Here is a 72,089-nt window from a genome sequence, read left to right on the forward strand (position 1 = left end):
GAAATGGAAGTACCAAATACCAAGAGAGTCAAGCTCAAAGAGAAATATTGGAGTATTAACAGAACACTCATCAACTCGAACAACAAGAGCAATAGAGTCAAAGGAAAACCTATTCAAGCTTAAGAAATGGAAGTGTCAAACACCAAGAGAGTTAAGCTTAGGGGGAATATTGGAATACATGAATGTGTGGACGAAAATGAAGTACTTCATAAGTACAAAGTCTGCTTTAAAGCCAGCAAAACACAGTGGACTATTCTATAATTTGTTAATAGACCATTCCACAATTTGTAAAACTTGGTATAAAAACAACCCAAAAAAAATTTGATTGTAATTAGGGTTTCATTTTTTCATTTCAATAATAAAATTTCTTTTCTTCTCTCTAGAACCTTCATCTCTCTCACTCTTTCCTCTTTTCAATGAATGCTCATTTTTGTTCGCATCCAAGATTGCAACGTGAATCCATTCAAAAAAGAATTAAAACAATCATCAACGAAGAATAAATTTAAAATCGAAGAAGAAATTTTGTTGGAAAAGAATAAAAATAATTGTTAAAAAGACAAACTTTGAAATGATAACACTAATGTTAACCATCAAATCGAGTTTGAATTGAAAATTTTTTAACTTAAATTTAATTTTTTTGGGCCAAATAATAACACAAATTTGAGAAATTCAAATCAAATCAACCCCTAACATTAACAAAATATAGGTCAAGATACTTTGCTTGAAACCAAACCCATAATGAAGATTTAACTTGTAAGTAGTAGCAAGGATTGAAAAATCAGACTAGACCGGCCGGTCAATCCAGATGGACCATGAATTGGCACTGTAGAAGATAAAATCGCTTTAGACATGAAATCAGATTTGACCACAGTCAGGCTATCAGTTCGCACCTGAACCACGGTTTAATCGGTTTAGGCAGTTTCCCGTTCAAGGTTTCATATAAAAACTATAAAACCTTTTATTTTTTCTTCTTCTTTTCCTTGTTGTGCATGCAGAAGCAGAGTTGCTGCAAGTGATGACTTTCTCCAACTTTAGCGTCGTTGATTCATCTTTTGATGATGACAACAACCAAGAGGTGTTGGTTTCAATCGTAGGCTCACAAGATGGCAACAATGGTAGTTGGTTGTTTGTAAGGCTTAAAACTTTTTGTTGCTGTTGTAAACTTTTTGTTTATTGTGAAGTTTGTTTGAAGTTTTAATCTCTGAAGCATACTGCAGTTTTTTAAAATTTTGGTCAAACGATGTACAACCGTTTTTTTTTAATTATTGTGAAGATGATTATACTGTAATTTCCTTTGATAATTTGGTCAATAAGTCAACATGTAATATTTTAAATTTTACCTTAATAGGTTTTGAACTTTGGTGCTTGTCAATTTGTGTTATGACTTTTAGTGTTTAATAATATATCAATTTGTTATTGTTAATTTGTAATTAACTAATTGTTTTTGTCAATTTAATATGTTATTGATAATTTGTAATTTTATGTTATGAATTTATAATTTTATTCTATATTTGCATTAGATGTCTAAACTGAATGTATTTTATTCGTAATGTGGTTAGTTTCTAGAAATTTGGAAGTTATATATTAGTCTTCTGTGATACCCTATTTATATATAATAAACTAATATATGACAATTTTATTCTGTAGAGCTGGCTTTGTGATAAAATTACGAATATTACTATTTATAACGAATGTATGAAGTTATGTATGTTGAAATTCAATAGTTGAATTGAATAATAAAATTGATTATAAGTTTTAAAGTCTTCGACTTTCATAAACAAATATTGTTAGTATTAAATTTTAAAATTAAAAGTTATACTTTAAAAACCTAATTATATAATATGATAAAGATATACACATTTATTTGCATAAGTGATATTTATTATTTATTTTACTACTTATATACACCGAAATTTTATTTCGCAATTCAAACATTACAAATACGAATTATAAAAGTTTTTATTTTTAATGCTTAATATATATATATATATTAATTGGTATTCTGATTTTTTGTTATTTTTATATGCAATAGATAGATACAGTAAAAGTATGTCATCATCTAGATCAAGGTTTCTTCGACACCATGTCAAGTGAAAGGTGATATTATTTGGACACATATTTCAAAGAGTATAGATAAGAATAGAAAAAAAGATGTTGAATTGTTTATATTGTGGTAAGACAACTAAAGGAAGTGGGATATGTAGAATGAAACAACATTTGATCGGAAAAAAAAAAAAAAGATGTTGGTTCATGCACTAAAGTTCCTCATGATGTTAGATATTAAATGGTGAATGCATTAGATGAGATTGCAGTACAAAATAAAGAAAGACAAGAATTTCGTAGGTATGTAACTCTTTTTGGTGCTACTATACCTCTATTTGAGGGTGATATTACAATTGAAGAATTTGAAGGGTTGTCTCCTCCTATGAGCATAACTGAAGACAATACTGGTACTGGGTCTTTTAGAAAATAAATTAGACTTATAAATGATTCAAAAAGAAAAAGAACGATTGGGGTTGGTGATTTTTTTGCTCCAAAGACTACTAGCGGGGCTCCACCTCCAATAAGAAGTGTTTTGGTTGGAAAAAAAGACAAATAGATAGCCAACATGGCTGTTGTGAGGTTCTTATATGAGGTTTGAATATCTCTTAATGCATTAAATTCTATTTATTTTCAACCTATGTTAGATGTTATAACTACTATTAGGCCTAAATATTAGTAGCCTACATATTATGAAGCATAAGTGAATCTGTTAAACGATTCAAAGAAGGAAGTTCAATTACTTGTTGATAGTTACAAAAAAAAAATGGGAAAATGTTGGTTGTACACTTATGGCTGATGGATGGACAAATATTTCTAGTGGATCACTAATAAATTTTCTAGTATATTGTCCAAAAGGGATTTATTTATGAAAAATCAGTGGATGCATCTAATGTTATAAAGGGGGCAGACACATTATTTGGGGTGTTTGAGGAAATATTACTATGGGTTGGGCCTAAAAGCATTGTCCATTTTGTGACTGATAATTGAGCTAATTATAAAGCAGTTGAAGGATTATTGTGTAAAAAATATAAAAATATTATTGGTCATCTTGTGCAGCACATTGTATCAATTTGATTTTGAAAGATATTGGTAAAATAGATCACATTGTCAGAATTTTCAAATGTGCATCTCTTGTGACAAAGTTTATTTATAATCATACATTATTGATAGCTTGGTTGAGGAAAAGAGAATGATGGAGAGAAATTATACAATCTAGTGCAACTCGGTTTGCTACGACTTCCATCGCATTATAAAACCTTTTTGAGTATAAGCATGACTTACAAACGATGGTCACTAACAAATTTTTTATTGATTCTAGATATGCAAAGAGTAATTAGGAAAAAAATGTTGTGACCACAATTCTAAATAATGATTTTTGCAACGAAATGGGTATAATTGTAAAAGTTATTGGTCTTCTGATATGTTTGCTTCGTATTGTGGACTCAGATGAGAGACCTTCATTAGGATGTGTCTATGATGGAATGTATAGAGCTAGGTTGGGGATAAATAAGTTGTGCAAGAATAAAAAGAAATTTTATAAGCCTTATACTCAAATAATTAAGTTGAGGTGGGATAAGACATTACATCGAGGTATTTATGCGGCTGTGTGTTACTTGAATCTTGCCTTTCAGTATGATCATGAATCTTTTTGCACAAAATCAGAGGTATTGTCGGGTTTCCTAGATGTTGTTGAGAATAAAACATGTATGTTTAATGTTAGTGAGGCAATGTTAGTGCAAGAGAGTTGAATGTTTCGCGATTATGAGAGGAATTTCTCACGTCAGCTTGCTATTGAAACATGCAAAACCACGCGACCTGGTATGAATTTAATTTATATGTTTTTTATGTCTCAATTCTTTTTCTAATTTATGAAATTCTATTACATAATTATTTACATGTTATTTTGTATTAGATGAATAGTGGAGAACATATGGATACAGTACTCTCAATTTATAGAAGCTTGTAATTAAAATTTTGAGTCAAACTTCAACATCTTCAGGCTGTGAGCGTAATTTGAGTGTTTTTGAATGCATACATACTAAGAGGAGAAATAGATTAGGGTATTAACGTGTAAATGAGCTTATTTTTATTTATTATAACTTACTGTTGCAAAATAAGTAATACAATTATCATTTATGCATCATTACATTTTTGAATATTTTTATTAAGAGTATTTTATCACATTTATTGATTATTTACAACTTCACATATGATTTTACCCTACTTAATAGTTATTGGCATATTGCTTTTTAATATTTTAATTCTTTACTTCTTCTCATTTTGACTATTTAGGTTATGTTATAAGAAATCAAATTTTGATCGAATTGATTATGAAAATATCGATAAAAATGACTTTTGGATAATGGACGAGGAAGAGGAGTTCAGTAAACTTGATGCAGATGAATTAAATCAAACGCTTTATGGAAAGGGATCTATTCCCATCAATAATGATCAAACAATTTATGATTTTTCACATAATTTTTTAGGTAAAAACTTTTCTTTGGCATTTATACAAATATTAACATACTTGCATAAATGATTGATTTTTAGGTGAAAAAAATAAAATATTTAACTATAAATTTTGTAGATAATGCTATTGAAGAGGATGTTGTAGACGCTAAACAAATGATAGAGGGTGCAACATGAGCGATGATAAGATCTTTTATCATTAGTGATGATGAAAAATGATCAATTACTCATTTATTAAAATTTATGTTAGATGAATTACGCTTTTATATGTTTTGTTAAATGTTGAATTAAATGTTATTTATTCAATAATGTTTATGTTGGTTTATTGATGTTATATTTTATTTAATGCATATATTTGATTTGTGTTTTGTTTGGGTGTTTAATAATGCATATGTTTGTTGAACTGAATTTTTTAATACATATGTTTTGTTAATTGTGAAGAGTATGCACAATATAAAATTTAGTATATAAAACACATGTAATTAGACATAATTTTTTTAAGTTATTACATAAAACTAGAATTTTGGTCAAACTAGCTGGTTCAAACGGTTTGACTAGTTTGATCGGAACCAATACTCATAACGGTTTTTACTCCAGTCCGGTTCTAAAAAACTTGATTAGTAGGTTTATGGTCCATAATCTCTAATTTACTCAAGAATAATATTATATGTACATATTTTTAATATACAATTTGGATACCAAAAGTATGAATGCAAATTATGTGTCATCATATGATTGAGTATCACTTTATTTTTAATTTAAAATAATCTAATTATATGATGATATATTATCTATATATCTAAATTATAAACTAAAAATATATACGCATAGTTTCATTATTTAATTTATTATTTGTAAACAATTTTTTTTTCAATTTCTTACTTTATCTAAAAATTATATTTGAAAATGGTTTGAATTGAAAAAAATATTATTATGAAATCATAAATTAAATTTGAGATTAAGCTTTTATAATTAAGGGCAGGTTCAAGGACTGAACAACCTATTAGTAATTCAATCTTCATTTTGGGTCACCACCCCAAATCAAAATATCATATCATAATACGACGAGATCTTATGTGAATAATAAAGACAATTCTGATGGCGTGCTTACTTTAAAGAAGATACATCCCTACGCATGTAATAAAATCCTCCAATGCCTAGGCTCATATTTAAGCACCACCACATATAGAGATCAATAAGCAAAACAGGTTGATGTTCGATTGATGCCTTCTGTCTACTTCAAAAAAAGTATCAATCGTTACTGGAGGAATAGGCGCAATTCTTCGTAAGATATTAGCCTATATAATACTTCCTAGAAACTTCCTTTTGAAAGCACCGCACTTCATTGCGAAGTGTTTAGTTTGTTTTATTTATTTATTTTGTTAGAAATGTAACTTTAGCATTTATTTTCAGAGGAATAAGGAACGAGGAGAAAGTGCATTTGGGGAAGAAATTGTTATCTCATTTGAGAGAAGAGAATTACCAGGTGTTGCATAAATTGTATTATTCTCTAATTATGAAATCATTTGTTGGCTTTATCACAAGATTGTATTTCTGTTGTCACAAGCTTTTATTTATAAGTATAGTTAGTCTCTGCGAATAGTCCTTTTGATTATATTATTGAATAGCAGTGAGCTTTGCTGATTTTATGATTTTGCGTTTTGTTCCTTCACAGATCACTCAATTGCTTGCTGTTCTTATTTCCAAAATTACTCGCTTTGATTATCCTAGAGAATGGCATACATTCACTTTGTATTTTCTTATTTATGCTGCGTTAGTCATAATTTTAACATGATTTACTAAGTTTTTATTTTTATTTTTCCAATGATAATTGTTATGTCATAGCATCCCATGGTAAGGAAAAAATGTGAACAAAAATGAAATAACTGTAGACTAATATTTACTTGTCAGAAATATGTATATATTTAAAAAATTAGAAAAGACTTTACAGAAATATGTATTAATTATTATATTACAATTGCCAGAGCCACCCTTGATTGCTCATAGTGTTTTTTTTTTTGAACTTATGAAGTGTGAAAAGAGGGAGGTGCCATCATTAATAAATAAATAAATATATGATATATACATATATATTAGCATTTAATTGAATGACCTAGTTGTGCTTACATTACACTTATGTTACAGTAAAGCCTACTTTAAATATTTAAAGAATGGTTACGTGCTAATGCTCATGTGATCTTCGTATCATAGATTTTAGATTTTCAGCTGTTACGTTATTTGGCCTTTATTTGTATTAGGGTTGCATGCGGTGCTTGTATATATGTGAAAGAATATGAAAGAATATAATTTTCTGTATATTTCACATTCAATAGAATTACAATTATATAGGAGATTAGAAAAGCTAATTTAGGAAAACTATTAACTACTCCTATCTAAGATTAGGAAGGATATTATAGCATTCCTATTCTATATGATCTTCTATGATTCACTATCAATACAAATATCTGAATTCCTAATCTATATGATTCTCTATGATTCACTATCAATACAAAGATCTCAACAATATCTCAACATATCTCAACCAATATCTCAACATATCTCAACACTCCCCCTCAAGCTGGAGCATATAAATCATATGCACCAAGTTTGTTACAAATATAATTAATTCGTGACCCTCGAAGCGATTTAGTCAGGATGTCAGCGAGTTGATCATTTGACTTGACATGACTTATGCCAATAACGCCAGATATAACTTTCTCTCGAACAAAGTGACAATCAATTTCTATATGTTTTGTTCTTTCATGAAAAACTGGATTAGAAGAGATGTGAAGAGCAGCCTGGTTATCACAAAATAATGTCATTTGAGGAACATCTGCACACTTTAATTCTTGAATTAACTGTTTCAACCAAACAAGTTCACAGGTAACTAATGCCATAGCACGATACTCAGCTTCGGCACTTGATATAGCCACAACATCTTGTTTCTTGCTTTTCCATGATATAAGATTTCCTCCAACCAAGACACAATACCCAGAAGTAGATCGTCTATCTGAAGGTGAGTCTGCCCAATCGGCATCAGAATATCCAACTATCTGTGTATGACCCTTATTCTCATAGAGTAGACCTTTTCTTGGTGCTCCTTTGATATGCCGTAGAATCCAAACAACAGCATCCCAATGATGGGTACATGGCGACTGAAGAAACTGACTAACAACACTGACTGAAAATGAAATGTCAGGCCGTGTTATGGTGAGATAATTGAGCTTACCAACCAATCTGCGATACCTCCCAGGATCATTAAGAGGCTCCCCCTGTCTAGGTAAGAGTTTAGTATTAGGATCCATGAGAGAGTCTATGGGTTTACAGTCTAACATCCCTGTTTCTTCCAGAATATCCAAAACATACTTTCTTTGTGAGATAACAATTCCAGATTTAGATTGTCCCACTTCTATGCCGAGAAAATACTTGAGTGGCCCCAAATCTTCAGTCTAAAAATGTCTAAGCAGATGTTGCTTTAATTGCATAATGTCATCTTGATCATTTCCTGTTATAACAATATCATCCACATAAACAACCAAATAGATACTTTGTCCTTGTGAGGTATGTCTATAGAACACTGAATGATCAGACTCGCTTCTACTCATGCCAAATTCCTGAATTGCTGTACTAAAACGCCCAAACCAAGCACGGGGAGATTGTTTTAAACCGTATAAAGAGCATCAGAGTTTACAAACCAATCCAGACTCCCCCTGAGCAACAAAACCAGGTGGTTGCTCCATATAAATCTCCTCCTAAAGTTCACCATGAAGAAAAGCATTCTTGATATCCAACTGATGTAGAGGCCAATGTCTATTGGCAACTATAGAGAGAAACAGACGAACAGAGGACATTTAGCCACTGGAGAGAATGTTTCATAATAGTCTAGGCCATATGTCTGGGTGTACCCTTTCGTAACCAACCAAGCTTTCAATCTATCAACCTTGCCATCCGGACTAACCTTAACAGTATAGATCCACCGACAACCAACAGTGGTGTGTCCAGGAGGTAGGGAAACTAAATCCCAAGTACCATTGGCATGTAAAGCAGACATCTCATCCAGCATTGCTTGTCACCATCCAGGGTCAGAAAGGGCCTCATGAATATTGTTAGGGATAGAAATAGAGGACAATGTAGACATAAATGCATAATATGGTGAGGATAAGCGATGATAACTAAGGAAATTATAAATAAGATGAGGATTACGAGTGGAACGCATACCTTTGCGAATGGTAATGGGAAACTGATCAGCAGGAGACAAGACCTCAGTATTAGAGGAGATTGGTGCAAGAAGTGGAGACACAGGAATCTCAAGAGTTACCTCATGAACATAGTCACCTGTAGGACCCGTACTGGGCTGAAGAGACTGCTCAATGAGAGGAGCAGGCTCAGACAGAGAATTAGGCAAAGAGATAATAGAAGACAATGGAAGAGTTTTTGTGATAGGTAGACCACTTGGAGACGAAAAATAAGGAGAAGACTCAAAAAATGTAACGTCCACAGAAATATAATATCGACGTGTTTCAGGAGAATAACACCGATATCCTTTCTGAAGACGAGAGTACCCAAGAAAGACACATTTGAAAGCACGAGCGGTTAACTTGTCCTGACCAGGAGATAGGTTATGAATAAAACAAGTGCACCCAAAAATACGAGGAGAAAGAGAATACAGAGGTTGTTCAGGATGTAAAATAGAGTGAGATACCTGATGTTGTAAAATTGAAGATGACATTCGATTTATTAGAAAGCAAACAGTAAGGACTGCATCAGCCCAAAATTGAGAGGGGACATTATTGTGTATAAGAAGGGTACGAGCTGTTTCAAGAAGGTGTCGATTTTTACGTTCAACAACCCCATTTTGCTGAGGGGTATAAACACAAGATGACTGATGTAAAATACCTTGAGAAGGCATCAACTTGGTGAAAGAAGCAGAGAAATACTCAGTAGCATTATCACTACGAAGGATACGTATAGTAGTAGAAAATTGTGTTTTTATTTCAGCACAAAAAGTCTCAAAAATAGAAAATAACTCAGATCAATTTTTCATCAAAAACAATCAGGTGCAACGAGAATAATCGTCAATAAAAGTAACAAAGTATTTAAAACCTAAAACAGACGCAACTCTACTGGGACCCCAAACATCTGAATGAACTAACTCAAAAGGGGATGCAGCCCGATTATTGACTCGCTTGGGAAATATTTGTCTAGTATGTTTGCCAAGCTGACACGACTCACATTGAAGAAATGATAAAGAAGACAAACTAGGTACCATCTTCTGTAGTTTGGAGATACTAGGATGTCCGAAGCGGTTGTGAAAAACTGTCGGAGACGTAGTAACTGGACAGGCTACAAACTCAGATGGTAGATGTAAGCGGTAGAGACCCTGTGACTCACGTCCTGTGCCAATCGTCCGTCTCGTACTGCGGTCCTGTATAACAAAAGAATCTTTAGTAAAGGTAATGAGACAGTCTAAAGAATGAGTGAGTTTACTCACAGAGATGAGATTAAAAGGGCATTCAGGTATATGAAGTACAGAGTTTAAAGGTAAAGAAGGAAGAGGAAGTGCACGACCTAAGGTCGTTGCTTGGGCTATAGAACCATTGGCTAATGTGACAGCAGGTAGAGACTGAGACTTAGTACAATGAGAAAGTAAATTAAGGTTACCAGAGATGTGGTCAGAAGCACCAGAATTGAGAACCCAAGGTCCAGAAGGAGAGGATTGAGTGAAGCATACGGCTGGGTGACTTGGATGTACACTAGAAACAATGTTAGATGAGGGTTTCTTCGACGCTTGATACTTGAGATACTCGTCGTAATCAGCACCTGTGAGAGTCAATGATGGTTGAGACTGATTATTAAAAGAGTGTGGACCATCCATCTAAATAACGTTGGCAACCCGAGGAGAACGACCATGTAGTTTATAGCATTTGTCTCTAGTATGACCCCATTTATGGCAATATTTGCATCGTGGTCGATTCCCCGACCAGTACGTTCTCCTTGTTGAGTCTGGGAGGCAAGTACAGATGAGTCTAGATTGGAACTTGTTATAATACTCGGAGAGGACACACGGAGCAATCGAGCAAAGACTTCATCCAGTGATGAGATAACTGCACTTGCCAAAATTTGATCTCGAACATTATCAAGGTCCGGACCGAGGGCAGCTAAAGTTAATACCATAAAGAATCTGTCTCGCTGTGCCAAGTCTGCTACAACAGATTTACCAGCAGGAAGGAGAGAATTAAACTCGATTTTCAGTGAAGCCATCCGTCCAAGAAAATTTGACATGCTCAACCCAGGTTGTTTTAAATTAACCATATTAGACACCACTGAATATAGTTGTTGGATGTCATTAGTATAAAGAAGTTTAGCCTGAGCTTATAGGTCAAAGCATGTACGATATGCTTTAAAAATTGGTTGCAGTTGGATATCAATCGTATTCCATAACATACTACACAAAGCAGCATCAATTCTAATCCAGTTAGACGTATCGGTTTGAACATCCTCAACCTTAGTGATTAAATGGGCTTCGATTCCTTGTCCCATACACCATAACTCAATAGAAGCAGCCCATGAAGTATAATTACTGCTACCAGTTAATTTTTCAGTTGTGATAATAGGCAAGGAAATGAACGAGAATGATGTACCTGCTTTGAAGCTTTCAATAGCCATAATACCAGAATAAGATCGAAAACTTAATCCACCTGGTAGAAGAAGTGTTGAAAAGCTCCCGAAGATAAGGCTGGTAGAAGAATCACAATCTGAAGAGAAGAGAAAGGTCGGCAGAAACTGATTTCCGATGATAACAGAAGTGGACGGCGACAGAACGGCACGTGGATGGCCGGAGGAGGATCACCGGAGATTTCTGTAACTGACAGTGCCGACGGTGAGGCAGCACGCTCTCCGAAGAAACAGATCGGAGATCACAATCTGAGCACGAACAACGGCCAGCGCGTGCCAGCTATTCCGGCGTCGGATGGCGGCGGAGTTTCCACGGATGGAATCGTCAGTGTCGTCTGAGTCCGATTGAGAGGGCGGTGACGTTTCACGGTCGTCGGAACAGGAGATCGGCGAGGGAGATACCGAGGAGACAAGCGGCGCGTGTAAGCTCGTGCAGCGGCTAACGGCAACGAGACTTCGACGGGTTTGACGGCGAGACTATTCCGATCCCTCCAGTGTGAGCACAATCACCAGAAGATGATGAAACGATGGTGATCAGAGAAACAGTCGAAAAGGGGGTTTTATTCGCCGGAAAGGATGCGGGAAAAATTTCAAATTCTTATTCTAGGCTCTGATACCATGAAAGAATATGAAAGAATATAATTTTCTGTATATTTCGCATTCAATAGAATTACAATTATATAGGAGATTAGAAAAGCTAATTTAGGAAAACTATTAACTACTCCTATCTAAGATTAGGAAGGATATTATAGCATTCCTATTCTATATGATCTTCTATGATTCACTATCAATACAAATATCTGAATTTCTAATCTATATGATTCTCTATGATTCACTATCAATACAAAGATCTCAACAATATCTCAACATATCTCAACCAATATCTCAACATATCTCAACAATATGCATAGAAATCAAAATTTTGTCAAATGGAGCTATGCTTATATTTGAAACAATGAGCAAATTGCCATTGTTTCTTCCCCTTTTGTGTACAATTTCCCAAACTTCTGAATTAACTGAGAATATATGGATATGCTACTGTTCCTTCCACATCTGAATTTCGCTTGGAATTTCATTTATGATGTTCAAGACCAGCATCTATGAAGTTTATGATACTTGAAAGGACATAATATTAAGTAGTAAAAACAAATTTCACATTTATGGAGTGAAAAAACTCTATTAACCGTGACAGCGAATAGAATGGTTCAACTGGGGCTGAGTTGATACATATTTTTGAATTTGTACTCTTTTGATGTGGACAAGAAATTCATTGCCATTAAAGTTGAAGCTTCTTCCCCTGAGAGCACTAGATAGTTATTTTCTATTTGATTCTGGTTACGTATGGCAACAGTGTTCCATTTATTTCCACTTGTGCACTGAACTTGAGTATATACTCTAAAATTTCTTATGCATTGTGATAATTGATTTTTCTTGGTTGTCATACAGAAGGAGTTATTTTGTTTTCCATATCTCAGGTCAGGCGTTCATTGATTAAACTAACTTTACATATTGATATATATTGTATAGGCCAGAGCTCTTTTCTGTTTTAGCACAACAGCTTCAAGTTGCAGATGTTCTTACATCCCATAGAATTTTTATGATCCTCCTCGGGACCTTGAAGGAATTGTCTACTAAGCATCTTACTGCAGACCAGAGAAATTTTGCAGAGGTAATGGTTGTTGTACCATCTATTCTTTCTTTTTCCTGCAAACAAAGTTCATTTACCACGTTTTCATAGATATTTCTTATCCTAGTGAATATTCTCCGGTAGATTTCTTCTCATCTCTTTGATTACAGCTGGCACCTCTGGCAAAGTGATGTGCAAACAATATTATGTGGTTTATCAACAATTTCCCCTGGCTATGATTCAAATGCTTTGGAGCATCATACTGATGAACTTTATCTAACATGTGAGAGATGGTTGTTGTGTTTAAAGAGAATACGTCAATTAATAATTTCATGGTTTCATAGTGATGCAAAATGCATGCAGGTGGTTATCTATTTTTTTGTATCTTTAAAATTAGAAGTCTGAGTTTTAGAGTTGGACATGCTTTTTTTTTTTTTTTTTTGGTTCTGCCTTTTTAACTTCCATAAGGAGTATTTAACTTTATCTTTCAGGAAATACGACCTGTCAAGGAGGTCTCTTCTGTGCCCTTGAATGCCAACCTGTCATTTCTGCCATATTGTGAGACATCTCTTTTGTTCTTTGGCATTAACATACAAAATACATGGATATATGGATTTTTTATTTTGCATGAGATTTATTTAGTCTCAAAATTTGTTCTAGAAGTTCAATTTTTAAATGTCACTTCCTTAATCATGCGATCTTCTGGCTTTTAAAATAGTTACAAAAATTAAACTGGAGTTCCTACTGTAGCTATGTGCTGTATTTTCTTTTTTGGTAGTTCTTGAAAATTCAGTGGTAATAACTTGCTTATGTTGGTTGCCTTCTTATGCAGATTCATCTTTTCAGAAAGGGCATGATAAATTTTGGGACTTCATCAAGAGGGCATGTACTAAATTGATGAAAGTTGTGATCGTGATTCAGGAGAGACATCCTTGTACATTTGGTGATAAGTGTGTCCTTCCTCCAGTCATGGATTTCTGTTTAAATAAAATAACTGACCCTGAGCTAGATATACTGTCATTTGATCAATTCCTGATTCAGTGTATGGTAATGGTGAAATCTGTATTGGAATGTAAAGAATACAAACCAAGTCTTACTGGCCGGGTGATGGATGAAAATGCGGTTACACTGGAGCAGATGAAGAAAAATATTTCCAATGTTGTTGGTGGTGTCCTGACTGCCCTTCTGCCTAGTGAACGAATAGTTTTTCTGTGTAATGTATTGATTTAAATTTATCCATCGAGAAACAGTGGTTAATTATTGCCTCAGATTAATATTATAAAAAGTTGTGTTATTTATTGTAATTTTGCTTCTCTTAAACCAGTATATTGATGTTTCAACTGGTATTTTGTTCTAACTGCAACAGACTTGGAGGTGTGGTACCAGAACCCCGAATCTTTTCTCCATGAGCAAGATATGGTTCAATGGACAGAAAAATTAAAGCCTTGTGCTGAAGCATTATACATTGTATTGTTTAAAAACCACAGCCAGGTAGGTGGTGCTGACATTCAAATATTTATGTATTATTTTATTTAATTTCGTGTTATGACAGCAATTTTTGTTGATTTTTAATAGATGTGTTATTTATTTTTCAATGTCTTTTTCAGCTGCTAGCTCCTGTTGTTGTGTCTATCCGTCAAGAGGCAATGAATGGTTGCCCAGCTTTAGTAACTGAAATAACTCCTGCCTTAACGCTCAAGGATGCTGCTTATGGTGCTGCAGCATATTTTTATTATGATCTTTCAAATTATTTGAGCTTCAAAAATTGGTGTGTGCATTTTCCTTTGTTTTATCGAGGTTATTTTGTTGCAACAAAGAACGGGGTTACGTACTAACACAAATTCCAAATATTGTTTATAATATATGTTTGTGCTCTTTTTAATTTAACATTTGCTAAAGGCGTCTCACTCTCCTAATATTGTTGGAAATATATGTTTGAACATCAGGTTAGATTTAAATAAAAATGAATTCAATTTCAATGAGGGAAACCAGTTTTTGTACAAACTGATGTTGTGAAGTCTACATTTTTCAGCTGTCTTCTCTAACTATCGCATTTCTGTCCTTTTCCGGTGGCTATGCCTACACCATTGTGATTAGAACAACTTTGCCAACAAACCCTTGGAAAGAGAGTCACCATTTGTCGTAGCACGCGCCTTTAATCTTCTCAATAGCCTTTGTCATCGATCTGCTTCTCCGACAAGCGTGCGATGACTCCGCTTCTCCCAATCAACTTAGAAGACGTCGTCGAGTCAATCTGTGGTGACCACACCGTCATCGGTCATTGGAATAGTTTACAAGCGTCGACTGTTTTCGTCTCGGATCATCTTCTTCGATTTGCTTTTCTGGTGTGCGTTAGCTTACACTGCTTGGACCATGGACTCAAAAGACTTTGACGAGTAATAACCTTATAGTGTCGTCGTCATCCATCTTCGTCATCGACGTCAGAAAATCAAACAACATTGAATTTTTTTTTAATTAATGCCCAGTGCAGGATTTTCGAAATTAGGTGCATTCACTCCTTTTCTCTCCCTTCCTATTATTACTATTGAAAAGTTATTAGGAAGTTTTAATTATACATCATGGGCTTCATTTGTAGAATTATAGTTCACAAGATAAGGTTTAAAAGACTATTTGACCATCAGAGCTACCGATTTAAAAATGTTGAAATCTGTTATTTCCTAAAGTATAGTTCTGTTATGTTTTTATTTCCTAAAATTTAGGGATTTTAATTATTTATAAGTTTCCTATTCTAGGTAGGAGATTGATTCTCTAATTAAGTTAGGAGATATATTTTCTAATTATAGGCTAATACTAGTTGTATATATGTTGGTGAGTTTTGTACTAGAAAAAGTGTGAAATATATTTTTCTTCAGAGCCAACTTCAGCTATATTCATCATTGGTTTTCCTGGCAATACTTATCTCTGTTACTTCCTCCGATAAAAACTACATCTTTGACAATACATCAGGTTCAGACATGTCAAAATTTGGAATTGCTTTGAATGTCAATTCTGAAGGTTCATCCTCTAGAGGGAGTACCGTCGATCCATCTCAAAGTTCTCAAATCATCACAAACCACAGGTTAAATAGGCATAATTATTTGCCCTGGTCACAATCTTTTATGCTTTACATTAAAAGGAAAGGTAAAGCTGATTTTATCACAGCAGATGTGGAGATTCTAGAGAAGAAAGACAAGGGGTATAAGATTTGGGAGGCTGATAACAGCAAGGTGATGTCTTGGCTCGTAAATTCCATGACACCAGAGGTTGGAGAAAATTTCCTATTGTATGAAACGGCCTATGAAGTTTGGGAAGCTGTGAAGGAAACCTACTCAAATAAGGATAATATTTCGGAGAGGTTTAGATTTGAAGGAGTTTTACATGAAGCGAAGCAAGGTGATCTAACGGTGATAGAGTATTTCAATAAATTGTCACACCTTTGGCAGCAAGTAAACATGTTCAACAAGTTAAACTGGAAGTGTAATGATGATGGAGCTATTTTCAAATTATACCTGGAAGAGATGAGGATTTTTAAATTTCTTATTGGCTTGAATGATAACCTGGATAAGGTTCGTGGTAGAATATTGAGTATTAAGCCATTGCCCTCCATTCGAGAGGTGGTTTTTGAAGTGCTCAGAGAAGAAAGTCGAAAGAAGGTAATGCTCAGGTCTGAGTCAATGCCAACCAGTGGAGACGCATCAGCACTTGCAGCCAGAGGTAATTCAAACAATCCTATTGATGGTAAAACCAGAAAAGGCCGACCATGGTGCGATCATTGCCGTCGTCCAGGCCATTACAAGGAAACCCGCTGGAAAATTCATGGAAGGCCAGCAGATTGGAAGCCACGTAGTCAGACCAAGAAGGGATATTTTGCATGTGGAAATAATATTGGTGACAGTGACAAAAATCTATTTAGCAAGGAACAGATTGAGCAGTTGCAAAAATTATTTGGTCACTCTTTATCAACACCTGTTGGGACTGGTTCTATGGTACAGTCAGGTGCATTTTCCAGTGCCTTGACTGTTAAAAATGAAAAACCAGGTTCTTGGATTATAAATTCGGGGGCAACTGACCATATGACAGAAGATCCTAACGTGTTCAATACATTTGAGCTATGCAAAGGTAATTTTAATGTTAAGGTAGCAAATGAAACATTCTCAAAGGTGGTAGGTTATGGTACCGTTATTCTCTCAAAAATTTTAACCTTACAATCAGTTTTATTTGTTCTAAACTTAGACTGTAATTTACTATCCGTTTCCAAACTTACTTATGACAAAAATTGCCTCACTACATTTTACCCTACCTATTGTATTTTTCAGGACTTGATCTCAAAGAGGATGATTGGAACTGCTGAATTACGATCTGGTTTATACATTCTAAAAGCGGAATCTGCCTTCCATTCACAATGTCATTCCACCAAGCAAGTAGTTACTTAAAGTCACTCTAGGACTAGTTCAAATAAAGAAAGTAATGTGATGTTATGGCATTACAGGTTAGGCCACCCAAACTTCATTTACTTAGAGAAACTTTTTCCTGATTTATTTGTTAATAAAAGTCCTAGTGAATTTTCTTGTGAAATTTGTGAGATATCTAAACATACTCGTGCTTCTCTATCTCCTAGCATTTACCATGTTTCCAAGCCTTTTGCACTTATTCATAGTGATGTTTGGGGTCTATCTATAATTCCTACTGTGACTGGTGCTAAATGGTTCATTTCATTCATTGATGATCATACTCGAGTTACTTGGGTATTTCTCATGAAAGAAAAATCAGAAGTGGCCAATATCTTCAAAAATTTCAATTCCATGATTAAAATACAATTCCAAACTAAGGTGCAAATCTTAAGAACTGATAATGGAAAAGAATTTGTCAATAAATCTCTAGTAGATTACTGTCTTAATGAGGGAATTATACACCAAACTTCATGTGTTTATACCCCACAACAAAATGGTGTGGCTGAGAGGAAAAATAAACATCTTTTAGAAGTTGCAAGATCACTATTATTCACTATGCATGTTCCTAAAAAGTTTTGGGGGGATGCTGTCCTTACGGTAGTCCATTTAATCAATAGGCAACCATCTAGAGTATTACACTTTCACACACCTATTCAAATTTTGCTTACTGCATATCCCTATAGTCATATATTGTCAAATATTCCTCTTAAAGTCTTTGGGTGTACAGTGTTTGTGCATGATAATTCCCGTTATCATAGTAAATTAGATCCTAGGTCCTTTAAATGTGTGTTTCTTGGTTATTCCCCAAATCAGAAAGGTTACAAGTGTTATCACCCAGCATCTAAGAAATTTTTTATCTCTATAGATGTTACTTTCTTTGAGAATCAACCTTTTTTCAGCAAGGAGGAAGAGGTAAGTGAATTACAGTTTCTTAATGATTTTGTACCAGTTTCCAGTTTTAATAACAAAGCACCAGGTCATAATTCAACTCAACCAGTTCACAGCCCATTCAATAGTCCTTCTCTAACTCCAAAATACTGTTCTAGTCCTGTATATTCCCAAGAAGTCACAGAATTCATAAACCTTGATGATAGTATTGATCAGTTCAATGCACTGGCCCAAGAAATAGAATCTGTCCAGGAAAATTCATCAAACACGTCACCTAAAACACTATCCCAAAAGCCAACTCGTGTGTATTGAAGGCAGCCAAAGCATGATAGAGTTGTATTTAATCCAGATGTTACTCAATAGGTTTATGATTTCTCACCAGGATCAGATGTCCAAGTTCACTCAAATCCTCCATTTTCTACCTCAAATGAACCTTCCTTTGAGTATCCTCTTAGCAAATATGTGTCATATGAAGGTTTGTCATCTAATTACAAATTATTTGCTATGAATATCTCTAAAATTGCTGTTCCAGCAACTATTCAAAAGGCTTTGAGCATACTTGAGTGGAGACAAGTTGTTCAAGAAGAACTCATGGCATTATAGAAAAATCAAACATGGGAATTAACAGTACTACCTAAAGGAAAAAGGATAGTAGGATGCAAATGGGTCTTCGTAGTAAAACATAAAGCAGGTGGAAGTGTTGAACGCTATAAGGCAAGACTTGTAGCAAAAGGTTTCACACTATCGTATGGAATAGACTATGAAAAGACGTTTGCTCCAGTTGCAAAGCTGAATACAGTCAGGGTTCTTTTGTCAATTGCAGTGAATCTAGATTGGCAACTACATCAGATGGATGTGAAAAACGCATTCTTAAATGGTGATTTGTTGGAAGAGGTTTACATGGACAGTCCACTTGGTTTAGAAGCAGAGTTTGGGAACAAAGTTTACAGATTAAAGAAATCCTTGTATGGGCTAAAGCAATCACCAAGAGCCTGGTTTGAAAGGTTTACGAAGTCTGTGAAAGGGTTTGGCTATCTTCAGTGTCAAACAGATCATACTTTGTTTGTAAATCATACTTCAAATGGCTTTATTATCGTTCTTATAGTTTATGTAGACGATATCATCATCACAGGCAATAGTGAAGATGAAATTCAGAAGTTGAAGATATTCTTGGGCAAACAATTTGAAATCAAGGATTTTGGTTGTCTAAAGTATTTTCTAGGTATGGAGGTAGCAAGATCCAAGAAGGGCATTTGCATTAATCAATGCAAATATGTCCTAGATTTGCTTAAGGAAATTGGAATGGCTGACTGTAAACCAACTGAAACTCCCGTGGATTCGTCAACAAAGTTGGGATTACTAGAGGGAAGTCCTTCTATGGACAAAGGAAGGTATCAACAGTTAGTTGGGAAACTTATCTATTTCTCTCATACAAGGCCTGATATTGGCTTTGCTATTAGTAAAATAAGCCAATTCATGAACAACCCAAATGAGGAACATATGGGAGCTATGTACAGGATACTCAGGTATCTTAAAATGACTCCAGGTCAAGGCATTTGGTTTAAGAAAAGTGCATGTAGGCAAGTAAGCATTTACACAGATGCAGATTGGGCTAGATCACCTCTTGATAGAAGGTCTACTTCTGGGTATTATTCTTTTGTTTGGGTTAATCTAGTAACCTGGCGTAGCAAGAAATAATCAGTAGTTTCTCGCAGCAATGCAGAAGCTAAATTCAGAGCTGTAGCTCAAGGAATTTGTGAAGGAATATGGCTACAAAGGTTGTTGGAAGAATTAAAGGTTCCCAATGTTATGCCTATAGAGTTGTTATGTGATAATCAAGCAACTATTAACATAGCCAAAAATCTAGTTCATCATGATCGAACAAAGCATGTAGAGATAGATCGGCATTTCATCAAGGAGAAAATTGAAATGAAAGTTATCAAGTTGAACTATATTCCTACCAATTCTCAAATAGCAGACATCTTCACCAAGGCGTTACCTAGATCTCAGTTTGAAAATATGTGTTCCAAGCTTGGCATACTTAACATTTACTGCCCAACTTGAAGGGGGTGTTGAAATCTGTTGAAATCTATTATTTCCTAAAGTATAGTTTTGTTATGTTTTTGTTTCCTAAAGTTTAGAGATTTTAATTATTTATAAGTTTCCTATTCTAGATAGGAGATTGATTCTTTAATTAAGTTAGGAGTACAAGACCTATAGAATATACGTTGAAATATGGAACCAAACCAGATTACTCTACACTAATGATATTCAAAGAACGGATGTCATCTTTAAAGGCTGAATTTAATGCTATATTGCCTGCTGGGAAGACTGCAACTAAAGATTTGGCACAACGCAATAAGTTCTTTATGGTTTCGACTTTCACTGTAATCAATCCTAATCTTGATCCTGTTAGAGATCAAATCTTGGATAGTGCAACTATTGCAACCTTAGATGATGTGTTTATTCGTTTGCTCAGAGTTTCCTATACCATAAGACTCTCAGTTACCGACTTTGCTACCCTAGTCTCTCGTTCTTCGAACGACTCTAGAGAGCAGAGTGACTGCAGGAGTAGAGACAGTCGTCTAAAATACAGTTATTATAACAGATGGGGACATATTCGAGAAAAATTTTAAAAGCTGCATGGGAGGCCTACACACAATGTTAATGTTGCACAATCAGTCCCTCAATTAGTTTCTCTTGATCATCTTCTAGAAATTTTAGCAGGATAGCCTCTCCAACTATTATTAACTCTCACAAGTGTTGATTACAAAGAATATCTTTAGTACCGGGTGACGAAACAATCATCTCAATTCTTTGTTGCTTCTTATCATAGTCTTCCAGTCTAGGACCTTGGGTCCTAGATTCAAGTGCCTCGGATCATATTTTTGGTAACTCTAATTTATTTTTACATTTTAATCATTTCAAATCCTTTTCTTCTTTTACACTAGCGGATGACACACAAACTATAGCTAAAACATGGGTCATGTTAACGTACTACCTACTCTATCTTTAGATTTTGTTCTTTATCTTCTTAATTGCCCGTTTAATCTTATTTTAGTTAGTTAATTAATACTAGCCTTAAATTATTCTATTACATTTACTAATGATGTCTTTGTTATACAAAACCGAAGTTCAGGAAAGAAGATTGGCAGGGGACATGAGTCACAAGGATTTTATCACTTGTCTTTACCTTCTTCCATTGCTTGCGTAGCTATTAAGTCTCCAACCTTTCTCCACAGCCGCTTAAAGCATCCTAGTTTATCCAAACTTCAGAAAATGATCCCTAATTTATCCAATTTGTCATTTCAAGTATGAGTCTTGTCAACTTAGGAAACAGTCTCATGGTTCTTTCCCAAGGCATGTCAATAATCGAGCTTCGTCTTTATTTGAGTTAATTCATTTAGATGTGTGAGGTCCTTATCGAGTTAAGTCTATTATAAATTTTCAATATTTTGTTATATTCATTGATGATTATTCGCGTTGCACGTGGATCTTTTTAATGAAAAATTGGTCTAAGTTATTTTCTTATTTTCAATCATTTTGTACTAAAGTTAGAACACAATTTAATTCCTTTATGCGCACGTTACGTAGTGATAATGCGAGTGAATATTTTCACTCCTTTCACAAATTTTATGTCTTCACAAGAGATTCACATGCTTCTCTGTATTTTTGGGTTGATGCAGTTCTTACTGCCTGTTTTCTCATTAATTGGATGCCCTCTTCTGTATTCTAAAATCATATTCCTTATTTAATTCTCTTCCTTAGTAGTCCTTTATACATTGTTCCTCCATGTGTCTTTGGTTGCATATGTTTTGTCCATAATCTTTCCCCAGGTCATGATAAATTCTCTGCTAGGTCTATCAAATGTATATTCTTTGGTTATTCTCGTCTCCAAAAAGGTTACAAATGTTACTCTCCTACGACACGTCGTTACTTTATTTCCACTAATATTACCTTCTTCAAGTCCTCTCTTTATTTCTCTTTATCTAACATCCAGTCTCCTATCACTGAGAGTCTTCCATTACCCGCTTTTGTTCCTACTCTTGATGTATGTCCTACAATTGTTCCTTAATCTGCACTCATACAAAATCTAGAACTTGTTCCCCAGACCACTGATTCTCTTGTAGGTACTGATATTACTTCTATTGATCCAACGGTTCCTGTTGACTCACTTCTTACTCCTGCATCTAGCCCGGATGAGGTCCTACTTCCCAATGACCAGTTTCCCATTGCCATTTGTAAAGTTGTGAGATCCTTTCGTAACCTTCAACCTATTTACACTTTTCTTAGCTATCATTGTCTATCCTCACCATATCATACCTTTGTATTCTCTTTATCCTCCATTTCAATACCTAAATCTATTAGTAAGGCTCTTTCTAATCCAGGATGGAGGCAAGCAATGGTAGATGAAATAATTGCGTTACATCATAATGGTACTTGGGAGTTGGTTAAATTACCTCCGGGTCACTTCACGGTTGGCTGTCATTGGGTTTACATATTCAAGGTTGGTCCTCATGGTACTACTGATCGTCTTAAAGCCAGGTTAGTTACTAAGGGTTATACTCAGGTCTATGGTTTAGATTATGGTGACACATTCTCTCTAGTGGCCAAAATGTCCTCCGTTCGATTATTTTTATCTATGGCTACTATTCGACATTGGCCCTTGTTTCAGTTGGACATAAAAAATGTTTTTCTTCATGGTGAGCTTTAGGAAGAGGTCTATATGGAGCAATCGTCTGGTTTTGTTGCTCAGGGGGAGTCTGATTTGGTTTGTAAACTTCAACGCTTACTATATGGTCTAAAACAATCTCCACGTGTCTGGTTTGGACGCTTTAGTACGGTTATTCAATAATTTGATATGACTCAATGTGAGTTGGATTATTTCGTATTTTACAGACACACGTTGCAAGAGAAGTGCATTTATCTAGTTGTTTATGTTGATGACATTGTTACCACTGGTGACGATCAAGAGGGTATTGATCAGTTAAAGCAATATCTATTTGATCATTTCTAGACTAAGGACTTGGGAACACTTAGATACTTTCTAGGGATAGAGGTTGCTCAGTCTAAGACAGGTATTATTATCTTTCAGAAGAAATATGTTTTGGATATCTTGGAAGAGACAAAGATGTTGGATTGTAAACTCACTGATTCTGCCATTGACCCTAATACTAAACTTGTGCCAGGACAGAGGGAGCCACTTGTATACTTTGGAAAATATTAGAGGTTAGTAGGCAAACTCAATTACCTGACTATCACAAGAACCAATGTCTCATTTCCAGTTAGTATTGTCAGTCAGTTTCTCTAATCTTCGTGTGATTCTCATTGGGATGCAACTATTCGAATCCTGAGGTATATTAAGAGAGCACCAGGAAAATAATTACTCTATGAAGACAAAGGTCATACTTAGGTTGTTGGATATGTTGATGCTGATTAAGCAGGATCTCCGTCCGATAGACGCTCGACTTCAAGATACTGTATTCTTGTTGGTGGCAACTTGGTTTCATAGAAAAGTAAAAACAAGATGTTGTTGCTAGATCTAGTGCAGAGGCAGAATATTGTGTTATGATATTCGCTACCTGTGAGTTTGTATGGTTGAAACAATTGATTCAAGAGTTAAAATTTGCAGATATATCATAGACGAATCTTCTTTATGACAATCAGACAATACTTCATATTATTTCTAATCCAATATTCTATAAAAGGAAGAAACATATAGAAATAGATTGTCATTTCATTCGAGAAAAGATTTTATCGGGTTGTTTAACTATCAATTATGTTAGCTTTAATGATCAACTTACAGATATCCTTACTAAGTCTCTTTGGAGTTCCTGTATTGAATTCATTTGTAACAAGCTTGGTGTATATGATTTGTATGCGTCAGCTTGAGGAGGAGTGTTGAGTTGTATCTCTAAATTAGGAAGCTAAGGCTGATTGTATCTGTGTAAAATAGGAAAGTTACATATTATCTTTCCTAAATTAGGATTTAGAATTTCCTATATATATTGATATAAATTCATTCTTTTAACATATATATATAAAATATTTCAAAGTTATTCATATGTTGAATGAAAAAAGGTTAAAAGAATTTAAAAGGAAAAGGTTCACAGTGAGGCAAAAAAAGTGCTTACTCTCATATCAAAACGCCTATTTCTTTTTCTTATTATATGGGGTATTGGTTACTGCCTTTTGATTTAGCAAATCTTCCAGATCATTCTATTGTTAAAGTTCCTGTTTGTACTGCAATTTGATTTTAGTCTGTTGAGCATTCTTATTCCTTCCTGTTGATTTCTAGACTAGTGAGCTGACTTTTATCTCTGAAACTGACCATTACAGGTTTAATGGTGCTTTATCCTTTGAACTCTCAAATGATCATTCAAATATACATATCATTCATCAGAAAGTTGCACTGATACTTGGACAATATGTTTCTGAGGTAATGCAAATTCGTTAGCAGCATAATACTTTGGCATATGATAAAAGTTTAGATATTTTTTTCTCTCTGAAGACTACATCACTGGTTGTTGTTGGTGGCTACATGGTCCACTTCAAATTCAATGACTAGTTTTATTTCATTCTGCATTTTTTAAGTCTGTAGGGTGTGAATATTTTTCATTGATTGAGCATGTTATCCTAAATAGTACTGAGTACATTTCTTCACAATTTAAGAAACAAGGGACTTGTACCTGACTTGGAGTTACAACGTTGGTGAGTCAACATTTAAAATGTTCTATATAAGTATGCTAGAGTTCTTTGAAAGTTCTTATAAGAGCCCCTTCTATAATTTGGGAGCCTGGTATGAGTCAATAATTGTTGTACTCTGTGACATGTTTGTCAAAGGGGAGATATATTTGAAATCCTATGACCCATAGTGATGTTTCTTTAATTTCTGATTTTCAAGTCTGTTTGATATTTATAGTCACGAAGAAGTTGTCTTTCTAATGTTTGATATTTTAGCAGATCAGAGATAACACAAAAAGACCAGTATATTGTGCTTTGATCAAATTGCTATTGGGTAAAGATTTATCTGTCAGGGTATGATTCATAAGTTCTCTTTTCTTTTGTACATAACCTATTTTCCTCTTTCTCCTAGTTATTTTTTTAATAAGCATCTCCCTTATAAATTTTCATGATATATACTCAACTAAAGTGTTGTGCATTTGCTAATTTAGTTGGCAGCCTGTCGGTCTTTGTGCTTACATATTGAAGATGCCAATTTCTCAGAACTAGATTTTAGTGATCTACTTCCTATTTGTTGGGATTCATGCGTTGAGTTGGTTGAGGAAGTTCAGGAGTTTGACTCAAAGGTACATAGAATTTTCATTTTACGTATGCATTAGAGTTATGGAAGAGTGAAATTCTCTACGATATGTAGGTTTCTTGAAAGTTTGTCTTATGCCAAAGTTTACAAGCCTGAGATGAGTGCATTAAAAAAAAAAAGTTAATGGTTTCTATTAAAAGAGAAAGTAGAATGAGCTAGGATTTTTAAAAAGGAAATCTTACTTTTATATTACTACATATAAATTGAATCTGAATCTAATTTTTTGTGAATTCTTTAATTGATTACAGGTTCAGGTTTTAAATTTGATATCAGTTCTCATTGGACATGTCAATGAAGTCATTCCATATGTAGACATGTTGGTGCACTTCTTCCAAAAGGTGTATGAATGTCTTAAATGTGTATATATTGTCAAGCTTTAATTCCATCTACTGTAATATTATATTTCATAACTAATCAAACTATAATATATCTGATTGGTGAATATTTTTTTTACCCTACAAAATAAATTGGAAAAAAAAGAAAAGAAATGACTCTTGTTATGGCTAGTCAGATATCTTTACAGTTCATGAGGCATGAATAATCTGGGAAATTAAACATTTCAATCATATTCTCCTAATTATTAATTGTAGGGTATATTCAATAATTATAAATTGTCAGTCTAACTTATTTTAACATTAAAATGGTCATAAACTACACCGAATTGAAGTATTTTTTACCTGACTCTTCTTTTTCTCTTTTTATTAATTTTTTTTAATCTAATGTGGGAAGTTTTGGGAGGAATCTTTTGGTGAAAGCCTTCTACAGATGCAGATCCTTATTGCTCTGTGAAACTTTGTGGTTGCCCTTGGATATTGTTAGAGCTCGGGTCTATGTGAAGAGAAAGACAGGAGGAAGAAAGGCAAACTCGAAGGTGCAAAACAGGAAGCTGACAGAAGGTATTAGTGGTAATAATTCTGAAGAGCAAGTTATTGGAGCGAAAGACAGCAATCTCGAAGCAGATGATAATAGTGCTAATAATATTAGTGAGCAGTCTATGGGAGCTTGTTAGGAACCTGAAGAGTGTGTAGGCTACACAAATATTCCTCTCCCTACGCTGCAGTTGCGCGGGTGGAATTTCCTGAAGGATCGGTGTGCACTAAGGAGTTTTGATTTGTTTCTTCCTTAATGTAACAGTGAAAAATACAGAGGCAAGGAAAAGATATCAATGCTTTAGCTGTAATGAGTTTGATAAGTAAAGAAACCAAATAAGCATTGCAATTCCATTACTTCCACAAATGCGAAATCAAATGACAAACTCATAAGTTTTAAGTTAACAGTCTCTCACGAATATAACATCACTGGAATCAAAATAATTACATTTGACTTAAGCAAAATACAAGAAATTCAACACTATTCTAGCTTTCGAGAGGTTGGATCTCTCCCCTATTCCTTTCTTTCCTCCTCCAAAAAACTCTCTTCTTTCCTCTCCAGGTCCCTATTTCTTGATTTCTTGCTGCTGCTCCCCCAATCCTTGTGTGCCAGCTCAGCACCCAATATCTTTATAGTGGCTTTCTTTCCCAACATGTCCCTAAACTTTTGCTGCATGTCTGTTGCCTTTGCCGTTTCTGGAGTGCTGCCATCTGGAGCTTCCATAAACTGCTCACCAAAATTATCAGCATTGCTACCATCTGTTTTAGGATTACAGCCCTCTACTGCCATAGTTTGCTCTCCAGTGTTGTTATTATTGGTGTCGTCTACTAATTCCTCAGCTTGTGTCTTCGGCTTTGCCTTCCTCTTTTCTTCTTCTTCACATATACTTGAGCTCTAACATTGCCCTTACCATCCAAATGCACCTTGTCCTCAAGGTGCAACAAAGAAAAAGCGTGGATTAAATTTTTGTATAATTCCCAAGAGTTCTCGTGATCATGTAAACTGTGCCACTTAATAAGTAGCTCCAAGTCTCCATGTTGCGAGTAGCGAAAATCTAAAACTTCTTCAGGCTATGTTTCCAACTCAGCTTGCTTATTCAAACAGCTTGGGAGAGGTATATTGGACATTGAGGGACCTATCCTTTTTTTAAGCTAGGAAATGTAGAAGACTGGATGAATTTTTGCTATCACCAGAAGCTTGAGTTTGTAGGCAACCTGCCCAACTCTTTCCTCTATCTCAAAGGGTCTATAAAAACGTGGACTTAACTTCTCATTAGGTCTCGACGCTAACGATTGGAGTCTATAGGGTTGTAGCTTCAGAAACACCTGATCTCCTATTGCCCGTTCGACTTCATACCTGCCTCGATCGACCATCCTTTTCATCCTTTGTTGGGCATTGTGAAGATTAGATTTTAATCTATCTAAAATCTCACTTCGCTGTTTTGTCATTACATCTACCTCATCGACCTTAGAAGGCTCTTATACAAACTTCAAAAGTGGTGGTGGTTCGCGTCCATACACCGCCTTGAATGGAGTCATCCCCATCGACGAATTAAATATGGTATTAAACTAATATTCCGCCCAAGGCAACCAATTCAGCCAAGTTCGCTGCTGTTCAAAACAGAAATACCTGAGATACGTTTCTAAACTTTGATTCACTACCTTGGTTTGCCTGTCAATCTGAGGATGGTAGGCCGAGCTAAATTGAAGCGCCGTTCCAAAGGCCTTAAAAAGTTCTGACCAGAAAGTACTCATGAAAACACGGTCTTTATCTGAAATGATGGTCTGCGGAAAGCCATGGAGCCTAACAACTTCTCTAATAAAAATCCTAGTGATATCTTTGGTAGTATAAGGATGACGAACAGCGAGAAAATGCCCATATTTAGATAAACGATCCATTATCACCAATATGGTATCGAACCCCCTCACCTTCGGCAACCCCACAATAAAATCCATTGACAAATCATCTCAAATTTTGGAGGGAATGGGAAGAGGCTGCAGGAGGCCCGTCAGTGTCGTTGCTTCGTATTTGGCTCGTTGACATACGTCACACTCTGCCACAAAACTTTTTACATCATTTTTCATTCCTTCCCAATAAAGGATTGAAGAGATCTTCTTATAGGTGCAGAAAAAACCGAAATGTTTGCCGATAGGTGAAGAGTGGAATTCTGACAAAAATAGCTGAACCAACTTGGAATTTTTTGGCACCACCATACGGCCCTTGTATATTAAGTTTCTTTTTCTCAGCTCATATCCTGCATGAGAGGCTTTTTAGGGCTCTTCGAATATTATTGAAGGTTTATGCGTGGCTACGGAAAGATCGCAGAACCATTAACTAATCTATTAAAAAAAATTCTTTCAAGTGGAACGAAGAGGCACACGTTACATTCGAAGCTATTAAGAAGGCAATGGTAACTGTCCCAATACTTGCGTTGCCCGATTTCACAAAGGAGTTCGTAGTAAAGATCGATGCTTCAGGTTCGGGGTTGGGAGACCTATTGCTTATCTAAGTAAGACACTATCACCCAGAAACAAGGAGAAGTCAGTTTATGAAAGGGAGATTATGGCAATCGTCTTGACCTTGCAAAAATGGTGTCATTACTTGTTGGGATGCCACTTCCAAGTAAGGACTGACCAGCGCAGCCTCAAGTTCTTAACTGAGTAGAAAGCAGTTAGTCACGAGCAACAGAAATGGTTAGTGAAGATGTTGGGATTCGATTTCGATATTGTATACAAACCCGGATGCGAAAACAAGGCAGCCGATGCCCTGTCAAGGAAACTAATTGAAGATAGGGAATTAAAGGTTCTTTCCTTTGCGATTTCAGCTGGAGTGGACAAGATTCAAGAGGAAGTTATGAAGGATAAGAGACTCAGGCAAATTATACATGATTTGCTCAAGGGAATAGGCATACATGCTGGGTATGAGTTGAAAAAGGGAAGCTTGATGTACAGGGGACGAGTTGTAATACCAAGAAATTCCAGGTTGATTTTTTTATTCTTAATAAAATTCCATTATTCTCCCATTAGTGGACATTCTGGCTTTTTCTGCACCTACAAGAAGATCTCTTCAATTCTCTATTGGGAAAGAATGAAAAATGATGTTAAAAAATTTGTGGCGGAATGTGAGGTGTGTTAGCGGGTCAAATACGAAGCAACGACACCGGCAGGCCCTCTGCAGCCTCTTCCCATTCTCTCCAAAATTTGGGAGGATTTGTCAATGGATTTTATTGTGAAATTACCGAAAGTAAAAGGGTTTGATACTATATTAGTGGTAGTGGACCATTTATCTAAATACAGACATTTTATAGCCATTCGTCATCCTTATACGGCAAGGATATTGCAAGGATTTTTATTAGGGAGGTTGTTAGGCTTCATGGCTTTCCTTGGACAATTGTTTCAGATAAAGACCGTATTTTTATGAGTAGTTTCTGGTCAGAACTTTTCAGAACCTTCGAAATGGTGTTTCCATTTAACTTGGTTTACCACCCTCAAACTAATGAGCAAACTGAAGTTGTAAATCGAAGTCTAGAAACGTATCTCAGGTGTTTCTGCTACGAACAACAGTGAACTTGGCCAAATTGGTTGTCTTGGGCAGAATATTAGTTCAACACCACATTTAATTGTTCGACGAGTATAACACCATTCAAGGCAATGTATGGACGTGAACCGCCACCACTCTTGAGGTTCGTGGAAGAACTGTCTAAGGTCGAGGAGGTAGACGTGATGATAAAACAGCGAAATGAGATTCTAGATAGGTTAAAGACTAATCTTCATAATGCTCAATAGAGGATGAAAAGGATGGCCAATCGAAGCAGGCTTGAAGTTGAACTGTTAGTGGGAGATCAAGTATTCTTGAAGCTATAACCCTACAGACTTCGATCCTTAGCTTCGAGACCTAACGAGAAATTGAGTCTTCGCTTTTACAGGCACTTCGAAATAGAGAAAAAAAATCAGGCAGGTGGCATACAGACTAAAGCTCCCTGTAATAGCAAAAATTCACCCAATTTTTCACATTTCTCAACTAAAGAAACAGATAGGTCCTTCAGTGCCCAGCTTACCTCTCCCTGACTGTTTGAACAAAGAAGGTGAACTGGAAGCACAGCCCGAAGAAGTTTTAGATTTTCACTACTCGCAGCATAGAGACTTGGAGTTACTTATTAAGTGGCATGGGTTATAAGACTATGAAAACTCTTAGGAATTATATAAGAATTTGATTCAAGTTTTTGCATGCTTGCACCATGAGGACAAGGTGCCTTTGCATGGGAGGGGTAATGTTAGAGCTAGGGTCTATGTCAAGAGAAAGAGAGGAGGAAGAAAGGCAAACTCGAAGGTGCAAAACAGGAAGCTGATAGAAGACATCACTGGTAATAATTCTGAAGAGCAAGTTATTGGAGCGGAAGACAGCAATCTTGAAGCAGATGATAATATGCTAATAATATTAGTAAGCAATCTATGGGAGCCCCAGATGGTAGCATTCCAAAAGTGGCAAGGATAGCAGACATGTAGCAAAAGTTTAGGGACATGCTGGGAGAAGAATGAACTATGAAGATACTAGACGCTGAGTCGGCATGCAAGGATTGGGGAAACGACAGTAAGGTTTAATGAAATAGGGAGCTGAAGAATAGAGGACGACATCTTTTCGGAAGGAAAGAAAGAAGGAATAGTGGAGAGATCTAGCCTCTCGAAAGCTAGTGCAGTGCTGAGTTTTTTGTATTTTGCTTGAGTTGCTTGTAATCGTTTTTGTTGGGTCTATATTCAGTTCGGTAGGAAATTAATATTGTTATCGTGTGGGATTATCATTTGTTTTTGTACCGGCAGAGGCAACCAGTGTGTAATGCCATTCAGACTTATTTCTTAATGAAATGTTCAGCTTAAATAAGTATCTCTTGCTCTGTTTCCATAATATTTACTGTTACATCAAGACAGGAACAAATATACATTTACATTCGCGAAACAACTCTGGCTTGAAATCATTCCCTAACTGCAGTAGCGGAAGACGAGAGACACTTGTGCGGTAGTCGCATCTTTCAAGTACCTATCACATGGTATCAAAGCATGACCAGGATGGAGAGTCAGGTGGAAGGGCTTGAGAAGGAGGTAACGGAGGTTTATGAGAGATTGACAAGAATGGGTAGCCGATTGGAAGGTATGGATAAGGAAGAAAGGGAGAAATTGAGCAACACTCAGGCGAGGCTGGAAGGGTTGGAGAACAACATGAAAGTCATGAAATGATATCTCTGAGACCTCAAGGAAGTTATGATCGAGAAAGAGGGTGGCGACAAGGGTAAGACACCGATGGACCCTGGGCCATCCACATTTCCAGTTAAAAACCACAGTAACGCAACACCAAATGAGAAGCAATCGACTCCTATCCACAACCCACCAGCTAGGACAGAGGGAGAGGATGGGGTTGAGGAAACGTCAGAGATAGGGTAGAAGGAAGTTGACTGCCAAGGTGGGGCTCATCGGGACGTTCAGTTTCGCCGACTGGACCTACCACTGTTTACTGGAGAGCAGATAATGCTAAATGCTATCATCATAATTGTGCAGTTATGGGAAGCCACACTTTCTCATGCTCCTACAATGGTGCCTCAATTATTGGCATACTTTCCATGTCTAGTTGAAATTATGGAAAGAAGTTTTGATCACTTGCAGGTCAGACTTACTTAACAGGTGACCATATGACATTTTCTAGTGTTGCTGTTAATAGAAGCTAATGTTTTGAAAATTTTTTATTGAATTTTCTCTACAATGAAAATTATATCTTTATATATTGGATTAAAAAACTATCTAAATGTTTTTTAAAAGTTAAAAGCCCAGAAGAGAAACCAATTGAGTAAATACCAAGCCCATCAGAAAAAAAGTTGCCTATTTATCTATCCAAACCTTTTTGAGGATGGAGAAATCAAGGGTTTCTTTATTTGTAGTTGTCTTTGCTTGAATACCTTGGGGAGCCTTAGAGTAGAAGATCATCTTCTTCCCTTAGTGATGTTCAATAGAAAGACAAGATAATTGTATGAACCTTTGAACTATAATTCTACAACTTTCTTTTTGTCTCATAGTTGTTTTGATCCAAAACTTTTTATTCTTTGGAACATATCATTTGCTTCTCTTTTATTTATTTATTTATTTTTTTTGGGGAGGGGGGGTTTAGATGATGCTTTAGTCAGCATGTAACTGTGATTGTGCATGTGTTAGGACTTCATATAATGGCAAGACACAAAAGCAAGACAGAGAGGAAGACACAAAGCAAGGCAGCAGCTGGACCACTGTGAAAATGCAGACACGTGGCAAATAAAATCAAGGGTAGTTAGAGGAGAAAGGGGTATAAAAATAGAAGAAAAGAAGGTGAGAGGGGGGAGACATTTTTCAGGAAAAAGTAGGCAGCTTCGGTTGAGAAGGAGAGTACCTAGCCTCTCGAAAGCTAGGCCATTTGGGGAGAGGAGAAATAAGAAAAAGAAGCAGAGAAGGAAAGCCCAGCCTCTCGAATGCTGGTGAAGGAGCCTTGAGCTTAGAGTTTCTTTCAGTGTTTAGTTTCCTGGTTTTATCTTTTCTATTGAACTCGTTTGTTAGAGAAAATAGAGTTATATTCGAATTCCTGGATGTTATTTTCATTAGTGTCTTAGATATATTCTGAAATCTCAATTTATCGTTTGTTTTAATACAACTCTCCTTACAGCATTTACTGCTATATTGCTCTTGTATCTGCTTTCATCTGATCGTTGTATCAGCCATATACATCAAATCAGGAGCTTCCGAGCCGCTTACCAAAAATGAACTCCAAGTACCTAACAGCATGTCTGCATCTACCTTCAGGTTTCACATTTTTTTTTCTTTTAAATGTAAGTGCAGGTTGCTGTGAACATCATTGAGGGTTACATTATTCTGGGTGGATCTGATTTTTTAAGCATGCACGCCTCCAATGTTGCTAAACTTCTTGATCTGGTTGTTGGAAATGTTAATGACAGAGGGCTGCTCACAACTCTTCCAGTTGTTGATGTTCAAATACAGGTGCTTTAAACTGGAAAGAGTGGATTTTCAGGCAAAAGATTATGAATAAATTTTTATATTAGATGTTTGAGTTGTGTGGAACCAGACGATGTTTGTCTAATATTAAGAATTTACCCTCAGTTCCAATATGGGTGTTAAATTTAAAAAATCAATTATGATTTTGCACCACTGCAGTGTGCTTCAATATCTGAATTTTTCAAATGTTGAATGTTTTTACACTGTAAGGTAGTCGGTAAAATTATTTAGATTTGTTTTTTATTTCTGATGCAATGTTTAGCTCCATTTCTGTAGTTCATCCTTCAGTTACTAAGGAAATAGAATAAAGTCATTTGATTCCTCTTGGTATTTAGATGTGTTTATGATTGTTGATGATAAGTCCATTAAAACTGACTGGTTCTTCCAATTTGGCAGTGTTTTCCTGTGGAAGTGCCACTGTTCCTTACCAGCACTTTACAAGTTAGTGTTCTTTGCCTGTGAGAATCTGATATGAATCTTCTGAGTAATTGGAATCAACTGTGCATTTGGAGGATTTTTAACATGCTGGTTTACCTGGTTGAATGTTTTTTAGAAATTGATTGTTATTTGTCCGAGTGGAGGAGATGACCAAGATCCTTCTAAGATGGTTGTTAAAGCCTCTTCAGCTGCTATTTTAGCAAGGATTTTGGTGATGAATACCAATTACCTTTCTCAATTTACATCTGAACCATCAGTTTCATTACTACTACAGCAGGCGTGTACTCCAATCGAAGAAAATATACTATGTCTAGTGGACATATGGCTTGACAAGGTCAGTAGAGCATCATCTTTATGAAGGATACTTTGGGAGATTGTAGAAGCTCCTTTTCTTTTTAAGTTAAATTATTTTTAATTGTTATTGCACTTGGAGAGATGCATTCTGTTTCATTTGATATCTTTTACCTGTGGATCTTGTTATTCAGAAATCATTCTTTGTCAGACTCCATGGCTTTTATACTGATATACTGCTTTAAATTCCTACAAGTAGCTCACTTGAAAATGCAATCAGATAACTAAATTATCCTTGTTAAATAGTTAAAGTTATATTCTCAGTTTAATTATGTTTATCATAATTTGGTGTCCATACACAGGTAGACAGTGCATCTTCTGTGCAGAAAAAAGATATTTGGCTTAGTTCTTTCTATTATTTTGACAATGAGACTACCTCAAATTCTTGACAAACTTGAGCATATCCTAAGGTATGACTTTCCAATTTGAATATTGGATTACCTTTTATGCTTGTAATGATGATTTTAACTTTCTCATGCAGCGCATGTACAAGTGTAATTTTGAGTGGAAATGATGACTTAACTGAGGAAGAGTCAGGGTTAGATTCCTTGTTATTTTCGTTTGACATGTTTTGTATAGAGTAGTGACTATAAAGAAAAAGAATTAAAAGTGAAGGCTATCTCTATGCATGATCTTTCTGATGAATGACACTGGCTAAAATATGATCTCTAGTTGATATCAAGGTGAAGGCACAATTCCAAGAGTTAAGAAGGAGACAGATGAACATTCTTGAAATTACATAAAAAGGCTAAATACCAGTGAAAGACTTAAGTAGACAGCAGTTACTTTCTCATGGATTTGTTTTTTGTAGATCAAGTTTTCTGATCCTGTTAAGCAGTTGTCATTAGAAACATCAGTGAGAGACAATCTTTAAACATGTTTTGCCCTTCATGGAAAATCCTTTGATTCAGCCATGAGTAGAATGGATGGTTCTACATTTGTTCAATTGAAGCACGCATTGAAAATGCTGTAACTAGCCATGGTGGTGATTAATATGTCAATATAACGAGTCAGTAAAATGTTGAGAACGTTTCAAATTTCCTGCTACTTTTCATTTCATATATTGAAAAGGTAAAAGTCTCATCCTAGATTGAATCATTCTTTAGATTGGTTTTACACATCTAATTAAAGCATATTTATATTTGTTTGGACAGGTTTTTGACATTGGGATTGGTTCTACATTCTTTGTATTAATGACTTGTAAGCGCTTGGGGTGGGTGGGGTGTCAATTTCATCATTCACGTTAAATTTAATTTTTAAATGCCCATCTGTAAATAGGTTGCTTGCTGCTTCTTTATTATCTGCTTGTTGAAGGCATGGAGTACCAGGCATTGAATTTATAAAATTGTCAAATACTGGTGAAAATGAAACAAGGGGAAAAAGAAATGAATACCGGAGTTTTCCTACCATTCTGGAAATTGCTTTTCGAATTTCGTATTTTTAAATTTTTAAATTTTATGATTTAAATATTTCAGTAAATCAGGTAAAGGAATTTAAAGCTTCTCAGGCTGTAGTCATATACATGGTTTGAACTTTATCTAATTGTAAAGTTGTATTTTGGTTGTTTTCAAATCATTCTATTTGATTGAGAGCATGTAATACCCCTCATTTGGAGCATACCTTGGCAACAATCTATATTATTATTATTATTATTATTATTTTTAAAGAGAATAATATAATAGCCATAAAATTTGATACTTGTGAGAAACCATCATAATATTTATTGGAAATTAATGAATGTCTCAAAGTCTCCCAAAAGAAATTCATGAATTATAAATAAGCTAATAATTTTCGAATGGATAGATTCTATAAAATAAAATATTATAATAACAAACAAAATAGCGGTAAAAGTAAGTGCAGCTAAAAACGCATTTCAATGTATTGATTCATTCACCTCCTCGCTTGCCCCATTGTTTTTACTATCTACAACACCTCAAATAAATATATATGAGCTATAAAACTCAGTAGGCATTTAGAATAAATTTGATATCCCTTATGGTTATTCTCGACGGAACTTTACCATCACATGTGTCATTAACGCACTCGGCTGGACGCCATCTCAGGTGTCTCTTACGCCAACGTATTGGGGCATCCATCTCAGATACCTCTTACTTCATACACCTCAGTTTCAAACATCCATCATAGATGTGGTTTACATCATTATCACAAAACTAGTTAATAACAATTTTTCTTTTTTCATTAACTAAAACCGTGATATCTCATCAAACGGTTCAAACATTCACAAGATCAGAACATCTTATTCACTGATCTCCAATTACGAGTGATACTATTGATTCAATTAGTATGATTATATTATTCTATGAAATTTTTTATATATATATATATATACACACATAAAATTAATATGGAAAAACAGTCTACAAAGTTAATATTCAAGACCATAAATCAATCACTCTACATCATATAAAACTTATTCTATCCATCTAAAAAAAAACTAAATAATATACTTTCTGTGATTTAATTAAGTGGTGCAGGTGCATTGTAGTAAGTGTGGATGCATGCACAATATCCTATCTACGCAAAAATAACTTACACATGCTTAATTCCTTCTTCTTTTTCTTTATTTCTTCTTCGTTCCTACAGGCTACGTAATTTAAGCTGGCTTCCTGGAAAGAAGATGACGGTAACTTTGCATGTCCTTTCAGAACTCGCTTCCTAACAGTTTCAGGCGGTGACCCAGTCACAACACCACTACATTGGTTCCATGCAAGTGTGCCTAGTGTCTACTGCCGCGCATATAATAGTCGATCTCCGTTTATTCATCAGAGATCCATGATCACTCTCTCTCTAACTCTCAATCATCAAAACATCCCATAAGTAATCATCAGCATCAATACTGTACGCTACCTCCTCATGATACAAACATATAATCACACACACACACACACACACACACACATATATATATATATATATATAACCAACTTTCAGAATCTAGTTTACGACATGCAAAGTTTTACATGGAATTTCGGTGTAAAAACAATGGAATCGATGGCCTACCTCTCCTCCGGCGATTACTTCGGTCTTCACGTGGCAGTTATCTCCCTGTCTACTTCCTTTCCTAGTCGACAAGCAACAGGTTCAGCTCTCTCCCTTTTTTTGACCAAAAAAAAAATCTATTTCAAGAAGAGAAAACTCGAAAGATGTAAACTACAGCAGCCAAAGAAAAAAATGGTTGTTTTCTTTTCTTTATACAAGGAAGCAGCAAAGTATTCGCCTCCAGGAAAGTAACCGCTTTAATAATAAAAGGAGACTTTTCCCTTTCTTTGCCGCATTTTTCGGTGTTGATATCACTTCTAAAAACGCCTCTAGAAAAAAAATCATTTGTGGCCTTAAATTCCTATATCAGTGTCTTTTAAACTAAAGGTGTGTGTATATATATATATTTATATATATATATATTTAATTCGTGTATATATATATAGATTAAATTATAGCCACAAAATGCTCATTCGAGTTCTCCATTGGTATATATAATTTCTGGATATAAGCATATACACATAATTTAATACCAACAAAATAATCGACAATGATAACGAAATGATCAAATTGTCTTTTTTATTAATTTGAGAATATTACATAGCAATGCTAAAGATTTTCTTTCCATTATTTTGTTCTTTTATTTGAGAGTTAGTGCGTCTTTTTAGACTGATTTAGTGTGTTTGTGCACTAAATATTCATGATTCGTGTGTGGTTTATGCATTTTTGTAGTAGCTTAGTGTTGAATCTTGCGCTTTGACTGTAAGACACCACCATTTGCTATGCGTCATGCGCATAAAACAGTTGTAAGGAATTAGTTAGGTTGGTGTGTGAAAATGTCATTACCAAGACAAATGAAACGTACAACTTATCATTGGAAAGATTAAAATGAGAGAGATGGCCGAAAACAGATACAGCAGTGGGACTGTCGGCCCAAGTCTGATGTGGCCCACAGTGCATAGAGACCAATTGGTCGGCCTTTAGTGGGTTGCTTTGTAATTTTTTTAAATTTTATTAAATTCAATTTAGTAATTTATAATTTATGATCATTTTTAAATTAATCGACATTATTTTCAAATTTTATCGTAAAGTTCTTACTAATGGCAAAGGGAATTGTGGTTATATGATAGAACGATGAAATAAATTATACATAAAAAATAAACTTTATCATAAAATTTATATTTATTTACTTATCTTCAATATCTAAATTCTTAACGTTTTCACAAATTTCTTTGGCTAACTCGAAATATGCTGTCATCCCATTGTCCATTCACATTATGTTTTTGACCATGTTTAACTATAAGTTTGACCATCAAAGGTGTTAATAGATCATATATTATGATAGAAAATACAAAATAAATATTTTAATGTGATTGATATTATCTTATAATATCAAAATTTTTACTTTCATTCATTATTTCAGCAAATTGTTGAATATAAATATAATTAGAAAAATTCACCAAAATTCAAACTTGAATTTATTGCTTGTTTACTTTTTTTTTAGAATAGACTACAATCCACTTGAACTTACTTGTGGTTTTGAAGTATATGCAATGTTTCCATATTTAAGTTTATAAACATTTTACATTTTAAGCAACAATTATTTAACATCATCTACTCCAAAAGCTAAATGTTCTAAAATATTATCACTTATAATTTTTAACAAATTTTAGACTTGTAATAATTTTGCTTTAGGATCTAATGACAGTAGCACTAAATGGTAAAAGAGTATCTTTTCAATATTTTTTTTAAATTTTTCTTCCATTTACTTAGTGTTGTCTCAAAAAACATTGTGAAATCTATAATTTTTAAAAATAAAACTAATATCTATTATACAATATAAAATCAAACAAGTTGTAGGACAGTAAACTCTAAAACATTGACCATTAGTAATTTTTAAGGATTTTTAACATATTCAGTAAAACACCATTAACATCCCAATCAAACATATTAAGTCAAAAAAAAAAAAAAGAATTTAAATATCTCTTGGTTGTGTAATAAAAAGATTGGTTATTATTGTTTTCATATCTATCACAAGATTTTAACATTAATTATGTTAAATTTCATCTAGTTTAATATTAGTTTTTAATTTTTTTTCTTTTGTAATCCCATTTGTTTACACATACAAGGGTGGACCTGGCTAACCTACCCTCACATTAGAAATTGTAAAAGAATTTTTATCCAGGTACACCCACAATTTAGAAAAAAAAAATTGAAAATGAATTACTTAGACCCAATTTTAATTCTAAACAGGTTTGGATAAAAAATAATTTTAAAACATATTATTAGGTTCACTGTCAAATGGGCCTAAAATTAAAATTAAGAAGTATACTTATTTTGATGCAAAATAAAACTCTAAATTTGGTGTAGAATTGAATTAGGTTATCACCCAAACACTACATTTGTATAAAAAATCAAAACTCATGTCAATTGAAATAAAAAAAGCAAATTTCAGAAACTGGATTTCTTCCTTTAGATCTTAAACTTGATATCGACAATTAGGGCTAGATTCAAATCGAGCTTGGTAGAGCTTGAGCTCAAGCTCAATTCGAACAAACTCGAAATGAGCCCTATAATAGCAAGCCTGAGCCCAATCCCAAGTTCTGTTTAATGTTAAAATCAAGCCCGAATAATCACTTGAGTGGCTCGGCGCAACTTGCGAGCCAATTAAGCTCACCCAAGATTTAATGTTGTCCTGTGTAACTTTTTAGTAAAATTTTTTTTCTCATGAGTCAAAGTTTATTTCCCTTTTGGCTTTTGCTTTCAACTTTCAAGTTTCAACCTTTCAGTCTCTCATCATCTCACACAAGCATCTTCTAGCTTTCTGTAAACCTCTTCATCTTTCGATTTTCAGAAAACCTCATCACTCAGTGTCTCCATCGATAACATCAGCATCTAGTAGACTCCTTCTACCTTTCAAGATCGAGCACTTCCTCTGTTCCATTTCAGTCACGAATCATCTTTACTTTCAGTTCCAGGGCACTTCTATTTGTCTAGCATTCGTGTTTGAAGGCGTTGAGTAAAACAACAACAACACAAGACATATCAAGTTTGTTAGTTGTTTACTTGAATTTTTAATTGTTTGTCCAAATTAAAAACTCTAATTTTGGAATTAAGGTTTCTAATTTGGGGGTTTTGTGTTATTTAGTTTTATGTGTTTGCTGGTACTTTTATTCAGATTGATAATTGTCTTTGCTTTGTCATTTGTGTTTTAAAAACTAAATCTGTGTACTGTGTTAATACTTTTTATGTCTTCATATCTAATTGTTTGCTAAATATGTATGTGAAATGTGGGAGTTTAGTTGAAGCCCATAAAGTTTTTAATGTAATAAGTGAAAGAGATCTATGTTCATATAACACTATGATATCTGCTTACACGAAAATGGGGTTTCTAGAACAAGCAAGAAAAGTGTTCGATGAAATACCTTAGAGAGACAATTTTTCTTAGATTGCGATGATTTCGGGTTATGTACATTATAATCAAACAGTAGAGGCTTTAGATTTGTACAAAAGCATGAAAGAAGTGAAAATTCAGTGTCCAATAAGTTTATAGTTTCTAGTGCTTTGGCAGTAGTGTTAACTCTTCATTGCTTACATTCAAGTAAAGAGATTCATGGTTATATTATGAGAACTAGGTTGGATTCAGATAAGGTAGTTTGGGGTGCCTTTTCTGATATATATGGTAAATCTAGGAGTATAAATGAAGCAAGACACATTTTTGATAAAATGGTGGATAGAGATATAGTTTCATGAATGACTATGATTGGTAGATATTTTGAAGAAAGGACGAAAAAAAGGGGTTTGCTTTGTTTTCTAAGTTGACAAAATCAAGGAGTATGCCTAATAATTTTACTGTCCTGTAGACTTGAGAGTGTGTGTTAGTTTTCATTTTGGGGTGTTCAAACCCTAAACACATATCATAAGGGCGAACCTACAAAATCCATTAAATAGTTAGTTTTAGCCTACAACACATATCCAGAACTCAGTTACACACACTAAGATCAAGACTTTAGAATGTTGTGGAACTTTTCTATAAACTTTGAGGTGTTCAAATCCTATATTGGTGTCAATATATATCATAACTACTTATTTTACTTGTTCAAAAACATGGAAGTTATTGCCCAGATATTCTAGTATCAATACCTAAAAAATGTATGGTAGAACCAATATATATCATAACTGCCTTTGTCAATTGGACACAATGTTCATTGAATATAAATTTTGTATTATGTTAGAACTAATCAATTTCCCAATTCCAAATCCAAAATTGACTTGATATTCAATTTTTATAACAAAATACAAGTACAAAGAATGCTACTGAAGCTTATTTAATTGTCCAAGTTATGCTTTTACCATTTATCCTTCATTATTTTAATTTTTATATTCTATATTTATTTTAATTACATTAATAGCTAACCGTTTAATTTTGATTGTGATATAGAATATGACAAGAGTAAAACCATCCAGAGCAAGTCGAGCTTCATCGCAAGCATCTACAACTAGCATGATGGCTTCTTCTACACATACATTCATTAAGAGAAAGTTGGTGCAAATTGAAGCACTTATACCTACTTAACCGGTTAGAATAAATGATGTGAATGTTGATATGGCTATAATAAGAGATTTTGATGTTTCATCTTCAACTGAAGAAGATGAAGCAATTGTATGTATTAAAGGACAAACAAAAGCACCATCTTCTATTATTCCATGTAATAAGAGGAGGAAAACATCAACTATTTGGGAGTTTTTTCCATAAGAAATGTTTGTTACTATTGGAGATGCTACATATGCAATATGCAAACATTGTAAGAAAAAGTTGAAATTACAAAAGACCAAGGCTACTACCCATTTGACATGACATATGGGTCAATGTGTTGATAGGAAAAAAGCAATGAGGAAGGATTTAGTCGTGAGGGGACAAACTATATTGGGTTTTGAGCGTTCAAACTTAGGGTTACCTATTCCAACCATAGTGAAAACAAACATGAATTATGAGCATCCCAAGGTAAGTTTAAGTTCAACTAATAACGTTTATTATTACTATAAAATTGTTATAAAATTAATTGTATTAACTAATGCATTGATTATGGTGTTGGTGTTTCAGGTTCAAAAGGCTTTGGCTCACCTGGTTATGATTCTGAATTATCGTTTAATATAGTCAAACATCCTAACTTCATTAATTTTTGTCACATTCTTCAACCTTTTTACGAAAAAGTTAGAAGGAAACAAGTAAAAGTTGATTGCATTAAGGCTTATCAAGTAGAGTCTATGATGTTGAAGTAAACTTTTGAGGAGAAATTAGTATTACTACTAATCTTTGGAAGTTAAATCATCAAAATATTGAGTATATGGTAATCATGACACATTGGGTAGACTAGTTGTGGTTCCTAAATAAATGAATTATAAATTTTGTGCACCTACCTCCACCTAGGAAAGGAATAGACATTGTAGCAACAATTTTTTAGTGTTTAAAGGGTTGAGGGATTGAAAATAAGATAAAATCAACTTTGCAAAATGTTTTTAAGAATACATGTATAATTTTATTGTATGTAATTTCATTAATATTCATTAATTATATTTGTAAGTGGAAACTATCATAGTAGACAATGCAACTACAAATGAGAGTTGCATTAAAAAATTGAAGGAATATTTTCAAATACAGAGACTTTTGTGGTATGATGGAAAACTTTTCCATGTTAGGTGCACTACTCATATTGTAAATTTGTTAGTTCAAGATAGGGTGACTGTAATTAAACCTATTATAGACAATATTTGGGAGAGTGTGAAATTTTCAAGACAAAAAAATTTTGCGAAAATTGCTATGCATTGTGGAATAAAATAAGGAAGTTAGTTTTGGATTGTGCTACATGATGGAATAGTATATACAAAATGCTAACCATAGCACTGCAATTGAAGGAGGTCTTTCTTCGTCTTATGTTTGTTGAATCAAGCTATATGTATTGCCCGATAAGAGAAGAATAGGAGAGATTGGAGGTTGTCTATGACATTTTAAAAATATTTGATGAAATAACAAAATTAATTTATGGGTCATAGTATACAACTATAAATAAGTATTTTCAGGAAGTGTTTAGGATAAAAGAGATCCTTGAAGAGTAAGAATTCAATAAAGATTATGCTATATCAACAATGATGCAAGCAACAATGATGAAATTTTATTGTATGTAATTTCATTAATATTCATTAATTATATTTGTAAGTGGAAACTATCATAGTAGACAATGCAACTACAAATGAGAGTTGCATTAAAAAATTGAAGGAATATTTTCAAATACAGAGACTTTTGTGGTATGATGGAAAACTTTTCCATGTTAGGTGCACTACTCATATTGTAAATTTGTTAGTTCAAGATAGGGTGACTGTAATTAAACCTATTATAGACAATATTTGGGAGAGTGTGAAATTTTCAAGACAAAAAAATTTTGCGAAAATTGCTATGCATTGTGGAATAAAATAAGGAAGTTAGTTTTGGATTGTGCTACATGATGGAATAGTATATACAAAATGCTAACCATAGCACTGCAATTGAAGGAGGTCTTTCTTCGTCTTATGTTTGTTGAATCAAGCTATATGTATTGCCCGATAAGAGAAGAATAGGAGAGATTGGAGGTTGTCTATGACATTTTAAAAATATTTGATGAAATAACAAAATTAATTTATGGGTCATAGTATACAACTATAAATAAGTATTTTCAGGAAGTGTTTAGGATAAAAGAGATCCTTGAAGAGTAAGAATTCAATAAAGATTATGCTATATCAACAATGATGCAAGCAATGTCAAAAAATGATTGGTTCTTATATTAGGGTGAGGTGAATTTTCTTATAGCGATTGCTAGTATTATGGATCCTAGGTAATTAAGTTATAATTGATTGTGTTTCTTATAATAAATATATATATAAAGAAAATGTTTTTAACTTATTAGTTTGGCTTGTGATGATTTCAAGATAAAGTTTTTTATGATTATTTTGACATTTCTCATTTTATATAGTGAAGAAAATGCCTCTATGAAGATAGAAAATATCAAAAGAATGCAAGAAAAATTATACGATGAATACATTGACATGTTATCATCAGAAAATCGATCTACTGCATTTGCACATCCATAACATTAATCAAGGACCTAACAAGCACCATTAAGTACATCGGTACATTAGATCATTGTAATTAATTGAAATTTTATAACATATCACAAGTTCTAATATTTAATTTGTAGGTAAGTCATTAAGCTCTCAATATTCTCAGAGTAGACATTATGATTCCAGATATAGTTGGCTGCGTTTGAAAAATCATAAAGAAAAAACATACTCAAAAGAAACCATGAAGTTTGATTTAGAAATATATTTTGAAGAACGTGGTGTTGAGATTAGACCTAGCCATGGTTCATGAACCGGCAGTTTCGGGATTCGAAAAAGTAAGGACCCTGAATTAAAACCATAATAGGACGATTCGTAACTGATTTAGAACCGACAGTTTCAATTCATGACCCCAGTTCGAAACTAACCGTTCCGATTCAAAACTGACATTGAACCGTCAATTCTAATACATGATCTTGATTTAATTTTTAAATTATTAATTACAATAATTGAAAATTAAAAGAAAGACTTGGACTTAATTTTTCAATTAAGCTTCTTATGTATCTTCTTGGGGTTTAGAAGAATCAAAGCCTACTTATTTTTCTTACCTTTGCATATCTAATAATTGGTAGTACCCCTTTACCTTATCATTCACTTCCACTATCTTGACTATTATTTCCCGTCATCGAACTATCTGTAGTTAAATCAAACGATTCTTCATTGAAGTCCACTTTTATTTTTTGTTGGCGTAATTCAGCTCTTGTCCAAACGTCCAGACATACTTGGGCTTCAATAGATTCGGGAGCCAAACTTGAGCGCCTCTCATCCAATATATTACTCCATTGACTAAAAGTTTGTTCTACTACGATAGTTGATACTGGTACTGTTAGGACTTGTTTAGCAATAGCTGCTAATATTGGAAAAATTGATACATGTTGACTCCACCATTCTAGAACTGGAAAGTCTTTATTTATATGGTTGTCACCAAACTCAAAAATAGTAGTTAAATAAATATCAAACTCCGAGGTGGAGCCTAATGTTCCTTTTGGTCTTTTGCCCCTTTGCATCATAATACGATCATCATAACTCATATTTTGGGTTGATGATGGGGCAATAGGTGGTAGAGAGAAAGAAGAACCACCTTGGTTAACATAAATTAATGAATATTCAACATAAATTTCTTTAATTAAATTCATAATGTTAGTTATAGTTAATAAGATATTAACTTCATCCTCACAATTTAATTGCAAACATTCATAATATAATGTCAAATAATCTGTGACACCATCTAATTTAAATCTAGGACAAAAAAAAAACATGCAACAAGAAAAAGTTCTGAAATTATTTTATAGTAAGTTAACCATTTTGTTTTCATTAAAAAAATAGCTTCTTGTAGAATAATATTTTGTTCGGTTTCTTGTAAAGCCTCAATAATATTAATGGTTTCATTTAAAAACAAATAAGAAGTGGGATAATAAACCTCATTTAAAGTATAAGTTGTATTATTAAAATTTCTTAATACATTTAAAATTATTTTACAAATATCCCAATGTTGAGGATATAATGTAACTTGTGGCACATATTGTGAAATAAATGAGCATAATAAATCCGTATAATCAAAAGACTCATTGAGTAGTTCATATGTTGAATTCTAACGAATTGGCATGTCTTTAGGAAATCTTTTTGGTCTTCTATTATATTGTTTACAAAATTTACCCCATTCTTTCATAGTTTGGGGATGCATCCATAAAAATGAAATTGTTGTTTTTATTGGACTAATATAATTATTAAGAGAATGTAAACCGTCATGTACACATAAATTTAATACATGACATGCACATCTAATATGAAAAAATCTTTCATCTAAATTAGGTTTGCAAATATTAATTAAATCATTTATTGAGGTAGTATTTGAACGTGCATTATCAAATGAAATTGAAAAAATTTTATAAAGTAATTTATATTCTTCTAATATTCTTTTATTTATTTTATAAATATTATTTGCCGTATGTCGGTCATCAAACACCCTAAATGCTAAAATTCTTTTTTGTAATTGAAAATTGTCACCTATCTAATGACAAGTTATACCCACATAAGAGTGAACTTGCCAATGATCACTCCAAATATCACTACATATAGATACACGCCCATCAAAATTTGTAAAAAATTGAATTAATTCTCTTTTTTGTTTTTTATATAAACTAAATAATGTTCTTTTTAATGTGTTTCTTGGAATAGTTTTATGTGCAGGATTTAATGCAGTTTTACAATAATTATTAAAACCTAAATTTTCACCAAAACTAAATGTTAAATGATCTATTGCTACCATTTTTGCAAATTTTTCTTTACTTTTATTATCACTATACATAAATAAAGATTTGTGTGTAGAACCATACCCAGTTATTTGTGTTTGACCTCGACTTTGCCCCATTTTTTCTGGATGCTTTGACTCCAAGTGTCTTTTGAACGTCCCGTATCCACCTCCTTGTTTAAATTTATAAATTTGCCTACAATAATTGTAAGCAACTTCGAAATTACCATCTTCCTTTTGTATTTTTTTGAAATGAATCTTGAAAATATCGGATATAGGAATTTTTTGAGAGTGTTGTTCCATCTTCATCTATTGTTGATGTTGTTGTTGTTGCTCCACCTCTACATATTGACTTTCACTTTCTTGTGTTGAAAACTCATCTATAAATTGATTTTCATTCACATTTGATATATGTGAATGTAGACCAAATCTCCTATTACCAGAAGAATTTCCACTATTTGTCATTCTTTGATAATAAATAAAATTAATTATATGATTAATTATGAAAGATAGTAAATAAATAATAAATAAAATTAATTATAGAAATAAATTATATAATTAATTATGAATTGTATAATAGAAATAGAAATTGGAATTAATAAAAAATAAAGAAAGAATTTAATTAGATTTGAGAGAATTTGATTGAAAGATTGAGAGAATATTAAAAATTGAAGAATGAGAATGAGAGTTTGAAGGATTGAGTGAGAGAGTTGAGAGATTGAAATTTGAATGGGTATATATATAGGAAAAAACATTTTAAAAAATAGGGGGTTAAAATGAGATTAAGAACTTTGCAGGGGACTGTTGGTCCCCTACAAAAGTTCTTAAAATTGCAGGGGCAATGAACCAACGGTTCCATGCGCAGGGAACCGTTGGTTCCTTTAATAATTTTTAAAAAATAAAAAAAATTCAAAAAAAATTTAAAATTTTCGATTCAGCATAGTAAACTATAGGTTTATATGTCGGTTCATAAATCGGATGTGAACCGACGATTTTACGGTTCAAAATTAGATAAACTGAAATCAAACCGCTAAAATCCGGTTTTGGTTTCGGTTCGATTCAGTCCAGTTCTGGGTTTACCAGTTTCGGTTCCAGTTTTATCCGGGTCGGTTTCAGTCTGGTTCACAGGTTAAACCGGCCCGTGGCCAGGTCTAGTTGAGATACTTGATGATGTCAACTCAGGCGATTTTATTGCATTTCACTGGCGGAGAGACAATCAATATAAGTATAAAGTACTTTTACAAATAATAGTCGATATCTTAGTGATTTCTATTACAACAATGGCCTTTGAGAGCATATTTAGTGCTACTAATATAGTGATTGACACGTATAGGTCATCCCGATCATCAGAAATAGTCAGTATGTTTATGTGTGGATTACTTACCATAATTGTATGCTCTTTAAATTGATTTTTCATTTAATTGTTGGCAATATGATTGATAGCGTTCATTTATTTTTAATTTCATGAAGATGGAAGATGAAAATGAGATTGCTGAGCTTATCTTGCTAAATAAATAAATATATAAGATAACATAATGTTTAATAGTATTTGATTCTTAATTGTTCTTGTCTTTATAATATTTAATAGTTGAGTAACTTTAAGAGTGTATTTTACTTTGTTTGTTGTTCTTAATAAAATCTGGTTACTTTCTTTTTAATCTTGTTTTTGTTATAGTTATTGTTAATTGAAAGAATATTTATTTTGTTTGTTCTAATTAAAGTTAGTTTATAAGTTCTTTCTCATTTTATGTGGAAGGTTCTAAGTAAAATATGGCCTGTAGCCCTGAAGTATCAGTTCTGCATGCCTTCATCCTATATACTTGTCCTGTGCTCTCTTGCTTCCCTTGAAGGTAAGTTATCAGCATTTAGATTCTTTCATTCCCAGTTGCTTCATTGTGATACCTTTTATCCTACTACATGGAGAATAAACTGTATTTCATTGTGATACCTTTTATCTTATTACAAGAATCCAATTTTAATTTTCATACTTGTAAAGGGAACTTTTTTGGCAAACATAATTTGAAGCAGCATTGTCCTATTTGATAAACAAATTTGATGAAACACAATGACTGTCAGATTAGAGTAACATAAGGAAAAAGAACCACGGGGTAATGAGCTAATGGTTCTTGGCCATCTCTGGCAATAAATCAACAATTTGAAGAGTATTTTTTTATTTAAATAATAATTCAAATATTTTATCTTTTTCTCTCAGATTTGGTAGTAGCTACAAATCTAAATTTCAAGACATTTGAAGTTGCCTACCTTTTTGTTATTCAAAAGCCACTCGCTAAAAATTCTGCTGATACAAGAAAAATTTTGCATTTGGTAACAAATTCTGTTAGTCCATTGGTTTCTCAGTAGATATATTACATTATTCTGCATTCATATGACTTAAGTATTTAATGCTAGTTACTATTTCTATTAACAATAGAAACTGATAAGAAGAGAAAATTTAGCTTCATTTAGGAGCTGGAGATGATGGGTTTATGGGAAGCAAAAGCTTTCTATCAGTTGCATCTCATAGAGCTGTCACCAAAAATGTTTGCACTTGAACTTTTTTACTTAACAATCTCTAGCATGGGAGAGGTTACTCACTGTTGGCATAACATCTTCATGTTGTCGGTGGATTTCAAATCCACAAGCATATGGAGGCTAAAATGTGTCGATACATAATTTTTTTGTGGGGGGTGTAACATTTTCGTACTGAATCTATACTGTTGGAAGTACATTCTATCTTCACTTTGTTGATTGTGCTAGCTATCTAGAATATCATGTTCTCTCTGCCATTGGCTGCAAGAGATTTTAGGAAAAGTCCAAAGTCAAGTTTTTTGTTTTTTTATTGTTTGTTATGTTATTTGTGTCTGTACAAGTGGTTTTTAATAAAAGGAAGGAATTCCAATGGCAGAGGCTTGCGCTTTTCTTGAAAGTGGATGCAACAAGGTATGCACAAAGTCCCCTGTTGGGTTCAATTTTCTTTCTTCATAGTATTCATCTATAAATATTAGAGCTCTAATTTCTTTAGACGGTGGTTTTCATGTTCTAAACTATTTTCATATTTGAAGATGGAAGTTGGTATATTTTTTTATGATTTAATATTCTAAAATTTATATGTTTTCCCCTGTTGACAGTGGTTAATGGTGACTCTATGGTCAACAAAAGAATGTCTTGTTTAATAATTAAATCGGAAGGGAAAACATCTATGTTTTTTTGACATATTAACTCTCTGGAAGCTATAGTTTAAGTTAGAGCAACAAATATGATTGCCTTCAAGTTTCTATGCAATTCATTTTTTGCTTTTATATCCCTAAAACTTGTACTAGCTCACATCTTATCTGAAAAACTATTATTTATATATTTCAGACAATATTGAAGTTATTTCATTTTTGTCCATTATCAACAATCACTTTTGCAACAAATTTTCCCAATTAACTAATAATACTTTTCTTTCATCCTTAACTTTCTAAGCATCCACGACTTCATTAGTTATAACAACTAGTTTCACAAAGCCCATATCTAAGGCAATGTCACCTTATAAAATATTTTCCCTTTTCACTCCTTTAGACAGCTATCCAGCATATGGTGATGGTCTAATAGGAGGGATATTTTTTACTACCAGTTAGAATTTAGAAGATTATACATATTACATAACACTTAAAACAGTTCTTTTGTTTTTTTTTTTAATTTTTAGTCTTTTCTTGTAATAACTTCTCTATCATAAACAGTTAATTTTTAAAAAGATTTCTCCATGTTAAACAACTTTAAGTTGGCATCATCTCATAAACAGTTAGTACTTACTATGATATATTTGTGTAGGAAAACCTTGCAATGGGTGGTAAGATCTAATGATGAAACTACTCTTGATTATTTACCAAATAGAGCTGGCGTTTCAGATGTTGCAAATTTGGTCTTGAAGTTTTTACCATTTTATTTTTTGTTATTTGTCACACCAGGTTGACGATCATAATTTGAGGCTTTGAGTGGTAGTAGCTTTGACATATAGTTTACATATTTTATGTAAAAGTTAAAGAAACACGTTGCTAACATTACAATATGTTTTTTTACAACATGTAGAATTTTTTTTACCATGCTTACTATTGCCTCACTGTTTAGTTTACCACTCTAGAGAGTTTTAGGATTGGGTAGGATTATGTAGATACATTGACCTTCTAGGATCTTTAACATCTATCAAATGCCTACTCAATTACAAATGTTCAGTAATTTGTTCTTTCCACTCTTCTTGTTAGTGAGCATCTCATCATGTTTTACACAGTTAAGGTTCTTTTCAGAAATTGAGGTAGATGTTGATATCATTTTATCAAGATTCTTTCCTTTGGAACTTGAAGTGAGCAGGGTCTCCTTATCACGCTTGTTTATTCCGAATTCCCAATCAATATTCTCCTTAGTTCAGCTATCATCAAGGTATAGAAGATTTTTTGGGTCAATTAGTTTAGAGAACATGAAAGCAACATTACTTGCCATTTTCCTAACCATATCATTAAGGCTCTCCAACCTACTTGGCATCAATTAAATTAAAGTTATAAGAGGAGAAACATCATCAATAAAATCACAAGAAATTCTCCTAAGATTAAGGAATCTACAGCTAACTCCTAGAAGAATCAAGTGCATAACATCCTTGGTCTTATCTAGTTCCTCTTTTAACAGCTTATCAAGGCAAAGGCCTATAGCTGCAGTAATATCTATCTGAAAAAAATTAAAATGCAAAAAAAAAAAAACCAAGTTTAGAAACAAAATGTCACAAACATTTAGAAGAGAGAAGCCTCGAAGAATAAAATGTTTCTTCCAAAATAGGGATGTTGAACAAGATCGTTAGAAGCTCACGAAGCTTGGCTCGGAATTGGACTCAATGAGCCTAGTTGAGCAAAGCTCACGAGTAGCTCATGAGTAGTTTGGCTCATGAGCGAGCTTAAGTTGAGCAACAATTTTCCAAGCTCGTCGAGCCCGAGCTCAAGCTCAAGCTCGTTTTGCCATTAACCGAATCGAGTTTGAGCTTGGCTCGGCTTGAATCCAGCCCTATCAACAACTATATATAAGGATTTCGTTTCCAAAGACATGGTTTTATTATTTTGAAAAATGGTGTTAAGCTAAATAATTGTTATTCAAATATTTAAATATACTATTCTAACTTGATTTTTTTATCAATACATAGCGAGATATGTGGATCTTTAATCTAAATGATTAAATTTTGATTTAATGACTAGATTTAAAGTTATAAAACTTGAAGATTAACTACTTATCTAGTAAATTTAATCAATATTATTGTAAGCGTTTATGTATTTTACTTGTATTAGAATTATGATTGAGCTCTAAATTTTCTGTGGAATATTTTTCATGGACTGTGACCAATATAAACACTTTCGATTATACTAGATTTAATCTGATCATTAAATATTATATTTTATTTTAGGTCTCTTTTTGCATTTCCTTTATATTATTTCTTTTACTCAAGGATTGATGCTTTTTATTTTTTACGGTTTCTCTACTTGATTAATAAACAATGAAATAGATGTAGAGATAAGGTTGGATCCAAACCAAGCTAGCTTGGTCCCAAGAACTGGCTTGACTCGATTCAGTTTAGTTTGAATTTATTTATTTTGAATTCGAGCAATAAGATTTGATTTGTTTTTTAAACCAAGATAAACTAAAGATAAGAGGTGATCTACTTAAGTTTGACTCAAATTCATGGATCGAATTGGTAATTCAAATTTGTGGCTTGATTTAATTCGAATTTGTGGCTTGGTTTGACTTGAATTCATGGTTTAAATCAGTTTATTTATAGTTTTAATTTTCATTAATTCATAATTTTTATGTATATTAAATATTAATATTAATATAGAATTTTTGTCAATACAGTTGAACATTATTTTACATCATTCATTATAATATTGTATCTTTAACAAAAGAAAAAGGTTGATCAGAGGCTACAATGTTGCTAGCTATATAGTCTCACATTATTTATTGATTGTATATGAAATTTGGCATATCTCCTATAGTGGAATTGGATGGATTGCCTCTAGAAGATCCACAAACTGATCATGATCTTGTGAATGTAATTTGTTGTTATCCTCTCAAGTGTTGTGATATTTTTTTAGGGGGTATTTGGTTTAAGTAATATTTTATTACGAATTATAAAATATTACTACCGAAATAGATTATATAGAAGATTATTAAGTTTGAATTAATATTGTGTTTGGTAAACATAAAATATGAGATATAATTTTATTAAAATGTCCTTAAAGATTACCAACTATAAACTATTACTGTATGTTTGATTAAACTGATATGTTTTATGTTTAATTTTTTATAAGTATATTGTTAAGTAATTAATTAAATTATTTTTTTCAATGTATCATCTTGTTTCAAATATAGTTCAATATTATATTTATATTTGTTATAGTGATTAAGGACAACTTTATTTATTTATTTATTTATTTGATGTGAATCAATTAGGAGGAAAAAAGATACAAATATCAATTTTTTGATGATGATGAAGTAAATACAATGAAGTAAAAATATGTTCAGAGAAAAATTTTTTAAAAAAAATAGAGAAACATGAAAGTGTTATAAATTTTAAATAATTGAAAAGAGAATTGAAAGAAAAATGAAAGAAGCATGAAAGGCTGCAGACGGCGTAATGATCAATGTATGCATGTCTCTTACAAACGAAGGAGGAGGGGATATTTATACAAGTTTTTGCAGCCCTCCAATCAATAGGATAAGACTATTTTCCAAAAGTCATTTAGTGCATGCCACCAAAGGTCGATAATGTCTGCCAAACACATTATCTTATATGGGTGGCAAAATTATCTTCACATGTGGGAACCCACCAAAATATTTAATGCATTCCCACATGAAGCTTGTTTACGTGGTTGAAAATCCACCAAATATTTAACAGAAATTATTTTTCATAATAATATAAAAATAAAAGAAACTTATTCAAATATTAGGATCGGTGTGTAAGTCATTGCTTTTTAATATTTCATGTAAGGGAATCTCATTTAGTTTAACAACCCTAAAGCATAACACCCATAAAACAAAAGAACAAAGAAACAACCAAATGATACCAAAGTTTCAATTAATAACATATAAAAAAATTGTTAGCTAATATTAAACCAATGAGACATGTTAGTTCCACAAAGAAAAAAAGGGATAATACACAAAGTTACTTAATCACATAGTCCCTCTAAAATAAATCGACAATCCAAAGAAGAAATTGATTTGTGCCCTTCTTTAAAGATATGTTTTCCAAAACCAAGCAACTCTTGTTTGCTGAAGTCATCCAATTCCATTAATACACTGAACAAACACAAGTATGTTGAATATGATTTTTATTATATTCAACTGTAAAAACAACAAAAAGTAATCAGACACAACCTTTGCCTAAAAGGTAAAAGATTCATGACTATATAACTTAACAATTAAAACAAGAACAATTGAATCAGTCAATTTTAACATGACAATGAAAATTTCAAATTAAAAGAAAATTATGGAAATTACATAAATAAATTATGTAGAATTATTTAGAAATAAATTATGTAAAACATATATATTGTCCACAAAGAGCTTAATATGAAAACAATATTGTTAAATATGCATTTAAAAGATAAAAAAGAAGAGAACATATCTGATGCTCCAACCATTGTTGTTCAAGTAAAATAATAAAATGCAAACTCACACCTCTCATTTTAAGTGTCTTTTAACCTATACCAGTAAAGTGTTAAAAAAAGGCAGTTCAATGATGTATTGTCACAAGCCTTTTATATTAGTTAGGCTAGGGACCTTTTATATATTAACAAAAAAAGCGTTTTCTATCATAAAAAAACATAACTCTTGTATTAAATTATAATGAACTATCAGTTTCAAGAATAAGTATAAAAGCCATTTTAAATTTCAAAAAAGGAGTTACAAAGAAATAATTTTTATTATTAACTCTTAAAGGAGAGTTACAAAAATTAAATGACCAACATTAATTCTTAATAGAAAGTTACAGAAATAACATAATGACCATCATTAACTCTTTAAAATAGAGTTACAAAAATCAACTTTTATAAGTGAGTATGTTTTCCTTGGTCCCTTACAAATATCTCATAACTTTTTTAGCAGCTTTCCAATATTCCAGTTCTGGATTACTTTGATATCTACCAAGCATTCCTACTGCAAATGCAATATCAGGTCTTGTACAGACTTGTGCATAAATCACTATTTGAATTAACATTTAATTCAAATTCAATTACATAACATTGATATGTATCTGCTTTGCCTTTTGTCATATCATCAAGGTATAGAGGGCAGTTCCTCTTCCAATGTCCCTCTTGGTTGCAATAAAAGCAATTGTTCTTCTCCTGCTTCTTTTCCTTCTATGGAACAGAAGGTTGTAGAGGCTGAGAACGTGATGTCTCGATGCCAGAACCCTTTATCCTAGAAGGTCTGGTAGTGGTTTTCTTAAAACCTTTTCTTTGTACTTTTGGTCCACCAGATCTCATCTGTGAACCTTTCTTCCAAAGCTTTTGAGCTTGCCTCTTTTTGTCTCATGTGGCAAAGGTAGCTAACAACTCAACTGGTGTTTTCCCTTTCTTCTCATTATTGTAAAATTCTTGAATATCATTGAGAAGCTCAGGGATAGTGCGTTCAATCCTATTAAGATAATAATTTGTAATGAACGGCTTAAAAGTTGGACCAAGTGAATGGAGAATCAAATTCACTCGAACATTATATGGCAAATCTGTGCCCATATTTGTAACTCCCCAGTTTTGTTAATCATTTTAATAACATAATCATCTAGGAAAACGCCCTCTTTAAGTCATTTGTTGAATAGTGAAGTCATCAAATTATATTCCTTCACTCGATCATTTTCACTAAATAACTCTTAAAGTAGTGATATTTTTATATGCACTCTACACGTTCTCAAATCGAGTTTGAAGTTCAAAGTTCATTGATCCTAGCATATAACTGCAAACTCATAAGTTGGTATCTACCCATTCAACATAAACCCTTTGCTCCTTTTCAGGGGTGTCAAGGTTCACCGCTACTGGTAAAGGTACCTCCAAGACATAGGCTAACTTTTCAAGATTGAGAACAATTGTTAGATTTCTCAATCAATCTTTAAAATTGGGACCAATAAGCACATGCAAGTCCATCAATTTCAGGAGTATATTGTTTACCGTTGACATTTTGATATTCTGTATCACAAGAGAGAATGCTACAAGAAATGACAAATTCACTAGTAATTACCAATAAACCTGATCTTATTAGCTCCCACTATTTTATTCAAATCTTATACTTCCCCAGCTTAAGATTCGAAAAGTTTATTGGATCACTTTCTAGTGGGGAATCAAGTTCTTATCAAACTTGACAAACCGAACATAATATATCTAAGTCCATCAAGCTCAATAAGTAGGAAATGATTTCCTTTTGCATTCCAAATACAAGTTGTGGTAGCTTTGAGCACCGCACATAATAGATCTAAGCACTTTAGACTAGTCAAATTCAACCTATTGTGCTTTTCAGACATAATACCCTATCACTCCCACAATAGAATCTAGGGAATGACAAAAATATTACTCTGGACGCCAATCAACTAATTTTACGCCATATTGCATAGTATCCATTACATAATAGAAATCTAGGATTTCCAGTCGTATGTCATAACCCTAATTGACCCATAATGGAAGGCTCGAATTTGATATTGAATCTTTGGGGAAGGTTTTATTATTATTAATTAGGTTCAGTTCATATCTCGAGTAGTCTAGTATGTAACTTTGGATACATATTTGTCACCCAAGACATGTTACAAAACCATATTCTTATGATTTATGTCATTGAAAGCTTCTCTAATATCTTAAATGGTATTGTAAGAATATTTCATGCCTAAAAGTTTTAGTTCTCTAAAACACAAAACTATGTATTATATGTCATAAATAAATTACATGATAATATAAAACATAAAACTTAGGCATGTTATTGAACACATATCAACTATATTATTCAATAATCAAAAGAAGTCATATTTTCATACAACTTAGCATATCATATATCTATAATGTACGTTAGGTTAATCTTGCATATAAGAGATCCAATACTTATAACTTAATCCTAGACTAGCAAACTTGATTTCTTATTTATGTATCTAAGACAACAAACATATCCAATATGTTATGTCTATTTCAATCTAGCATATATAATGTTAAGCATTTAGATGCATGATGTTTAGCATGTCATAATGTCTCATCTATAGCATACACACGTCACACATTAATGCTATCACATATACCTATAATAACATGACATTGTGGGCACCATATTAATATTTGTAACACCATGGTCAAACATTCATACTTAGAAATTAAATTTGTAATTTGGTAAACTTAACAAATGATTTACCACACTTTATGTTCTTTGTTCAAGTTTGCTAAAACACAAACACATCCAATGTTTGGTGTCTACAAAATCAAACCATAACAGGTATACAAAGTAATTAAACTAAAATTTTATACTACAGTTTTCTTGAAACCAAACATAAAACCCTAACTCTTAATGTTTCCAAAGCACATACCAAGTTCACCAAAATCTCACTAAACGTGTTTTAATTCATACTTAAACATGAATAGGTTTTAGAATGACAAGTTTAAACTAAATAGACAACACATTCCTAATGTGAGCCAAATTCACAAGTGTCATGCATTTCACCAAATCATGACATATATGAATCATTCATCACTGAAACATAATCCATCTCACCATGTGATGATTATTCAAGCATGAATAAGGTTACACATAATGTAATTTATCCAATCCAAGCTATCAAGAATCCAATTCTCAATCAAACCAAGTCAAACACTAGGTTAATGAATTAATAAAAATTCAATCAACATTGAATGTTATTTCTGTCAACCAAACACATGGAAATCATGTCAACTTGTTCATAACCTTCACCAAATCACACAAATTAAGTTTCTTAAAACACATTCCCATGTAAAGTTAAGATTAAAATTCATGTGCATATCATGACAATCATGTATAAATCATGATTAAACCATTAATTTCAAAAACAACCAAATTTCCAAAATTAGGATTTTTATGTGAAAATTTATCCAACACAATTCCAACAATTTAAAAGTTCTTAAATGCTATTAAGACATTCCTAATAACATATGTACACTTGGTTTAAACCAATCACACATAACAAAACTTATATCTTAGGTTTTGATCATTAACACTTCCAAACACCTAAAAATATGGCATATTCTTTCATTCAAGGATCAAACTCTTGCTCTAATACCATTTGTAAGATTTTGGTAACATAATTAAATCATGTAGATCATGTTCACATCATATGAAATAATGGTAATACAAAATTTATATGTTGTTTCAAGAAATAAAGCATAGAAATATATAAACTACCTTGTACCTTGTAATTTAATTTGAAGTTAGGAAGCTTGAATCACTAAAATAAGTGATCTCCTAACTGACACCCTTCAAGGAAGAAAAATGGAGACATTCACAACTAAAGTAAGAAGAAGAGGAAAATTCTATATTTTTTCTATTCTTCTCTCCCATTTATTACGCTTAAACTTTGATATTTATCAAGTTAATCATATGTCCATTTTCTATTGGCTTATAATTAAGAGTAACTAATATTTTGACACATGTTGATTAATTTGTGCCCAAAATTATGTGTTTAACTTTCTAAATAATTTCAAAAGTGTAAAATGATAATTTTACCCCTTTTCCGAATCTTATTTGAAAAGCATCATTTTTATCTTCGGAAAGTGCTAGCCAACCGTAGATAAATATTTTCATTTTCATAACATCATTTTCTTCCTTGAAATATGGGTGTGACCTTCAAGGTTCATAGTGACATAGTCGTTGGCCTCATATCCGACGATACGTTTCGTTATATTATTGTCTAACCTAAAACTATTGTTAACCGATATACTTCATTTTTTGCTATGAAACGAAGCTCCCACTAATCATGTGGTGTCATCTAGCAATGTCTCATGACCCCTCCATCATAATGAAGTATAAGCTTCATATAATGTCAAACGAACCTTTTTAACTCATACTTACCATATAGTTCAATCCCTCTGTCGTTACATCCTGATTAAACTTGGATTTATAGAATATCAAAATCCAATATTTAATCTCTTCGAATATCAAATAATACATCAAAATGTGCCACATTGAAATTCTTTTCATGTGGTCTTTTATTTGTACTAGCCAGTGTCTCAGATTTTTTTTTCTCGATATTCGTATGAGAACTTAGGAGTAGTTAAGCTAATGGATCCCTGTATAATCATCACTTGTCCTCTCGCTCAAGCAACATATGATCAACTTAGCTTTTGAACGAGACATGATTAACCTCGTGGTATACATCATATGAACCATATGTCTCGAAACGAAGTATAACTATGATATCTCAAGTCAAAGGATCTATGCACTAGTATGATTTATGATGTATCATTAACTGTATATTAATGCTCATGTGATCATCGTTCAGCGGTCACGTTCGATAAATAATATAATATAATAACTTTTGATCAATTCTCCAACCATCAAATGGTTCTATTGCTCACCCATGTGTACATCCACCATGCCTAATATCATCCAATGATATTCTATGGTGATATAACACACGCCCACTATGCAATACTATTGCACAAATAGATTGCCTATGTAGGGAACAATTTGATGATGTTTATTAAAACTTATCAGAACCTCTCACATGTCATATGTATGTAGCTAATATGGATGTAATATACAACTACAACATATATATAAAAGTGATGCAGAAAACATGCGAAATAAGACATAACTCTTCCTTTATTAATAATATATGCAAGATATACAAGTCTTGAAACTGACAAAGCGATTGGTTTTTATAACATACTCTAACTTATCTCTCATCCCCAAAAAGTGCTCACGCACTCCCTTAGAATTTCCAAATTTCATTCCCAAAAGCTTCTTCATAACGGTGCTTGCTAATGTCTTATCAGAAGTTACAAATTGGTCTTCAATTGCTTTTATTAAATCTTTGACCTTCTCACATTCAAGGACTAATCCTCTAATGCTCTTGCTCACATAAGCCTTCATAAGCATCATGCTCAAGCGATTCGATTTTTTTCATTGTTCATAATGAGCAATTTGTTATGGCATGCTTGATCCTATAAAAGCAGAAGGCTCGTCCTCACAGATCACTAGGTCAAGATCCATGCACCAAAGTGTTAAAAGAATTTGTTCATTCCAATCAACAAAATTATCACAACTTAGCATTGGAATATGAGAAGTATTGTTAAACAAAACAATAGGAAACACTGCAATAAACCAAGAAACTTGTAAATTTTATGTAACAAAGTAGAAAAATAAATCTGAAATATTGATAAAGACTAACCTTCCTATGGGCAAAGGTTGTGTCAAACATGAATTTATCAATTAATTTTAAGATTAGTGAAATTCAAATACAAAGAATAATTCTAACTTAAGAGCATAAGAATATTATTTTTGCATTTCAATTCACTACTTCATAATTTATTTATATAAAAAAATCACTTTCCTGTTGATAAAGTGATTGTATTTCATCAATCAATCTTAAAATTTAGATATATATAATCTTTCTCCAAACATATATTTTGATATACTTTATGATTTAGGATGTTGTAGCTAATCCTAAGACATCAATATGAAATCCATTACTTGAAATGAGACATCCATAGAAATCCATGTCAAATAATAAGAAACCAAATATTTAGTGTATATATATATATATATATATATATATATATATATATATATATATATATATATATATATTAATAATACAAAGATTTAACATACATGCATATCTGATACTTAAAGTTAGGATTGAAACTTTATACCATAGTATGCATGTTTTTGTCCATTAAACTCTTTGATAATCAAAAGTTATAAAAAAAGAAAAAAATTCTTTATACACATTTATGCTTTTATCTCCAATCCAATTAAGAATAAAAAACTCATAATAAAAATAACATGCATGCTAAATTAGATTACATCCACATGCAATAATATATACTCTTAAGTATTAAAATATGTACATCTTGAGACAAATATATGCATAAAAAGAAATCAAATTTATAGCCAAATTCAATGGGTCTATTATTCAATCACATAAAATTATGTGATTAATTTAATAAAGTAAAACAAACACTGAAAAAACTATGAACTAAATACTGAACAACACGATAAGAGTGAAACTCTGATATCACTACTGAAAGCAATATTGTTGAATATGCATATAAAAAAAAAAAAACCTGATGCTCTAGCCATTGTTGTTCAAGTAAAATAATAAAATGTAAACTCACACCTCTCCTTTTAAGTGTCTTCTAACGTACACCAGTAAAGTGCAAAAAAATAACAGTGAAATGATGATATTGTCACAGACTTTTTGTATAGGTTAGCTTAGAGACCTTTCTTATATTAACAAAAAAACATTTTCTACCATCAAGAAAATATAACTCCTATACTAAACTATAATCAACCATTAGTTTCAAGAAAAAGTGTAAAGCCCATTTTAAATTTCAACAAAAGAGTTACAAAGAAATAATTTTTATTGTTAACTCTCGAAGAGTTAAAAAAATTAAATGACCAATATTAATTCTAAAAAAAGTTACAAAAGTAACATAATGACCATCATTAACTCTTTAAAAGATAGTTACAAAAATTAATTAAATGACTAACATTAACTCTCAAAAGGAGTTATAAACACTTAATGCAAACATAATGTCTAATAAGTAAGCCATATTTAAGTCTTAAAATAGAGAAATGTACAACAAAATCATGTTAGGTACGATAAAACTATATATAACTATTTTAGGTACATAAATATATATATATGTGTGTCATTATATGATTTAATGATTTTAAATTAAAGATAAAACAATATTCAATCATGTGGTGACACATATAAGTATATACATATTTGTTTACTCCAAGTAGGTATATATAGTATCGTTCTGTTAGGTAATGTATCAAACATATGAAAAAAAAAAAAGATTAAAAGATGTAAAAGGCTGAAAATTAAAGGCAAGAAATGTCTCTTGTTACATATGTTGACTATGTAATTGGTTTTGGCTTTATAATATGAAAGTTATCATATTGTAAAATTGACTGATTGGTATTATCTTTTCTTTTTGTAATTTTGATAATAAAATTATGTATATTTATTTTGAATATATATTTAATATATATTATTATGTGATTGAATAATCTTAAATTAAAGATAAAATAATACTCAATCACATAATAATATATATAAATATGTATTTAAAATAATAGATAGGTATAATACTACTCTACTTTTAAAAGAGCAGATATCTTTCGTTTTTAATTTGTTGGTTTTCTTTATTATAAGGAATAAATTTACATTAATCATGATTTTAGACCGCAATCAACAAGCTGAAAAGCAATAATTGTTTGAAAAAAAAATCGCATTCAACTCTAGTATGGCTACTTAGTAGAGTCTGAAAAAGCTAACAACACAAACTATAATAACATACATTTTTTTTATCAAATTCGTTCTCTTGAATTTTCCAAGGAAACAAAGAGATTTAAAGACATTGTGTTGATCTAAGTTATACGAAAGGATAACGATAAAAACAGATGCAAAATATGTAAAATCAACTCCAGAATTGAGATTTACATGCATGAATAACACAAGCATGTGATAGTAATCGTTACGACTTAGGAGAGCACTGTAAAAGCTTCTTACTAATTTGTTCACAAGAATTCATAAGTGTAAGAAAATCAAATGAAAAGAAGAAAAAACAGCAAGGAATGCTTAGCATCAATACCTTGTGAACTTGAAGTCACAACACGCATAAATTCCTTTCATCAAAGACTTTTTAAAATTATATTTGTTGAGAAAGAAAATTAAATAAATTATCAAAGACTCTACAAGTTCTTTAACTAAAGCCAACCTTATTCAGGACAATAACTAGAAATTATTTAGTTTGTAGTCTTCATAAATTTTACGCTGTCACATAAAATTAGTAATAATTGGATGAGTAAAAAGAATAATGAAGCCAAACAAACCATAAACCCTAAAAATTCATAAACATCAAAACCCACAAACCAATTGCAAATAAAAAAAGCACAAGAGTCCATAATAATCCCCTCACCAAATTCACTACTTATCATATGTTATGAATCCAATGAAAATAGCAATGTTTAGTAACAATCATAATATATTAGTCAAGTTTTATTAATGATATGCATTCATTAACACAAAACAAGCTATTTATATTATTAAATACATAAACATAACATAAATAGGAAGAGTTAGAAGAGTTATAAAATACCTTGCTTTCAAAGTTTTGAGCAAGTTTAGAGATATATATATATATATATATATATATATATATTCACTCTTACACCACTCTTACAAACACTTAGCAAAGTCTCTTCTATTTATAGAAGAGAAAAGCTTCCAGATTTCAAGTAATTTTGAATCCATTGACAATACAGTAAAAGTACTAAATAATTGTACTTAATTGTCTCCAACCAACGCAACAAGACAACCACGTGTTTTAAGCATTGGGGTCTTAGTCTCTCATATGTCAGCCACGTTTTACATATTTTTTAACAGTAAATTCCAAGTGGTGCAAGTGTTGCCATCATCTCCTCCGTTGATCTCTTATCTTGCTTTCCACTTGTCTTCCGCATATTTGATACACATTGCATTTACACGTGCTGCTCTTTTTACTTTTGGGTTGAGCAGATCTCTCTTTTATTGGGCTCATTCTATGAGCTAATCAAATGAGTCTATGAAGTCTCCAAAGGTTTTTTCCTCCTCCGGCTGGGCTTTTACAATTTGGGCTTGAGTTTCAACCTTTTGAGTAATAACAAGCCGAAGTATATCCTTTATATTTTCAATCAGAGTCTACTTAGATATATTATGAGGTTTAAACCCTTCAACCATATCTTGGATTTGCACTCGATTTTCCCTAAACAAAGTATTTGGAACTCTTGCATATTTCTTTGACAAGATAACTGTTATCCCTTTGTCGATATGAACTATTTCATTTTTCCTCAAGAGTTCTTTTAACCTGAATTGGACCATTAGTAACTTTACTATATGTAGTCTTGTCCAGTATCCATTTACCTTGTTAAGTTCATAAAGTTGTTGTAGTGTCGTATGTCTCATTAAGACGTCTTTACGAACCATTATGTTATACCATGGTTCTCTTACAACAAATTCCCAGAGTTGTACATGTTGCATATTGTCATCTTCTTGAACTGACGAAGTTATTACATAGGTGAACGTATGAATTCTTTTGTCAAATACACAAAGTGCTTGTTTAACAACATCTGGTATTTCGAGGTTCACCATCGCTTCTTGTACATCGATCTCAATTACATCTATCCATTCTTTTTTCATAAATGATCCATAAAATCCTTTCCGAAAAAGCTTCCATGGAACATGTAATTCTATAAGTCCATCTGAGAACACAAAAAGTCCTTCTTGAAGATCTTTTTTGTTTTCTTCTTTTAGAGATGTTATTAATCCTTTTAAAGTGACTATTTCGAGATAAGGCATTTCGAAGTCTACTATATCTCTGAGTAGTCTAGACTTTAAAAGTAGTTATTTTCGAAGAATAGATCTTTCTTGAGGGTTCTTCTTCTTCATAATAAATCATATCTGCTTCAAGCCAAGCTAGTCTATTGGCTAGTTTTCATAATATTTGCCCGAGTTCCATTTTGCCTTGTCCCATAGCTAGGGTTATATGGCATTGATTGTTCAGGTCTTCTAATATTGCTTTGTTGGCTTCAGTGAGCTTCAAGTTTTTAAGAATGTAGAATTTTTCTATATAGCTAAACTTTTCTTGTAACTCTTTTATTCTTTTTTCTTGCCTTTTGGTAGTTTCCTGCTTTTTGGCAGTATCCTATTTTACAATAGTTTCACCTTTTTTTTTATAGTTCCTTTTGTTGGGATTCGAAAGATATTCAAAATCCCTCTTCCCTTTACTAGAACTTCCAATCTCAAAGTTTTTCGTCCTCGACGTCACCATGCTTATTGTAGTAGCCTTTTAATATTTTAGGTTTTGTCTATCTGAAATTTTTGTATCTAGAGATTGTTGAGGTCTGTAATGTATCAAGCTAGGTGGAATGTCTAGAAATTCTTATGATTGATTCACAGTAGTATGTTACAATGTTGTGAGAACTTGTTTGAACACAGTATTTACCTCTTATAAAAGAGTTTTTTTTTGGCTTCTTTGAATTAACCATCTTTATCACAAACTTTTCACCTTTGGGGCTATTAATTCTAGAGCCTGATTTTTCTAGCATCACCACATTTTTCATGGAAGGGCAATTTCTCTTTAAATGAGTCATTGACCGACATTTGGAGCATGAAAATCTTCTTCCAATTTGATCCTTTTTGTCTATTTTTTTACAATGGTCTAGACAAAACGTCAACAATAAAATTAAACTTTCCAAATATAAATTCAATCTTGAAGTGATATTCCGCAAACTAGATTTGCCATCTTATTAGTCTAGTTTTATCATCCTTTAAGACTAATTTCATAAATGATGTCAAATATTTAGAATCAATTCTTAAAGTGAATTCTTGACTGACGACAAATAATCGAAATCTATCAATACATTCTTTAGTTGCTAAAACTTCCTTTTTATAAACAAGATAATTTATTTCAGCAGGTGAGAATTTTCTTAATGCATACCAAAGTATTCTTTTGATATTATCAGTACCCTTGGCTTTAAGAAAGCCTCCCCAATAATAATTAGATGCATCACTCTTTACGATTAGAGAATCAGAGTCTATTGGGAGTGTTAGTGTTTGAAGGTTCTGAGTCAAGTTTTTGGTTTGGATAACACAGTTGGTATCTTCTATGGACCATGACCATGGCACTTTAGAATTAATCTTTTTCGTTAATCCATTTATTACATTGACCAAATTTGGGACGTATTCCCTCATTTGGTTTGCAAGTCCAAGAAATTGTTGTAACATATGCTTGTCTTCAAGCATATCAAGAAATTTCAACAGTTTCTTCGCAATATGATCTTGGAGTTAGATTCCTCCTCCAAATTCAACCCCCAAGAATTTAATCTTGGTTTGGAACCAATTTATCTTTCTTTCGGATAAGACCATTCCATGTTCAAGGAATTTTCTAATTACCTACTCTAGATGATTTTTATGCTCTTTTTTAGTCTTACTAAAGACTAGTATATCATTTGTATAGACAACACAGAAATCAAATAAGTTGAAAAAGACTTTATCCATTTTCTTTTGAAATATAGTAGGTGTTTGTTTTAATCCAAACGGCAACACCAGCCACTCAAATAGTCCTTTTGGGCACATAAAGGTTGTTAAAGGAATGTTTTGTTTCGCCATTCTGATTTGTCAGAATCCTGACTTTAAATCAAAGCGTGAAAATATTTTTCCAAATCTAGTTTTATTTTGTAAAGCTGATTTGTTAGGGATTTTATATGCATCGTCTATAGTTTTGCTATTTAATTGCCTATAGTCGATTACCATTCTAGCTTTTCCTTTCATCTGCTCAGTTTTATTCATCACTATAAAAGCTGGAGAAGAATGAGGGTTTTTACTCTCTCGAATTAATCCCTTTGAGAATAATTATGGGATTTGCTTTGTAAATTCCTCCTCTGTATTAGGGGAGTATCTACGGGATTCTGATTTTACCCTATATTTCAATCTCGTAGTTTTATTTCAGCAAATATTCCATTCTTTTCTCATAATTTTAATGGTAAATCATCAAAATATGGAGAAATTTCCTCTTTAAATTCTTTAATCCTTTCAAGAATCCAGGAGTTTGCATGTTGTCATCCTTTAAATTTTTATCCTTTTTATCTGTATTCTCGAGACATGCATTAGAGACTTGAATCTCTTGTGATTTACCTCGAGCGATCCGGTGTATTTGATTTTGAGGATCAAATTTTAATTGACATGTCATTTCATTCCTATTTGTTTCAAAAGCATTAATCCACCATTTCTCTTTTGGTCTAACAGAGAATATGATATGTTCCTTTTTAGGTTATAATCTCTTAGGCCTAAAGTCATTTCTAACTTTCGAGAGATCTACCCTTGCTACAATAGGAATTGTATACCCTCCAAGAATGATATAATCATTATCTTGGATGAAGGGCCTCACCTCTGTCTATCTACGGAGAAATGAGTTTTCGAGAATGAAATCCACTTCTAAGTAATATAACAAAAAGATTTCTCTTAGAACGATTTTTTTCTTGTTTAGCAATATGGTCACGTCCTGGACGAATTTCGTGATCATATTTTGTCCTTCATCTGTAACAATGTTCATGATGGGTTTTTCAAGTTCTTTCCACATTTCTGGTGGAAAGCAAAACTTTCGTACTATGCATTTTGTTGCTCCTGTGTCCACCAAAACATCTAACGTATAAGACTCATATTCTGGAAAACAAAGTTCCATTGTGATACAAGTGTTAATTGTTCCTTGTACCAATGCATGACAATGAATTTTATGATTCATTATCATTCGTGTTGACAAAGTATCTTCTTCTTTATATACTGGTATTTGAACAGATTTATAGTCGTATATTCTTTTTGTAAAAGAATTCCTTAAAATATGGCTTTTCGTATTTGAGTTGTCTAATCTGTCTTTTTCCAATATGTTAATCCATGGTGCACTTGGTCCAACGTCCTCTCTTTTTTAAGAAATTGAATTTTTTGGTGAAAATATAGCATTCCTCGAAACTAAGTTTCTTGGAATAGAAAGAGTAATATCGACCTTGTCACAAATCTTCTCAATTTTTATTCCTAGGTTTATTTTCATGTCTACCATACTTGGCTACAGTGTAAAGGTTAAAAACCAATTCCTTGGCCATGTCAATTGACGAGAATTAACTATGGTAGGATTTATTGGAATAATGGAGTTTGATACGGGACCATGCACTTTAGTATTCGAATGAAAGTACACTAACATAGGATTTATAGAATTTATCAACCGGTAAATCATCTTATATTGAACGGCTACTCCGTTACTGGATTGTAGTAATTCTTCCAATCCAGAAGTATGAATTCGTAAGACCATAATCCTCGTAAGATTAAGATCTTTAAAAAAGACCAAATATCTTGGTCGAATCGTTCCATAAGAGTCTCCTAAAGTTAAGTTGGCATGAAACCTTCCAACTAAAGCTTATTAAAGGTAGTCCATCTCTTATCTAGTAATGCAACTTGGATACGAACATTCATACCTCTACAAAATATACCTTGTACTCTTACTTGTACAGCTCCTAATTGTACATAGTGATACTTGTTATTTGCCCATTTCACAAGTTCACACAGCTTTAGTAACCATTCATCATTTGATAAAATAATTTCCCTTTCATTTGATTCGGTTAAGGCTACTCTAATAAGCTTTTCGTGTACATTCTTTAAGCTTCTAGCTTGAAATATCCATTGTGAAATTTTTTTCAAATACTTCTCTAGAGGAGAGTTTTAGGATTACCTATTCATTTGGGCTTACCAATGTATCCTCATAATTAGTAGACGAGCTAATCACTAACTATGGATTAGTTTTGGGTTCTAATGAAATGAGTTCCTCATCATCTGTGAATAGATTAGAAGGTTCTTGTAAATTTTCTACTTTATTCATAAAAATTCGATGAGAAGTAACATCTTTATCTATTCTAGGCAAGTATATTTTTTCTTCTTCATTTTCAGAATCCTCATTCAAAAAGTAGTCTTTTGAGTAATTTTTTGAATCAGAAGTATCAAAGTAATTTGAAATCAGTTCATACATTGACTCATCATTCGAGTTAACTTCATATCCAAATATAAGCTTATATTCAGAAGTTTGAGATTCTGAATTCACATTTAAGAATTTAAGACTCGTCTTCTTTTTGCTCTTATTTGGACATTTATCCGTATAGTGATCTTTGTTGTCATAAATCCAATAGCAATTACAATCTTTCACATTTTTTCTCGAAGGGCAAGTGGCATAGTATTTCTTTCCTCCTCGTTCCTTTGCAGTTACCTTTCTAATAAACCTTTCGTAGTTAGGAAGTTTAGTTTTATTAGAAATAGGTCTTTTTCTCATATTTTTAAAGCTTTTAGGAAATTTTCTTTTTCATAGAAAAGTATTCCGATTTTTATAAGTTTTCCAATTTTGATGTTTTGGAGTTTTGGAGTTTTAGAGGATGATTTTTCGCATCCATACTGTCTTGGGACTCCATCAAAATTGTAATAACAGATATCATTAAAGTGTAGCTTTTTGGTATCCTTATCAAGCTTAGCATTCAGACACCTTGTCTGAATCAATTGTCTTACAGCCTCTATCATTCCTCTTAGAGAATCTACTATCTGATTCTTTTCTAGGAGTAGTTTAAAGACTTCACTAGAAGCTTTGTCCCATCCATGTGGTAACTTTGCAAAGAAGGTATTTTTCATAACTTCTTGTATTCTAGTAGGTAATTGATAAAAATATCGCTTGTATTCACAAATGAAATTTTCAAGTTGACATATGTCACAAAGCCTAAGCTTTGTTATAGCTTCTAGAGCAATTACCTCTGTAAGATTCTTACTGGTGATAGTTATACCAGTAAATTCTCTTAAAAGCATATCCTCAAAGAGTGTGAATATTCCCTTGTGACTTTTTAAGTCATTTACTGTTTCTAATATTTCAGTGCTTACTTCTAATCCTAACCAAAAGCTTCCTGCAATACCCTATAATGTAGATCTTAGAAAACGATACGTTTGTCCTAGGTCAAAGGCTTTATTCTACACATGGACCCAGTTTATAGTTTCCCAAATTTCAATTGTTTCTGCCAAGTTGCTTACACAATTTATATTTAGGAAACTTCTACTATAAGGTATTTCTACCATCTTTTGTGTGGGTTTTGGAGTATATTCCGACTTAATCCGAGTAGGATATGTTGTGGGAGTGTATTCAAGCTTAGAAATTTCACAAAGGAATCCTTCGAATGAATGTAAAGGATTCTTAATTCCTTCTAAAGGGTCATCTTTTATTTCAGCTTCTCTTAGATTAGAGATTAAGTTCTCTAGTTCTTCTACTTTTGGTCCTAGAGAAATTTTTTTAGCTTTCCCTTTATCAGAAGTTTTCCTTTGTCTCTTAAGCTCTTCTTCGTAATATTTGCTGATTTTCTCAACATTCGAAGGAAAGATTTCAAGAAGATCAACCTTCCTTTTGCCTTCTTCTTTTGAAACAAAGTATTCTTCTTTTATCACCTTTAAGTATAAATTTTCAGCTTTTTCCCAACCCCTTTGGGATGTCTGAGCTACAAAGTTTGCATATCCTGGTGGGAAACTAGGATATTTACTTTGTAAGCTAACAGTGAATTGTTTAAGTGTTTCCTCGTCTGTCATATCTCAGTCAGAAAATATGTTATGTTGAAGGCTCCTCAGGGTTCTGAGATTCTCCATACCAATATCCTATAATAGATTCTACTTTATCCAACCAAAGTCTCTTCAAATCTAATTCTCTCATTTCTATGGTTGTTATCCAGGTTAGGATGAAGCAAAGTATCCGTGTACAGCCTTGGCACAACGCTTTACAAATCATGTCAAGCAACCTTTTTACTCCTAGCCACTCTAGATAATCTAATCGAATATTGGGATTCCTGTTACAAAGATCAAAAGTGCACTGTTTTCATTTAGATCATGGAATTGAACATAAACCTAAAATAGGGTTGTTAAACACTATTATAGATGATTTAAAGAACTTGGATAATAAGTTCGATAATCTTGATAGGAAACTAAATTATTCAATTTACCAAATATTTTCAGTGACTCAAGAATTGGCTAAACTAGAAGAAAAAATTTCTAGTATCAATTATGATTTACAAAGACTAGTAACTTTGGAACGTGTTCTTACTATTTTTTTAAATAGATAGATGTAGAACCCTGGCCAATAACGATAATTTTGGCTTTTCCAATACTATAATCAAGATAGGTAACCAATTACTCTAACATAAATTCAATAATGAATTAACCATTAGGGTTTCAAACCGGTTTGAGGGGACAACAAAAAACAACTTTATAACATATAAAAGAAGAAGAGGTTAAAATAGTCATAATAATGATAGTTAGGTTGTATGTTACATTACAATAAATGGGGTCATGAGAAAAATTAGATAACTTAGGAATTTTTAAATACCTATAGGTAAAAGATAATCAAATTACTGTCCATGTTATCTGTTAAATCATCTTAATAATAAAAAAGTACTAAAATATTTTATTACATGTTGAATCAAATAAGATAATCATAATAATAAAAAATAAATTATCATAAATCGAACATCGTATATAATATTTATTTATATGGCAACAAAGATGTTAGATGCTCCCAAACTTGCACATGTTAAATATAAACTATAGAGTTTGTATATTATCCTTTGAACTAATTTACTATTTATTGTTTATTTAATTTAATCAAAATATTCTCACATTGTCTACTTTGCTCTCTTAGAGGACATTTTGATCTTGAATCTATTTAGATGTGAATGAAATAAAAGTAATAGTTGACAAAATATTAAAAAAAATGAAAACAAATTAGTTCGGAAGTTTGATAATTGATTGAGAGAGTAAAAAACTTTGAGAATTAACACGAAAAGATTGAGATTGTGAGAGTTAGAAGAGAGTGGCGAATGGATAGTGTGACGTTGTGAATGTTGGAAGAATATTTATAGTGACTTACCAAAAATGTATATATATTTGTAGTAAATTTATTTAAAAAACAATAAAAAATGGATAAGTAGCTGTTGGGCTGAGCCCAGCGGCTACATAACCATTGGGTAGGGCTTGGGAGAGAGGAGCCAATGGGCAACAGCTCCTTGCCTCCAATGCCCAGCTTGCACAACCCACAGGTCTAATCAGGGTTTTAAAAACCAGATTAAATTGATTGCTCCAATCAGTTGATTTGTCAATCGTTAGAGTAATCAGTTTCAATTCATTTAAAAATTATTTTTATGATTAAATCAGATTAAATCATTCAAACTATCAACCTACACTAAATATAAAATCAAATTTAACTTCAGGAAAATTATAATAAATAGCCAAAATTAAGGAGGTCTAAGGAAATTATCCAAAATATTCAAGTTAAAGCAAAAATGTCCAACTTTTGTGAAATGATGAAATTGCCCCATATATAAACACAGCAAATTTCTTCACTTTCCACGATAATCTTTGGGCATTTCACAGTGCAAAGACAGTGGAAAATTCGAAATTTTCTACTATCCCACGGTCTACCAGATTTTTGACAATTTTTGTGCTTTCCGGCAATCGAAAATGGCCAAAAAGGTTAGTATATCTTCCGTAATCTTGTTTGAATCAAGTTATTGTTCATATTATTGAGATTTAAGTGAGATTTTACGGTTTGAAACTTTAAGGTTTTGATTTTGAACAATACTTGAAATGTTTTGATTCTTAGTTGTTTTCGTTGAATTGGTTGAGAGGTTTTGTGTTATCGCCTATATAGATTTGATTTGTGTTAAAATTGACAACTAG

General features: G+C 32.7%; 2 long non-coding RNA genes and 1 pseudogene across 2 annotated transcripts; all 3 read left to right on the plus strand.

Moving 5' to 3' along the window:
* Positions 1-5,586: 5,586 nt before the first annotated feature.
* On the plus strand, positions 5,587-35,570 carry LOC123201327 (annotated as a pseudogene).
* Positions 28,351-33,115, plus strand: LOC123201328. The gene is made up of 2 exons (XR_006498805.1): positions 28,351-32,019; positions 32,545-33,115. It is a non-coding gene; the product is annotated as an uncharacterized LOC123201328 (long non-coding RNA).
* Positions 35,571-39,869: 4,299 nt separating the features above from the next.
* LOC123201833 lies at positions 39,870-42,883 on the plus strand. The gene is made up of 3 exons (XR_006498875.1): positions 39,870-40,214; positions 41,603-42,166; positions 42,266-42,883. It is a non-coding gene; the product is annotated as an uncharacterized LOC123201833 (long non-coding RNA).
* Positions 42,884-72,089: the final 29,206 nt, after the last annotated feature.

This window comes from Mangifera indica, chromosome 18, assembly GCF_011075055.1.
Source record: "Mangifera indica cultivar Alphonso chromosome 18, CATAS_Mindica_2.1, whole genome shotgun sequence".
Lineage (NCBI taxonomy): Eukaryota > Viridiplantae > Streptophyta > Magnoliopsida > Sapindales > Anacardiaceae > Mangifera > Mangifera indica.